At 41.9% G+C, this 71,160-nt stretch overlaps 2 protein-coding genes across 3 annotated transcripts in view; both read left to right on the top strand.

The window, feature by feature from the left end:
* The window catches only part of SNTA1 (syntrophin alpha 1), a 25,167-nt gene extending 14,912 nt beyond the window's left edge, over positions 1-10,255 (top strand). Inside the window, exons 3-8 of the mRNA XM_046679693.1 lie at positions 2,493-2,697; positions 5,505-5,712; positions 5,861-5,991; positions 8,005-8,201; positions 9,371-9,558; positions 9,643-10,255. Coding sequence (XP_046535649.1) covers positions 2,493-2,697; positions 5,505-5,712; positions 5,861-5,991; positions 8,005-8,201; positions 9,371-9,558; positions 9,643-9,735 — 1,022 coding nt within the window. The 3' untranslated portion in view covers positions 9,736-10,255. The remainder of the gene's footprint in view (positions 1-2,492; positions 2,698-5,504; positions 5,713-5,860; positions 5,992-8,004; positions 8,202-9,370; positions 9,559-9,642) is intronic.
* Positions 10,256-15,698: 5,443 nt separating this feature from the next.
* Positions 15,699-69,330, top strand: CDK5RAP1 (CDK5 regulatory subunit associated protein 1). Of its 2 annotated transcripts, XM_046680061.1 has the most exons (14): positions 15,711-16,644; positions 19,201-19,531; positions 21,719-21,822; positions 22,319-22,353; positions 23,362-23,462; positions 26,336-26,546; positions 28,731-28,851; positions 35,550-35,780; positions 43,387-43,484; positions 44,470-44,525; positions 45,572-45,702; positions 54,622-54,771; positions 60,218-60,358; positions 67,897-69,329. In XM_046680061.1, the coding sequence occupies exons 2-14, from the start codon at positions 19,222-19,224 to the stop codon at positions 67,975-67,977; spliced, it is 1,770 nt and encodes a 589-aa protein (XP_046536017.1). In that variant the 5' UTR covers positions 15,711-16,644; positions 19,201-19,221; the 3' UTR covers positions 67,978-69,329. The 2 variants fall into 2 exon arrangements, with proteins under 2 accessions (XP_046536018.1, XP_046536017.1); XM_046680062.1 differs by lacking the exon at positions 54,622-54,771 and having other exon boundaries at positions 15,699-16,644; positions 67,897-69,330.
* The last annotated feature ends 1,830 nt before the right edge of the window (positions 69,331-71,160 follow it).

Raw genomic sequence — 71,160 nt, 5'->3', positions numbered from 1 at the left:
TTTTAGAGATGGGGAGACTGGGACATTGTTCATCAGAACTGGGAACAGTCCAGATGCCAGGGCAAATGTGGCAGACACTGTTGGTTGCCTGCCTGTCAACTGTTTCTCCTCCTTCCTTGCTAACAGAAGCCTGCTTTTATTGGGAAGAAATATGCTCAACCCCGGAGGCTGACTTGTGATTGGTCTAACTCATGACTGGTCCCTCTTACTAAGGATTGTGCTAGAAATGGGCATGCAGCCCAGTCAGGCCAATGAGATATGAGGCTTCATGGAAGTGTTTACCTCTCTGATAAGATGGAGGTGTGAGGAGACAGTTTTTCTGCTGTCTCTTCTCTTCCCGCTTTGGGTTTTGTCATGCAAGGAATGATTGGCTTGAGCCGTGGCAGCCATCTTGTGGTCATGTGAGGAAGACCAAGAGAATGGCAGAGAGGCCTACTCTGAATCCAGTGTCCTTGAGCCACTGAACCAATCCCAAAATTGCCTTTCTCTAGACTTCTTGTTAAGTAAAATCATCAATATCTGTATTGCTTATGGCACTGTTATTTGCAGCCAAACTCTTCTAATTGATACAGCAAGAATGACCAGAATGTTTTATTACCTGTTAGCCTTAATTGCTTGATAATGGCTGCTGTAGAACACCATGATTGATTAGTGATATCTACCATGAACAAGGCATAAAGAAGTGGTAGCACAAATGTCAGATGTTTACCATCCCAGTCCTAGGACCACTCAAATACCTTGCACATAATAGGTGCTCAAGAAAACTGACTTGTCTCTGAATCTTTCTACTCCCACCAAGCTCTTCTCAGATCAACCCTGTTATCATGTTGCCTTGCACTTCTAGCTACCATTGTTAGTGAGATCTTCCTTTTCTGGAAAGGCATGGGATCCAGACCCCAATCAAGACTCTGTTGGTTGTAAATATCAGAACTGCTGTTGGGATGGCAGTTCGACTTTCTACAGGACGAATATTAGAAACTGGAATATGAGCAGGTGCCTGCTGACCTTCCCTCTGTCTCTTAACATCTGTCTCCACTAATCTTATCTCTTTACTGAGTAGCTTTTCCCCCTTCTCTGTCCCCGGAGCAGATAGTGGTTTTCCCATATCATTCAAGTTTGTTCAAGTCCCCAGTCTAGGATCTCTCCCAGTCTCAATTTGGGGAGCCTAGTGTGGGTCCAATGTTCACCCCTGGTCCAACTAGCATGGCCAGGAGGGCAGGGTCACATATCAGAACGTGACTTTATAGGTTAGTTGGGCAGGGAAGTAGGTCTAGACTGTTGTTCTAGAACTTTCCTGTCCAATATGGTTGCCATTAGCTCCATATGACTGTATGTGACTATATGAATTTAATTATAAATTAATTAAAATTAAATAAAAATTAAAAATTCAGTCCCTCATTTGTATTAGCCACATTTCAAGTGCTCCATAGCCACATGTGGCTAGTGGCTACTGTACTGGGCAGTGTATATGTAGACATTTATATAATTGCAGAAAGTTCTGTTGGACAACGCTAATCTAGAATGATAATCTAGTCTACTATACTCACTCAGTGATGATTGGTCAGAGCTAAGGGGGCCCCTAGGTACCTATATTGGTTAGGGTTCAAGCTGTGCTGCTGTACTAAGAGATCCATAAAGTACTGTGGCTTAAATATAATAGAAGCTCCTTGCTTTCTTAAGTAACTGTCTAAGTCTGACATGGCATCTCTGAAATGTCAGCATCCATTTATTTCTGTTTTGTTGGTCAGCCTTCCTTAGAGTGTGGCTCATGTCCTCATAGTCAAGATGGTGCCCCACCAGTCTGTGTTCTAGCCAGCTCAACCCTGTCAGGGGAAAAGAGGGAGAAAGGAAGGCTATGCCCCTTTCTTTGATGGGCAGAATTTGGTAGCTGAATCCATCTCTTCTGCTCTCATCCTATTGGCCAGACTTGGTCACTTATAGGTGTAAAGGAGCCTGGAAAATGAAGTCTTAAACTGGGAGACTGTCACTATATTGAAGGACAATTAGTAGCCTCTGCCACAGGGCTGTCTGCTTCAATCCCTCCTTTTTGCAGATGAGAGGACTGAAGAGATAGAGGGAAACAATGGGACAGTGACAGAGCAGTCACATCTCCTGACTCCCATCTCAGTGATCGTTTACTGCTGTGCTGCAGCTGTTGTCCATTCCCTTTAAGCAGCCATCCTGAAGGTCTAAACTCTTCTATTTGCTTGGTTAGAACTTACTCACATGGCCATACCTAGCTGCAAAGGAGGCTGGGAAATGTAGTCTTTCTTCTAGGTGCCCTGTGTCTATAAACCAGGGAAAAAGTGAGAGAACAGATGTTGGTATGTGTTCAGTATTTTCTACCACACTGCCCTGTCAGCGACTTTAGCCTAGAGGAGGATAGTGGTGTTGGACATAAATTAAACTCTTAATGAATTAGTGACAACCGTGATGTGTACTGTATGGGAGCCCATGTCACAGTGGTAACTACTGACCTGTCCCCTGACCAGTCAAGTACATGAAGGAGGTCTCACCATATTTCAAGAATTCTGCCAGTGGGACCTCGGTTGGCTGGGACTCGCCTCCTGCCTCACCCCTTCAGCGGCAACCTTCCTCCCCTGGCCTCCAGCCCCAGGACCTCAGCAATGCCAAACATGTGTCCTTGAAGATGGCATATGTCTCAAGGAGGTGCACCCCCACTGACCCGGAGCCCAGGTAAGCCTGGGGTGGGAGGTAACTCAGACAGACATGCCCTGGTGTTAGGGGGTGCGGCCAAAGGAAAGATACCCTTGTGTTGTAAGTGACAAGTACAACATCTGAACATAGTAGGTGCTTAAGAGGTGCTTTTTGAATGGATGCAAGAGTGAAGTTTTGGGGATGATGGTGTGCTTTGCTTCTCTCTTCTTCCTCTGGGCAGTTCACATCTGAGGAGGAACTTGGTCTGCGGAGGAGCTCTGGATTCCAGTCCTGGTTCTCCCAGAGCTAGTCCCTTTTCCTCACCACCTTTAGGTTCCCCATGGTGATGTAAGGTTGTTGGACTCAGTGATCTTCTCAAGTCTCTTCTAACTCGACTGAGGTTCTGAGATGTCTGACAACATTTGTGTCGATGCCATGGAAGATTACCTTCCCTCACATCTGAGCAGCCCTTAACAGTTCATTGATGATAAGATTGATACCAGCCAACGTTATTGAGTGTTTACCATGCACAATTTTATTTAACTCTCACAGTGACCCTATGAGCAAAGTCCTATTATTTCACTCCCATTTTATAGATGAGGACAGAGAGAGGACGTAACTTGCCCAAGATCACACAACCAGGAAGTGATGGAATTTCCCTCATTCCAGGTAGTCCTCTCTGCTTTAGAAGCTGCAGGTGCCTGAGTGATGGCGGTGGTTGAATGGGGCATATGTTGATCAAGTGAGATGTCAGTATTGGGGGTGGTGTATAAATGGCATGAGCATAAAAGGCTTGTGCTGTGGGTCCTAGTTACAGCTTGGGTTCAGTGCCAGGCAAATGCCCAACATTGGCCTGAGGGCTGATTAATGTCCAGCATCCAAATTTCCTGGCCCTACTTGATGCCCCACTCCCACCCTGCTCCCATGAGGGGAGAACTGGTGATTCACAGGTCACTTACGGGTGCTCCACCAAAGGGGCTTTTTGTGTTGAGTGAAGACAAGGTGGTATTAGTCCTTCCTGAGACCCTTTAGAGAGTCTTCCTGAGGACCTTAGGTTATTTGTGGTTCCCAGCCTGATCTCAGATGTCGCCAAAGCATGGGTATACATGCTTCTATGTATGTGCTCATGTAGATGGCCTGTGAATGCAAGCTTGTGTGTTTATGTGAGCATTTGCATGGGTTTGGGTGTAGATTTGTGCATATGTGTTTGTGTTAATATTTTTATGTGTTTATGCATGTATGTGTGTGCATACATGCGTAACTACATGTGTAACTTGAATATAACTAGGGTTATATTCAAGGTCAAGGAGAGGAGAAATAAACTTGGAATATAACTGGGGAACTTGGGTTCCATATTAGCACAGTATCCCAGTCAAAGGAACATAGTCCAAAGTGTAATGAAAAATATTTCAAACTTTGACTTAGTGTTAGGATTACATTTGGCTGCAAGTATCAGAAACCCCAACAAGCAATGGCTTAAATAAATAAGGGGTTTAGTTTTCCACAGGCTTAAAAAGAAGTCTAAGAGTCAGCTATTTAGGCTGCTGTAGCTGCTCAGGGATGGCCTCACGGAATCAGGCTTCCAGCTGCTTCCTCTGTCATCTTTATTGTAGATTTTCTTCTTCTTGGAGGCAGAATGGTGGCTGCACCATTGGAAGCACTGTGTCCATATTCTAGACAGGAAGAAGGCAAAAGGCGAAGGAACTTTTCTCCTGGTGTTTTGTTCTATTGCTGCATAGCAAACCATCCTAGAAGTTAGTGGCTTAGAAGATAGCAGTTTATTATTTCTCACAATTGTATAATCTGGGCTGGCTCAGCCGGCCAGTTCTTCTGCTCTATGTGGTGTCTGCTGGGTCTGGAAGTCCAAGATGGCTGCTTCACCCACGTGTCTGCTACCTCAGCTGGTATGGTTGGAACAGCTAGGGGCTGAGCATGCTTCTCTCTGTATAGCCTTTCCACATGGCCAGCTGCTTCTTCCTCTCAGGGTAGTTGGTCTCAAGGTAGCTGGATTTCATGGTGGCTTGAGAATGCCAGAATGTCACTTCTGCCACATTTTATTTGTCAAACCAAGTCACAAGGTCAAAGAGAAGAGAAATAAACTTCACACGGCCAGCCCTAGCTGCAAGGGAGGCTGGGAATTCGTGTGTTTTGCTTTCTAGCTCTGCAGTAGAGGAGGGCGATGGTGAAGGTGGTTGGAGCGGGTATTGTGTGAGCCATCTTCCAGTTTCTGCTCCACTTCATCTGTTACAGAAATGCGAAAGGGAAGTGAGTCTTTAATGCCCACAAGACATTTTAAAATGCTCTCCCTGTCACGACTCCTTTTGGTACCTCCCTGCAACCCTTCCCCTACACTTGCCCACGTGGCTTTTTGTCTCCCTCCCTTCTCCCTGCTTCGTTCCTCCAGCTCTTTTTATGTAGACCAACTTGGCCTGTAAAGCCTCTTCAGTTTCTGTGTTTTTGTCCCCCTAATTAGTACATTACTTTGGTTATGTGCCACAAACGAGAACCTGGGAGCTGGCCCATCAAGCCAGTCCTTTTCCTTAGAAACCAGGAGAAATGGGCAAGATCATGAATCCTCACACAGTGGTAATTTTGGTCCCTATCACACATGTCTGAGAGTGTGTGTATACGCTTGTGTGTATGTCATAGTCTCTTATCCCTAGACCCCCTGAGGCCCCAACAGCTATGGCTGGAGCCCCAGCGGTGTGTCGCTCCTGATTCTTTCATGGACATCCCCTGTGGTTTCTTCTGTTTAGCAGTAGATGGGATTTCTTGGACCAGATTTCAGGGGTGGGCAGCTGCAGCCCAGTGGCTAGGTCCTCCCTCCACCCCATTTGTGCCTGCAGGTATCTGGAGATCTGTTCGGCAGATGGCCAAGACACCCTCTTCCTGAGGGCCAAGGATGAGGCTAGTGCGAGATCCTGGGCAGCTGCCATCCAAGCCCAGGTCAACTCTCTGAAGCCCTGGGTCAAGGACGAGCTGCAGGCACTGCTGGCAGCCACTAGCACACCTGGGAACCAGGACATCAAGCAGATCGGCTGGCTGACTGAGCAGGTGCCTGCTGGGCCCGGGACTTATCCTTCCCTCTCATCCGCTCCTTGGAGCTGACCCCCTTCCCATTGCCCCTCACTGTCTCACCCCACTCTGGCCCCCTGACCTCTTCCCTTCGCAGTCCTCCTCACTGATGTCTTGCCCCCTACAGCTGCCCAGTGGGGGCACAGCACCCACCTTGGCCCTGCTGACTGAAAAGGAGCTCCTCCTCTATGGCTGTCTCCCCAAGACCCGTGAGGCCCTGAGCCGGCCAGCCCGTACCGCCCCACTCATCGCCACCAGGTATCCATGGGCAGGCGAGGGTGTGTGTCTCCCCCAGAGCTTGGGGGAAGATGTTCTATGGAGACTTCAGAAGCTGGAGACTCCAGCCCCATTCTGCCCTGAGTTATTCCCCAGCTGACCTGAAACAAATCTCTACCCTGTCTGGGCCTCAGTTTCCTCATCTGTAAAATGGGGGCTTGGAACAGAAGGATGTGAGGTCCTGCCTGTCCTCCTTCATTGACATCTACTCTGCTCAACCTTGTGCTTCACAGTTTGGGGGACAGAGAGCTGACCCCAGCAGTCTGCCTTCAGGGAGCAGTCTGGCTGGGGAGACTGACCCAGGAACAGCCTTTACGATGCAGAATTATAGGAACCACTTAACTTTGCCTGGCTTGGTAGGGGAAGCTTTGGGCAGGAGGTGATATCTGAGCGGGACTTTGACAGATGAGTAGAAGTCTGCTTCTTAAGAAAGGGCAGAAGAACATCTCACACAGAGAGAATGGCATGGTCAGAGGTGCAGAGTCCTGAAGGGCTGTGGCCTGTTCATGGATCTGTGAGTGTGCTGTACCCACGTGTAGAAGCTCTGCAGGAAATGGACAGAAATGAGACAGGGAGTTGGCAGGACCTGATCTTGCAGAGCTTCCATTGCCTGGTTAGGGAACATTAGCTTTATCTTAAGAGTTGTGACAGAGTTGAAGGGTTTTAGCCTGGGAGGGAGGTGACTTGGGTTTAAAAAAGAATTTTTTTAAAAGAAGAAGTGTTTGAAAAGAATCCCTGTGGCTGCCACCTGGAAAATGCCCTGGAGGAGGCAGGAGGGAAGCTGGGAGGCTGCTGCAGTCACGCAGGAGAGACCTGGTGGCTGGGGAGGTGGAGGTGGGTGGAGGCAGCAGATGGAGAAGAAAGGCCGCATTTGCATTGGAAGACACATGGGTGGTAAAATTAACCAGGCTTAGAATTTGCCAGATGGGGAGGGTGAGGGAGGTGTCCCGGATGAATGGAAGAACCGGAGGTTGGAGCTTGTGTCTGGGCAGGCAGTGGGACTAGGGGTGGGAGGAGGCCGCAGCAAGATGCTGAGTTGAGTTCAGTGTGTGGGGTACGGATAGGGAGCTTGGCTAGGAAGCCTGGGGACTATGTGTCTGTAGCTCAGGGCTGGAAAGTAGGGGACTGGATATTAGCAGCGGCTCCAAGGGGGAACTGAGGCTACAAGAGTATGTGTGGAGTGAGGAGTGAGGAGAAAAGAGGGCTAAGGGCCAGAACTCTGACGTCTGCTGCCCAGAGAGGGGCAGTGAGTTGCCCAAGGTTACACAGCAAGTGGGAGTCAAACTGCAGAGTATAGACCCTTATGGCCCATGTCTCCTCACTCTGGGCTGGGCTCTGGCCCATGTGTCAGGAGCCTGCTGGCTACTAAGGATAAGCAGGTCATGGATCGCCTACCTAATCAAGCGACTCATTAATGCAGGCCACAAGGGTTTATCGCACACCTACTGTATGCCAGGCGTTGTTTTTGTTGCTGGGAATATAGTGATGAACAATTTAGACAAAAAATTTGTACCCTAGATGATATTCTAGTGAAAAAGACAACAAAAGCCCAACTGAAACAAAAAATAAGTATAATTTCTGGTACCATGATGAAAAGTCAGACTAGTGACTGGCAGGAGTGCTGTTTTAGATAGGGAGGTCAGGAAAGGCTTCTCAGGGGAGATGATATTTGAGCGGAGACCTGAAGGAAGTGAGAGAGTGAGCAATGCAGATAATCAGGGAAGAGTGTACTTGGCAGAAGGAACAGCATGTGCAAAGGTGCTGAGGCAGGAGTGTGCTTGGTCTGTTTGAAGACACCAGTATGGCTGGAGCCATGGGAGCAAGGGGGAGGGTGGCAGGAGATGGTTTCCTATGACTGAATCAGTGCTTATCTCCCCCCATTAGATGGTGAAGGAGTCACAGAGTCCCTTGCCAGGTTACTCCCCACCTTGCCCCAGAACTATTTCTCTGTTGCCTGAGGCCTCATGCTTAGCCCTCTGCCCCCCCTGCCCCCAGGCTGGTGCATTCAGGCCCCTCCAAGGGCTCAGTGCCCTACGATGCAGAGCTCTCCTTTGCCCTGCGCACGGGCACACGCCACGGTGTGGACACTCACCTGTTCAGCGTGGAGTCACCACAGGAGCTGGCTGCCTGGACCCGCCAGCTGGTGGATGGCTGTCATCGGGCCGCTGAGGGTGTGCAGGAGGTGTCTACAGGTGGGCTGAGTGGATCTGGGAGTGCCTCTCTGGCGTTGGGCCTCTAATCCCCAGGGGCATTCAAGCTTCCTTCTTCAGGATGCTTCAGGAGAGGGATAGAAAGTGGGGTTTGAGGTCTCTGAGGGCCCTCTGTTTTGGATGTGCAGGTGTCCTGGAAGGTAGCCAGGTAGGTAGACTCTCTTTTGTTTTTAAAGATTTTATTTTTTTTCCTTTTTCTCCCCAAAGCCCCCCAGTACATAGTTGTATATTCTTTGCTGTGGGTCCTTCTAGTTGTGGCATGTGGGACGCCACCTCAGCGTGGTTTGATGAGCAGTGCCATGTCCGTGCCCAGGATTTGAATCAATGAAACACTGGGCCGCCTGCAGGAGTGCACAAACTTAACCACTCGGCCACGGGGCCAGCCCCCTCCCTTTTTATTTTTGAGGAAGATTGGCCCTGAGCTGCCACCCGTGCCCATCTTCCTCCATTTTTTTAATATGTGGGATGCCTGCCACAGCATGGCCTGACAAGGTCTGCACCCAGGCTCCGAACCAGTGAACCCTGGGCTGCCAAAGCAGAGCATGCGAACTTTAACTGCTGCGCCACCGGGCCGGCCCTGGGAGACTCTTTTTCTTGGGTTTTCTTGCCCTAGCTTTGTGATTCTGCTGGTGAGAGATGGCACTTGGGGTAGGTTGCCAGAAAAAATTCAAGACACCCACTTAAATTTGAATTTCAGATAACAAAAAATACTTTTTTAGCATAAGTATCTTCAGATTGTCCACTGTTTATCTGAAATTCACGTTTAACTGGGCAATTTTGCAGGTCCCTAAGATCTCCAAAAGCCATGCTTGGTGGGTTTGCTGTTGCCTCTATAGGGAGTGGGCCACCTGTCCATGGCAGAGTTTAAGCTCCCCTTTTCCACTTTTGGTACTACTGGAAGTGGGACTAGAAGTGGGCTGTTGGTTCTTTGTGGGCCCATCTTTCTGCATTTTAGGGTGGGAGTGACTCTATGCAGGCTGGATGTACAGATGGCATAAGAGACAGTGAGCCTCCCATCCCTGGTGGTATTCAAGCCCCACTTTTGGAGCTGCCGGTGGGGGCTGGAGCTGGGGCTTGTGGTCTCCAAGGTGCTGGCTATGCTGGTGCTCATGCCCATGTATCCTCCCTGTGCCCATGTGCCCTCCCTGCAGCCTGCACATGGAATGGCCGTCCCTGTACCCTCTCTGTGCACATCGACAAGGGCTTCACATTGTGGGCGGCTGAGCCAGGTGCAGCCCGAGCTGTGCTGCTTCGACAGCCCTTCGAGAAGCTGCAGATGTCCTCAGATGATGGTGCCAGTCTCCTTTTCCTGGACTTCGGGGGCGCTGAAGGAGAGATTGTGAGTGGAGGGGGCAGGGGGCTGTGCTCACCTGGAGGCCAGGCTGGATGGGGCTCCTGACCCTTCTCTCCATCCACCCCGCAGCAGCTGGACCTGCATTCGTGCCCCAAAACCATGGTCTTCATCATCCACTCCTTCCTCTCAGCCAAAGTCACCCGTCTGGGGCTCTTGGCCTAGAGGTCGCCAGATGCATTAGCCCTGAAGAGGGTGTGTCCACCACATGGCCTGACCTGGCCCTCCGCTGACTGCCTGCTCACCGCTGAGCTGAGGGAAGGGAGAGGAAAAGAACAAGGGTGCAGAGACCCAGCCCCTGAGGGAGGCTGGGATATTCTTGGGAACTGGGACCCAGACTCAGGACACAGTGGATCCTGCCTGTGATGGGGTAGCCTCCCTGTTGCCCCCCCAAACCCCCACCAGTGCCTTTTGCAGAGAAATATTTTGTGTACACAGAGCCATTCCGAGCCTGGGACCTGCCCCTGTGGGGATCTTGACCCCAGCCAACAACTGCCAGTCCTCCTAGAGGCCCCTATGCCACCCTCAGAGGCCCCATCTGAAGCTGGGGTCCTAGGCAAGAGAAAGAGGAGGAGCTTTTCTGTTCTTTTCTCCCCTCAGCTCCCCACCTTGGGGCATCTGGTTTTTCTCTTAATCCTCTCCCTCTCCTCCTCACTCTTGGATAAATAAACAGCCTGTGAGCACATAGGCAGCCTGGCCCAGTGTCTGTGGTTTGTGCCTTGGCCCTTGGGTCCTGTGGTGGCCCCTGTAGTGCCAAGATGGATCAGACCCAGGATGGGGGCCCCTTTCCCTGGAGAAGAGCAGGCCTTTAGCCCCAGGGTCAGAAGAGAGTTTATTGATTATCTTTTGTTGAGTAACAAATTACCCCCAAATTTAGCAGCTTAAAACAACAAACATTTATTATCTTTTAAGTTCTGTGGATTAGGAATTTGAGAGGGGCTAAGCTGGGTTGTTCTCATCTCAAGGTCTTTCATGAGGTTACAACCAAGATGTTGGCTGGGGCTGCGCTCATCTGAAGGCTTGACTGGGGCTGGAGGATCTGTTTCCAATATTGCTTGCTCATGGCTGCTGGCAGGAAGCCCCAGTTCCTCACCACATGGGCCTAACCACAGGGCTACGTGAGTGTGCTCATGACAAGGCAGCTGGCTTCCCCAGAGTGAGTGACAGAAGAGAGCCAAGAGGAATCTACAGTGCCTCTTATGACCCAGTCTTGGATGTACATACTGTCACTTCCGCTTTATTCTCTGCATTAGAAGTAAGTCACTAAGCCCAGCCCACACTCAAGGGAGGGGAATTAGGCTCCACCTCTTGAGAAGAGGAGTGTCAGAGAATTTGTGGACCTAGTTTAAAACCATCATCGACAGCCTGAGGCCCCTTTCCTACAGAAGGGAGGACACTTGGAGTGTGCTTCGTGGAACATTCTTTGGAAGCTGTACTATGCTAGCTGGATATGTTTGCCATGTTTATAACTCCCCACTTGTGCGTTGTCCACAAAATCACAGTGACAACAGTAACGGTAGCTTACATTCAGAGGGTGCTTGCTCTCTGCCAGGCACTGTGCATACATTTCCTCATCGGATCCTCACCACACTCCTGTGTGGTAGGCACGACGATCTCCATTTCACAGGTAAGGAAGCTGGGGCTTGGAGGGAGAGAGTGACTTGCCCAAAGTCACACAGCTATGAAATGTCTGAGCCTGGATTCAAACTAGGTCTCTCTGACTTCAGAGCCCTGTTCCCCTTAGATACTTTCTGGCCCTGCACTATCCATTAGAAATGCAATGTGAGCCACATATGTAATCACAAATTTTCTAGTAGCCATATTGGAAAAAGTAAAAAAGATGAACATAATTTCAAGAATATATTTTATTTAACCTAGTAGATCAAAATATTATCACTTCAACACATAATATAAAAATTTATTGGGGCTGGCCCTGTGGCTGAGTTGTTAGGTTCGTGCTCTCCGCTTTGGCGGCCCAGGGTTTCACCGGTTCGGATCCTGGGCATGGACATGGCACTGCTCACTGGGCCATGTTGAGGCAGCATCCCACTACCATAACTGGAGGGACCTGCAACTAAAATGTACAGCTATGTACTGGGGCGATTTGGGGAGAAAAAGCAGAAAAAGAAAAAAAAAGAAGATTGGCAACAGTTGTTGGCTCAGGTGCCAATCTTAAAAAAAAATTATTAATGAAATCTTTTACATTCTTGTTCTCATACTAAGTCTTTGAAATCTGCTGTGTATTTTATGTCTATAGCACGTCTCTATTCAGATGCCAAATTTTCATTGGAAATACTTGATTCGTATTTAGATTTCATAAAATTTACAGTTGAAAAAGGTAGATTCACATACCCAAGTTGTTCCAAACCTACTAAAGTTTTCCAGTAACTGACCTGAATATCAGTTTTTAAATTAAAGTTAAATTAAATTAATTCCTCATTCATACTAGCTACATATCAAGTGCTCAGTAGCCACATCTGGCTTGTGGCTATTGTATTAGACTAAGCAGTTCTAATCGAGCCTCCATATGAAGAAATGGAGGCCCACATGAAGTCACATAACAAGCCAGAGCCAGAGCTGGTTCTGGAAGCCTGGGGAAATGCAGGTAAGCAGAGAGATTTCCAGCCTTTGCCACCTATCCATCTGCCCATCCATCTGTCAGTCCACTGTTCATTGGAGAAATATCTAGTGCATACCTGCTCTGTCCTTGGGGCTAGGGGCTGATTGCTGGGAGCAAGACTGACATGTCCCTATGCATGGGGGAAAGAAATTCAGCAGGGCTCTCATAACCAAATGTGTGACTCAGATTGGACAGACACATGGAAATAGCAAAGAGGCCAGTGGGGACCAGACTTGCTCTGGGTGGTTAGGGGAGGTTTCTCTCAGAAGGAGGCCCGAAGCTGATGTCCATCTGAAGCTTTTAAAAATCAGCTACTGCTGCAATAATGCTGTAGGAAAAAACAACCCTAATCTCAGTGGCCACAGCAACAAACATTTATTTTCATGCTCCAGGAGCTGCATGTTGACTGCAGTTTGACTCTTAGAAGCTGAGCTTGGCTGAGTGGCTTTGGTCCGGGCTGTGGGTTGGGCTCAGGTCTACCCTATGTTTGTTCCTTCTGGAGCCCAGGATGAAGGGGCATCAGCTCCCAGGGTATGCTCGTCTCATGGCAAGTCCATGGAGTTCCAAGGCAAGCAAATTGCACGAGCACATCTGTGTCCTCTGTCTGTGTTGTCTGCTCTCTCTCCACTTGCCAAAATGAGTCATGGAGCTGAGCCTGATGTTGGAGGGGAAGGAAGAGGGGAGGAATAATTGTTCAATAACAGAACTATCATCAACCAGTAGGAGTCAGTCAGGTAGAAGGGGGAATAGCATCCCAGGTGAGAGATTTGAGGTGGGATGGAACATAGGGCTTCCAAACTCCTGGAATCTGGGTTTTTTTTCCATCACTTTCATTGCCTAAGACACAACACCGTCCAAAACTCCACAACATGGCAACTGAAAGTGGACCCTTGTGGATGGAATATGGTGGGCGATGGGGATGGTGGTGGGAAATAGTCCCTGGCTCCTATATGGGCTGGTATGTGTAGTATGGTATGTGGGTAGGATAGCAGGGGATGTTGGCAATGGCCATTGAGTTTGGTACAGGTGGGAGCAGCATAACAGGCACTAGGGAACACCCCTCATACTACCAGCTTGGTCCCTTGGGCAATCAAAACTGGAAAGGGGTAGCTCTAACTCCCTCTGACCTCCTGCCTCCTGCTCTGGTCATGAAGGGGGAAGTTGACATCTCCCTGTGGGGCTGCTAGGAGAAGGTCCAGATTTGAATGAGCACAGCTTTAAGAAGCTGAGAAACCTGGGTTCAAATCCTGGCTCCTCCCTGACTCCCACATTGGAAGTCCTAAAAGTGGTTTCCTTCCAGCTCTCGAATTCCTCTCTTTTGTGATTCTGAGGACAACACTGAGAGTAAAGGGGGAAGGGCCACCGTGAAACAATAAGTAGGACCTGAAACAGGGAGTTGCTGTACCTGGAAGGATAGGGTCCAAGCTTGGGGGTCACCAGGGAAGGAGGAGGGGCATTGTCTGTCCTTGGCATGGTGGGTGAGAGGCTTCTCCCCTCAACATAACTCCCGTCGGGATGCAGGTCCTGCTACCGTGATGGGGCTGTGAGGCATGCGTGCTCCCATCCGTGGCCAAATTAGGACAGAACATCTTCCCTTTGGACTAAAAAATCTGGCAGTAAACCTGAATATTTTTCCAGTTGGAGTGTAGATCACAGAGTGTCCAGGAACTTGTCTCTAGAGTCCAAGGGTTTTCCAGGAATTTTGAAATTTTGTATTTTCACGGTGCTAATTCCTCCAAATGATCAGACCACATCCTAGGTTATCTGGAGAACCACAATAAAAACCAAGACCCATAATACAATTCTTGGCCCATTTTTGCCTTTATTCTTTTGACTGAATTGGCACCCAGCAGTCGTCTAAGGATACAGTGTGAACTGTATTGCAGTGTGTCTCAAACTCTTGGAATCGGAATCACTGCCCCAAGACTCTACGATCTCTTTCTGGACGACTGCCACAGCCTCCTAGATGCTCTCCTGATGTGTCTACCCACCCTCCCACCCCCAGTGCAGTGTATTCTCTACACAGAAGCTGCTTTGCAGGCAAAGAAGCTGGGAGTCAGCAGGGGTGACTAACTTGACCATGGCTATCAGACAGCAAGCAGCAGAGCCGCGATGGGAACCCAGCCAGTCTGCCCTCGAATCAGTCAACCAGTGGTAAGAACAGGGCTTTGGGATCAGACTGGCCTTTGCGTGGATCCCAGTTCTGCCGTGCACTAGTTGTATGAATTTCGGCACTTGACTACCTTTTGTATTTTCAGTTTTCTTGCCTGTAAAATGGGCCAATAATGACCTCAGTTCTAATGAGGAATCAAAGAGGTCAGTTGTAGCAGAGGCCGTCAGTGCCTAATTCAGAGTGCTGGGCCAGTGTCTGCATCTTATTGACAGCACAGGCCTCCCTGCACAGGCAGAGCAGAAGCACAGAGGAATTAACACACGTAGGAGCATCCTTGCACCGTGACTGGTAGTACATGACTACCCTAGCTTCCTCTCCCCTTGGGTGAAGTAATTCTGAGGAATGTGTTCTTTACCATCTCCCAGAGCTCCCCAACAGAATTAAGACCCAGATGCCCACCATGCTAACTGGTTTGATACAACACTTTTTTTTTTTTTTTTAAAGATTGGCACCTGAGCTAACATCTGTTGCCAATCTTTTTTTTTCTTCTTCTCTCCAAAGTCCCCCAGCACATAGTTGTATATTCTAGTTCTAGGTCCTTCTGGTTGTGCTAAAACACTCTTTATTGTCCGTCTCCCCTTCCCTGTTTCATTCCCTGACTATAGTGTTTCCTGAGATCACCTGCCTGCACTCAAATCCTTGTCTCAGGGTCTGCTTCTGGGGAATGCAAACTAAAACATAAAGCGATAATTTATTCAACGGGTATTTATTAAGCTCTTCTAGGAGTCAGACTCTGTGCTAGATCCTGGGGGTATTGCAGTGAACAAGACAGAAGGTGTCCCTGCTGTCGGGGAGCTCAAACGCTGGGTAATAGGCAATGGCAAGAAAACAAATAATGCTGTCATTTTGGATCATGACAAGTATTGTGAAGAAAATGATGTGATGGTGATGGGAGCAGTTTATATGGAGTGGTCGGATAGGGCCTCTCTGAAGAGCTGATATTTAAGCTGAGACATGAAGGATGAGAAAAGGGTCAGCCATGAAACAATTTGGAGGAGCATTCCAGACAGAGAATAGTAAGTACAGAGGCTCTGAGATAAACATGAGCTTGGGGTATTGAAGGAGCAAAATAAAATTATGTAGTCAAAGAGGAGTCAACTAGAGAGAACGTCAGGAGAAGTAAGTAGTAAGAAGTAAGTAAGTAGGTTGGAGAAATAAAAGTAAGTGGAGGCCAGATCATGCAGGCCCTAGGACACTGTAGGAAACCTGGATTTTATTCCAAAGGCAATGGCAAGCCACTGGGAGTTTTCAGCAGAGGAGTGATGTGATCTGAGTTAATAAAACAAACCAACAAACTCTCTTAGGCTCTGTGTGGGAAATGTGTGTAGGAGACAAGGGCAAGGGTGGAAGCAAGGAGATCAGGCAGTAGGCTACCTGTAGTTGTTTTTGATGAGATGATGGTGGCCTGGGCTAGAGTGGAAGCAGGGGAAGAAGAGGAGAGTGGGAAGTGGATAGATTAGAGACATTTTGGAGTTAGGGCTGACAGGACTTGCTGACAGACGGAGTGTGGAGATGGAGGGAGAGGACACATAAATGACTCCTCTGTTTCTCCTAGTGTAACTGAGAGGATGCTTGGGTCATTTACTGAGAAGGGCCAGACGGGCAGGGACAGGTTTTGGGTGAGGATGTGTGTGTGGAAACGAAGAGGTCTGTATTAACTTAAAGGTGGTCATTAGACACCCAAGGAGAGGTGCCACTAAACTGCTAAACTATGGGTCTGTAACTCCAGAGGGGTCCAGGTTGGAGCCATGACTCAGGAGGTCTTTAACCTATAGTGCAGCGCTGTCCAACTGAAATAGAATGAGAGTCACGTATGTAATTTAAAATTCCCCAGTGCCCCCATTAAAAAAGTGAAAAGAAATAGGTGAAATTAATTTAAATAATATATGTATTTAACTCAATATATCCCACATATTATTTCAACATGTAATCAATATAAAAATTATTGATGAGATGTTGTGCATTCTGGTCTTCGACATCAGGCGTGTGTTTTACATTTAGAGCTCACTTAACTCGCACTCGCCACACTTCAACCGCTCACCTGCCCCAGGCCGGCTAGGCGCTCCCGGTGCTTCAGCGCAGCGGGACAGGTTTTTCAAACCCGGGTACCCAGACGCGCCCGGACCGTTCAGAGGAGGCACTTCCGTTGGGACATCCCGGACCGAAGTCGCGGCGGAACGGAAGTCGCGTGTGCGCGCGCAGCGGCGGACGGCCGAGCGGGGTTGCGGGCCGGCTCCGAGGAGCTTCTGTGGCGGGACGTTGGGCCCTCGGGCTGCGGGAGGTGAGCGGCGCGCCGGTGGCGGCGGCCTGTGCAGTTCCCAAGGCTCGCGCAGCAGGGGCGGCGGGGACCGGGAAGCGCGCGGCGTTCAAGGGGAGGACGGCGAGGTGGTTACGGCGCGGACCCTGGAGTCAGACAGTCGGGGGCTGCCCCCCAACCCCGCTGCCTACTCGCTGGTGACCTTGGGCGGGTCACCCCTCTTCCTCCCGAGCCTTGGCTTCGTCACCTGTGAAGTGGGCGTGATAGCAGAACCTGCCTCGCGGGGGTGCCCTGAGCATCGGATACGGTAATCCCGGTGGAGCGCTTAGCACCGCGCCGGACGCAGGGTGACCACGCCGTGAAATGTTTGGGATGCTTTATTGTTTATGTTTATTTATGTTGAGATGAGACTGTTGTCTCATAGTTAGTGCTGACTACCAATTAATTTCCGGGCCTCCACTGAGGCCCCTACGTTGTGCTATGCGAGCACTTTATTTGTGTTTTCACATTTGGTCCTGGCAGCAGACGTGGAGATAGGTACCAGTATTTTCCCCATTTTGCACATGAAGAAATGGAAGCTCCCAGTTACCTGGCTAGGCAGCAGTTGGGCCAGACTCTGACTCTAGGGTCTTAACCACAATGCTCTATAACCACGGTGAAAAGGGGTGTGGGTGGCAAATGTGAAGTTACTGAAAACTTACTGTATGCCACATTGGGTTTTTAATAGCCTCTGTAACTCTCGCAGCACCCCTCGGAGGTATGTACTACTTTTATCCTTTTGTTTTGGATGTGGAATTGGCAGTCAGAGACAGGAATTTGACTTGCCCAGGGTCACACAACAAGTAAGTGGCAGAATGGGTGACTTTAAAGCTCACATTAAAAGTCTGCTCTTATCTGACATTGAAAGTAGGTTAACATTGCTCCTGCCTAAGGTGCTGGTGGTATATACAGCAGGTGATCAGGTTGGAGAGGTAACAGGCCACATCGGCTCATTTTACATGTATGGCACCTGCTAGAATGGGAGACACTGCGGATGTAGAATGAGATTTGTTCCCTGCTTTCAGGGACCTCCCAGCTTATAAGGGATGGCAGAAGTATAAGTAGTAATTAACAGCAAAGTGTGGTGAGTCTTGTGAGAGAAGGAGGTTTTGGGAACCAAGAGGACGACCCCAACCTAGACTTTGGGGATGGTGACCAGGACAGGCTTCCAGGAGGAAGCAGAGACCTGAAAGTAGCAGAGGAGTTGGCCAAGTCAGTAGAGAGAAGATACCAGCTAGAGAGAACAGCATGTATAAAAGCTTAGAAGTGAGTGAAGGTCACTACAAGGATGTCTGGTATCCTGGAGTGAGGCAGTCGGGCCAGAGATGTGGGGTCCATTATGAATGTGTGGTGGAGAGTGTGTCTCTGTCTTGTACTTTGAGTCACTTGAGTTCCTTCTGGGAGGCAACCGCTGTTTCTTATGGGTTCTGGAGATAGTGTGCGCATTTACAAGTAGGTCATTTTGCACGTGTAAGAGTATATCCAGAGGATAAATACTTAGAAATGGAACTGCTTGGTCAAAGGGTTTGTTATGTTTGTAACTTTGATGGAAAGTGGCCAATTGTCCACTGTAAAAGTTGTGCCATTTTCCATTCCCCCAGCCATGTGTGAGGGCCTGGGTGGGGAGTTTGAAGGCAGTAATTTGAGACTCTTGGAGGGTAGAAGGAGTCACTGATCAGACATACAGTGTCCCATGTTAGATACTTTCCTTTTGAAGGAACTCCAAGGAAGATGCCCTCAGACGGTAAGTGGTTTTCACAGTATCGGGAGGCAGTGTAGCAAGATGGCTAGGGGCATGGGCTTCGCAGTAATACAGACATTTGTTTGCATCCTGGTTCGGCTGCTTACTGGCTGTGGGAGCTTAGGCAAATTGGTCAGCCTCTCTATTTCCTCATCTCTGAACGGGGGTAATAATAGTGTCTGTTGCCTATGTTGTGAAGATTTAATGAATTAATACACTTAAACAGCCCTTGGAGGGGCCGGCTCGGTGGTGCAGCGGTTAAGTGTGTACGTTCCACTTCGGCGGCCCGTGATTCCTCGGTTTGGATCCCGGGTGCGGACATGGCACCGCTTGGCAAGCCATGCTGTGGCAGGCATCCCACATATAAAGTAGAGGAAGATGGGCACGGATGTTAGCTCAGGGCCAGTCTTCCTCAGCGAAAAGAGGAGTATTGGCAGCAGTTAGCTCAGGGCTAATCTTCCTCAAAAAAAAAAAAAAGAGGAAAAAAAACCTTCTTATAACTGTTCCTGGCACAAGAGGCTACTTTGGTATTTTGTCAGGGTTTCTCATCTCATCTCCACCGCATCTTTGTTTTGAAAAGAGACTGCCTGAATTTGCATCTCATCTCTGGCACTCCTTTGTGTGATCTCGGGCAAGTTGCTTCAGTTTTTTCACCTGTAAAACAGGGATAATATTATTAAGAGTATCTTCTTTTTGGGTTTTTGTGAGGATTATATGTATTGATACATTTGAAGTGCTTAGAACAGTGCCTTGTACATAGTGTTCAGTAAATGTTGGTAATGTCTGTCATTCTTTTGCAGACTTTGGGCTGTTTTAGTGCCATGCATCCTTTACGGCGTGTCCTCCGAGCACACAGGTGTCTGAGGTGGCGGCCCTTGGCCTCTGTGTCCTGGCTGCTGCTCAGGACCTGCAGGGCATCCTGTAATCTCTCCAGCACCACATGTCCCAGTCCAGAGAGGCAGCAGGAGCATGGAGTTCAAAAGGATTTCAGCTCCAGGCTGGCCACTGGACCGACTTTTCAGCATTTTTTGAGAAATGCTTCAGTTCCTCAAGAGAATCTGTCTTCTCTAGACGTGGAGGACCCACCACCATATCTCACAGTGGATCAGCTTTTAGGAAGGCAGAGAAAAGGTTGGTTTTACTTTTCTTCTCTTTGGGCTTGCTGCTTTGTTCCTTTCCAGCATCCATGGGCTGATTCTTAACTGTTCTTTCGTTACAGACCTGGCTTTGGAGGGTTAACAGTGTGGGAAGGCTGCTAAATTCTGGGATTGTCAAACTGCATGAAGTAACATTAACAGAAAGAAACTTATGGTGGTGGTCCAGGTGACTGAGGGTAGAAGACCTGGGGAGTCCTCTCTTTGGTTACCTGTGGAAACCCTATGATCTCTGTTCTAATTTTTAGATTGTCTTAAGTTATAAGGCAGCTTTCACAATTGGTGCTATAGAAATTCACTCTTTATGCTTAGGCAGAGATTTTCTTAGAAACGTTATGCAATCAGTTAAAATGCCTTAAAAAAAAAGTTTGAAGAGACATTAAGGGACAACCAGATCTCTCCCACTTTGCCCTGTTTCTAGAAAGTATTTCCCTTTTATCATTCTCAAAAGAATTAGGTTGCAATCATTTGGTGCAAATTATTTGTAACTTGCTATTTTCATTTAATATTTTTCCAAATACTATCCTCTTCGTAATTAAATTTTAGAAAAACTTGGTATAAAATATAACATTGTGTTGTACTATGATGTTTCCAACCTCTCCCCTATAGTTAGACATTAGGTTGTTTCAAAAATTTTTATGTTATAAATAACGCTATAATAAGTGTCTTATACACACACACACACACACACACACACACACACGTATACCTGTATAGATAGATATTGCTTCTATTAATTTTTTTTTCCAGAATAAATCTCTAGGAGTTGAATTAGTAAATCAAGGAGTATGTACACCTTGTGACTTCTGCTAAGTATTTTGCTGTCCTTTATAATTTGTTGTCCCCCTCAATCCCTCTCTGACATAAGTGTTGGTGTTGTTTTTCTTTCTTTTTTTTTGGTGAGGAAGATTGCCCTGAGCTAGCATCTGTTGCCAATCTTCCTCTTTTTATTTTCCTCCTCCCCAAAGCCCCAGCACACAGTTGTGTGTCCTAGTTGTAAGTCCCTCCAGTTCTTCTGTGTGGGATGCTGGCACAGCATGGCTTGATGAGCGGTGCGCAGGTCCATGCCCAGGATCTGAACTGGCGAACCCTGGGCCACTGAAGCGGAGTGTGCGAACTTAACCACTATGCCACTGGGCTGGTGCTGGTATTTTCTTTTTTTGACAAGGAAAGTGAGCCAAGGAAGGTTTAAAAAAATTCTGATGTTTTCTCTCTTTCTTTTCTTTTTTTTAAAAATACTGCTATCTTCTAGTGGTTTTCATGTGATTCTTTGTCATTCAACTTTAACTCCATTTGGAATTTATCTGGGTCCGTGGGTTAAAGTGTGCAGGTGGGGGCTGGGGTTGATAACAGGAATTTAGTTCGGAGAGGCTTGCCAGAGTGAACTTGTGTTCTTAAAACTTTGTGCAGGGCCGGCCCCATGGCCTAGTGGTTAAGTTCACGCTCTCCACTTTGGCGGCCCAGGGTTTTGCCGGTTTGGATCCTGGGCATGGACATGGCACCGCTCATCAAGCCATGCTGAGGTGGCATCTCACATGCCACAACTAGAAGGACGCACAACTAATAATACACAACTATGTATGGGAGGCTTTGGAGAGAAAAAGGAAAAAATAAAATCTTTAAAAAAAATTAAGAAACTTTGTGCAAATGTGTTTTATGTCATTATAGCCATGCTTGCTTTCATTGAAGATGTTTGGAGTTACTGTAGGAAGTTGCCTCATTTTTTTTGTGTGTCTTTATGTACCCTCTGCCCACTGCTGCTACCTCTAGAGGCTAGGGAACCTCATTTTGAGAAGGAGTGTAACATGTGGATTTAAATTTCTTTTTCCCTCAGGTGGGTAATCAGTGCTATTGACTAGTCCTCCCTTTTCTAATTGTTTTTTTAACCGTATTTCCTTGATTCTTAGGTGCATGTTTTTCCCATATTTTAAATGACATGGCTTATAACTGGTATGTGTTTATAATGTTGTATGTCTTTTGTCTGAAAGGTTGTCATTAATTTGAGGGTACATCTGGCAATTAATGGTGTCCTCGAATTGAGGCAGCAGGGGATTTAGTGGATAACCAGTTACCTTAGGTGTTTCTGGGGCATTTGGGAAGGAGTCCTTTTGAGACATGTGGTCTCTTTTTGTCTGCCTACCATGGAATCATCCTCTCATTGCAGTCTACCTGGAGACCTATGGCTGCCAGATGAATGTGAATGACACGGAGATAGCCTGGTCCATCTTACAGAAGAGTGGCTACCTGCGGACCAATAACCTCCAAGAGGTACATGTGTTTCCTGCTTCTCCTTATTTCCTGGCCCTCAGGGAAACTGCATTTGTGCCAGTTCTTAGATGCAGTTTCAGGAGCAGGGTACCGCCTGGTGGGAGTGAGTTCCTTGGGTAAAGTGTCTAGCATGGGACTGAGATGTACTTTTGTTCCAGTGATTTTTGAAACTTTTATGGTGGTGTTCACCTTCAGGCAAGTAACTAAGTTAAATATGGGCTTCGAGGAGGAGGGGAATGGGGAGTTAGTGGTTAATGGATACGCAGTTTTAGTTGGGAAAGATGAAATAGTTCCAGAGGTTGATCGTGGTGATGGTTGCACAACACTGTGGATGTACGTAATGCTACTGAACTGTACACTTAAAAATGGTTAAAATAGTAAATTTTATGTTACGTGTGTTTTACTACAGTCAAAAAAGAAGGGGCCGAGGGCAGTGATTCTGCAAGGTTCATTTCAAAGATCATAATTTTCGTTTTTTTCCTTGCTTTCCACTCAGGCTGATGTGATCCTCCTTGTCACATGTTCTATCAGGTGGGAATTTGTTCTTTACCTAGGGAATGGGTATATCTTATATAATAATGCCAGGCTGGCCTGCTATGGAGCTAAGCCAGTGGATTTGCCATTTTACAGCAATGGAGATAGTAATGATAGAGCTGGTTGACATTTGCTGAGCACGTACTGTATGTCAGGTCCTGTGCTGAGCACTGTACATGCACTGATTTAATTCTCACAACAACCCTATGACCTAGGTGCTCTTATCAAACACATTTTATAGAGGAGGAAATGGAGAGTGTGCTGAATCACCCAACTTTTCCTAAGGATTTTCTTGTAGCTAATGTCGCATGCTTCTGAGGTAGCGCCCATCGTAAGGGCTAGGGTGCAGTCAGTGGCGAGGGGACAGAGTTCTTCTGAACAGAGACGGGTGGCATCGTGAGAGGTGAACGTGCCGTGTTTCTCACTTTGTTTCTATGTACAAGCATAGACGTGTTAGTGTTAGTGTTTCCTCAGCTAGCTGTACTCTTGATGAATTAATCCAGCATTTTTGTTCTGAGGGTCTCTTCTGCAAGACACGGAAGTAGGTGCTTTGGGAGATTCAGAAATGAACCTTCCCTGGAACCTGGCTTTAAGGAGCTTAGTCTCATGTGGGAACTAAGACGGATACTAAGACGGATAAATAGCTTTAACACGTGGCAGAAAGCACTAGGTAAAAAAGTCAATAAAAAGGAGAGATTGCTAAGTGGAGGTAACGGGAGAGTTAAAGTGATAGAGTAGTTAAATGGAGAATAAACTCTCCAACAGAGGAGGGTTGAGGAAGGCTTGTCAGGATTTGGAGATGTGCAGGAAGGGCGTCGTTCTGGGAATGGTAAATTACAGCAAGTGGTGCTTCCATTGGCTCCCTGCCTGCCTTCCCTAAGCCTAAGAGGTAGATACTCATTTAAAGAATTGATGGTTATTTTTATTTTCTTCCCACTGACCTACTTTTTAGATTGTTCTGCAGTTTATTTTCAGGTTTATCTCTACCTCTTTTGATCTCTGTAGGGAGAAGGCCGAACAGACCATCTGGAATCGTTTACATCAGCTCAGAGCCCTGAAGACAAAGCGGCCTCGCTCCCGAGTGCCTCTGAGGATTGGGATTCTAGGTATCCGGTAATTTGCCAATTTTGTGAGTTTTGAGACTTGGGCTCCATGGAGCTTTACATGCTAGGGTTTCCCTTAGAGGCTGGATTCCCAGTGTATGAAGAAATCTTATACACCCCCTGCAACTCTTGTACTTAATGTCAGAGACTGTAGAATTAAATGAAATGAAGCTCATGAATGGGCTTTCTGTAGTGCCTTAAAGTAGCAGGTACTCCGAAAGTTGTCTATCCTTCCTAGAGTCTAATGTGGCTTGTTGTGGCACAGAGTCACAGGTAGGAGAGAGTTTGGGGTCTGAAGGGGAAGCGTGAATTTACAATGTAGGCCCCTTTCATCGTGACCCCTGAAGCATGCTCGGTGAAGATCTGGATCTGCACTGACCAGTGTGGTAGCCACTAGCCACAGGTGCTTATTTAAGCTTAATTAAACTGAAGTAATAGTAAAAACTCACTTCTTCAGTCTCACCAGTCACATATTGACTGCTTAGCCACACTTGACTAGTGGCTACTATTTTGAACAGCACAGATAAAGAACATTTCCATCGTCTTAGGAAGTTGTATTTTGCAGCTTTGATCTAGATAGCTGGGAAGCATATTTTAAAAATAATATATTGTACCCTCTTGGTCCCAGAATTTAGTTAATTTATTTAACCTCAAAACAGACTGTTTCAATTGTGGAATAGTTAAATTAATTCCTCTTGATGATGGATCAACACATGGTTGGAGCATGTGCTGTTACACAGATTAATGGACTAAGTGATGCAGGAGGATGGGAGGGTTAGCTGAAACGTTTGGTCCCATTTCACTTCCTTCATTATAGAAGCCCCTGAGTATATATCTGTTAGGAATTTCGGAAATCCTCAAAATAATTTTTTAAAAAATTGTGGTAAGATATATGTAACATAAAATTTACTATTTAAACCCATTTTTTTTTTGATTGGCACCTGAGCTAACAACTGTTGCCAATCTTTTTTTTTTTTCTGCTTTTTCTCCCCAAATTCCCCCAGTACACAGTTGTGTACGTTTTTAGTTGTGGGTCCTTCTAGTTGTGGCATGTGGGATGATGCCTCAGCATGGCCTGATGAGCAGTGCCATGTCCGCGCCCGGGATCCGAACCAGCGAAACCCTGGGTGGCTGAAGCGGAGCACGAACTTAACCACTTGGCCACGGGGCCAGCCTCCCATTTTAACCCTTTTTAGATGTACAGTTCAGTGGCATTAAATACATTCATGTTGTCGTGTACCCATCACCACCATCCATCTCCAGAACTTTTTCATCTTCCCAAACTGAAACAGCATACCCATTAAACAGTAACTCCCTATTCCACCCTCACCACAGCTCCTGGCAACCACCATTCTGCTTTCTGTCTCTATGAATTTCACTACTCTGGGTACCTCATATATGTGGAATCATACAATATTTATCTTTTTGTGACTGGCTTATTTCACTTAGAATAATGTCTTTAAGGTTCATCCATATTGTAGCAGAATTCCCTTCCTTTTTAAGGATGAATAATTTTCCATTGTATGTATATACCACACCTGTTGACGGACACTTGGGTCGCTTCCACCTTTTGACTATTGTGAATGATGCTGCTATAAACATGGGTATACAACCAAGAATGTTTCTTAAACAAATGTTTTCAAAGGGTGATTATAATAAAATGGACTTTTTAATTCAATAGCCTTACTAATAACGATGGTTTTTTAGGATATGGAAGATACCAGCATAGATGATTAACTCATTTCGTATGGGTTTTACAAGTATTATGGGCAAGAAAAGGGATAAAGAGCACAAGTGCAGTTGTATATAAGTTATTTATTTATTTTTTTATTGAAGTATAGTTGACATCCCATATTATATGAGTTCCAGGTGTTCAACATAATGATTCAATATTTATATACCTTATGAAATGGTCACCATGGCGAGTCTGGTAACCATCTGTTATCGTGTAAAGTTATTACAGTGTTATTGAGTATATTCCCTATGCAGTACTCTATTTCCCTGTGGCTTATTTATTTTATAACTGTAAGTTTGTACCTCTTAACTTCCTTCACCCCACTCCCCTCTGGTGACCACCAGTTTGTTCTTTGTGTCTGTAAGTTGGTTTTCTATTTTGTTTGTTTGTTTTGTTTTTTAGATTCCACACGTAAGTAAAATCATACAGTGGCTTTCTCTCTCTGATTCGTTTCACTCAGCATAATACCCTCTAGGTCCATCTGTGTTGTCACAAATTGTAAGATTTCATTTTTTTTGTGGCTGAGGAATATTCCATTTATATATATATATCACATCTTCTTAATCTGTTGATCTATCGATGGACACTTAGGTTACTTCCATATCTTGGCTATTGTAAATAATGCTACAGTGAACATAGGGGTGCATATATCTTTTTAAATTAGTGTTTTTGTTTTCTCTGGATAAATACCCAGAAGTGGAATACCTGGATCCTGTGGTATTTCTATTTTTAATTTTTTGAGGAAACTCCGTACTGTTTTACATAGTGGCTGCACCAATTTACAATTGAGTTTTATTTTTAAAAATAAGTTCCTGACACAAAATAGTTTTATTTGTAGCACCAAGTAATTTTCAGTTGAAAAAAAGGGTGGTTGCTGTCTGGAAAGATTTTTGGGTGGTGGTTGAACTTTCCCTGGGCATTTAATTGAATTACTCTAGGGCCATTTTTCCTGTGGTTTTCTTGTGTAGGAAGATGCAGTTTCAGAGCTATGGAATCGTCGGGCAGATTTGAGCAGTGATGCTAAACTCTTAGAGAACTTTCTGTGTCCTGGTCTCTGATCCAGCTGGAGATAATGTATACTGAGAAGAAGCCATGAGACAGATGAATTTGGGAACGGGTGCTTATTTCTTTTTCCTCCCAGGCTGCATGGCTGAGAGGTTGAAGGAGGAGATCCTCAACAGGGAGAAAATAGTGGATATTTTGGCTGGTCCAGACGCCTATCGGGACCTTCCTCGACTGCTGGCTGTTGCTGAGTCAGGCCAGCAAGCTGCTAATGTGCTGCTCTCTCTGGATGAGACCTATGCTGACATCATGCCGGTCCAGACGAGCCCCAGTGCTACTTCTGCCTTTGTGTGAGTCACTTACCGAGAGACAGGGAATGAACTTCTCCTTTCTCACCTTTAAAATAATGTTAATATCATTACATTAAAAAAATTAATACATGCACATAGTACAAAGACAAAAAATGACATAGTAAGGCTCCCTCACACTGGTCATCCGCAGTCTCCTAGGCCACCTCTCAGAGGCAGCCACGTTAGTAGTTTCTTGTGTAATCCTTTCAGGAGTATTCTTTGCATATACATTCATATACATAATATGAGGTCTTTCCTACCCTCCCTTCTATATTCTTATTTTTTTATTCTTATTTTTTTCTATATTCTTATTTTTTAAGAAAATATATGGGGGCCAGCCCTGTGGCCGAGTGGTTAAGTTCATGCGCTCTGCTTCGGCGGCCCAGGGTTTCGCTGGTTCGAATCCTGGGCGCGGACATGGCACTGCTCGTCAGGCCACGATGAGGCGGTGTCCCACATGCCACAACTAGAGGGACCCACAACTATAATAAATAACTATGTACTGGGGGAATTTGGGGAGATTAAAAAAAAAAGCAGAAGAACATATGTGAGGCTTTCCTCACATCTTTTTTCCCCCTACCCTGATCTTTTAAGTTAAAAAAAGAGATAAAGATCAGGTGATGAAATAGTTCATATTTGTTGAAGAATATGTGGAAAAATAGAAAAACATAAAGAAGAAAGTAAGAATTACCTATATTCCTACCACCTAATGATAAACACTGTTATTTTGGTGTATATCATTCCTGTTCTTTCCTATGTGTTTATGTGTGTATGCTTTGTGTATGTGTTTATTTATAAAAGTTGGCTTGTGGTGTACTTGCTTTTATAGCCTTTTCTTATTTAAAATGGGGAACATTTTTTATGTCATTAAATTTTCTGTAACAGAGATTGGCAAATTGACTTACAACCTGTTTTTGTAAGTAGAGTTTTATTGAAATACAGCCATGCCCATATCTTTACATATTGTCTGTGTCTTCTTTCGCCAATGTAGTGGCAGAATTAAGTAGTTGTTAGGTTGAGTCTCTGCTATATGGTTTGCAAAGCCTAAAATATTTACCATCTGATTTTTTTTTGGAGGAACATTAGCCCTGAGCTAACATCTGCTGCCAATCCTCCTCTTTTTGCTGAGGAATACTGGCCCTGAGCTGACATCTGCGCCCATCTTCCTCTGCTTTCTATGTGGGATGCCTACCACAGCATCCTTGCCAAGCAGTGCCATGTCCTCACCTGGGATCCGAAGTGGCGAACCCCAGGCCGCCCAAGTGGAATGTGCGCACTTAAGTGCTGAGCCACTGGGCCGGCCCCTGATTTTTTTTTTTAAAGACTTTATTTTTCTTTTTTCTCCCCAAAGTCCCCCGGTGCCTAGTTGTGTATTTTTAGTTGTGGGTCCCTCTAGTTGTGGCACGTGGGATGCCGCCTCAGCATGGCCTGATGAGCAGTGCCATGTCTGCACCCAGGATCCAAACCGGCAAAACCCTGGGCCACTGAAGCGGAGTGCACTAACTTAACCACTTGGCCACTGGGCCGGCTCATACTATCTGAATTTTTACAGAAGAAGTTTGACAACCTCTGTCATTTTTATGGCTGTCTGATACTCTGTTGTTGGAAATGTTTAATAAAAAAACAGCTGACGTTTATTTAACAATTCTTCAGTGAATACCTTTGATACATATCTATCCAGAATTATTTCCTTAAGATAAATTGAGGCTTTCATATACAGGATGCAAATGAAAGGAAGTGATTTAACCTGGCATTTAGATCAAGAATGAGTGAGGAATGTAGAACCCTGTGTTTTAAATCCAAGGTCTCAGCTCTTTATACATACTTTATAATATTTATTTTTTTCTGGTCTGCATATAAAAAGTTCAAACCATTTATACATATAAACAGTAGAAAGTCCAGGTGAGGTATGTCTACACCCCATTCCCTCACCAGAGTGGTGCCTCAGGGTAATCACTGTATCCACTAATTACAGTTTGGCTTGTATCCTGCGATTAGATGCTAGATTTTAAAGATAAAAAGTGTCTGCCTTAGTGCTTCTTAGATCTCAGATTGGTCGAGGGTGAGCATGTTGCCAAGAGAATTCAGAGCCAAAGGATAACACCAAGGGAGCTGTGACCTGCTCCTTGGGTTGGACCAGGACATCCTGCTCCTGTTGCTAAGTTCCCGTGCTTTCCTCTTAAGGTCTATCATGCGAGGCTGTGACAACATGTGCAGCTACTGCATTGTTCCCTTCACACGTGGCCGAGAGAGGAGTCGTCCTGTTGCCTCCATCGTAGAGGAAGTGAGGAAGCTTTCTGAGCAGGTAAAGAGTTCTCCAGCCTTTCTTACTGTGAGCATGTTTGTAGTAGGATGAGGACAACCTTTCTGGTTTTGTAGCCTGTGCTATTGCTAAGCTGTACAAGTTTAGAACCATACCTTCCAGAAAGAAAGACCTTGGTGTGCATCTTTGATTTGCTCTCTGTAAGTTATAGGCGGATCCAGTGTGAAGTTTACATAGGAGGCAGTACAGTGGAATGGAGAGAGATGAGTTTAGAATCAGATGATTGTGAATTCTGGCTTCCCTCTTCTCTGGCCTGGTGCCCTGGCACCCTGGCACAGGTCATTTAACTCTCTTCTTCACAATTTCCCCATCTGTGAAAAGAGGATAAAAAAGTACCTTCCTTGATGGATTATTGGAAGGGTTGTTATTCGAAGGATGTAGTAGTTTAAATGTTTTTAAACTACCTGGCACATGGTAAGTTTTCAGAGAATGATTTATTAGTCTGTCTATTCTAGGGAAACCTCCCAAATCTCTGGTTCATCTTATCGCTGAGCCAGCTCACTAGTTGAGGGACAGAGAATAGATGAGGGTATTGAATTAGATCAGAGGCCATAGGGGAGATAACTGTTGCCTTCCTCCTATTGGGAGCTGGTTCATTAGCCCTTGAGGAGGTCTGTTCCCTAACCCTAGGCCCAAATCCTCCAGCCGTGCAGAAGAGGACAGTTGGTGGGAACATTGACCTTTTCTTCCACTAGAGTCTCTGTTTCCTTGCTTGCTTGGCTTGGGAATCATAGGGGCTAGTCCCTGCTCAAGTTCTTATTTTTGTTTTTTTCAGGTGTACGTCATTATATTTTGATTTCAGTGTAGATTATATCATATTCACCACCTAAAGCCTAATTACTATCCATGACCATACACATGTGCCTAATCACCCCTTTCATCCTCCACCCAACCCCCTTCCCTTCTGGTAACCACTAATCCAATCTCTATCTCTCTGTGTTTGATTGTCATTGTTTTTATCATCTACTTATGAGTGAGATCATATGGTATTTAACTTTCCCTCTCTAACTTATTTCGCTTAGCATAATACCCTCAAGGTCCATCCATGTTGTCGCAAGTGGCAAGATTTCATCTTTTTTTATGGCTGAGTAGTATTCCACTGTGTATATATACCACATCTTTATCCATTTGTCCCTTGATAGACACCTAGGTTGCTTCCAAGTCTTGGCTATTGTGAATAATGCTGTGATGAACGTAGGGTGCATGTATCTTTATGCATTTGTGTTTTTGTGTTCTTTGGATAAATACCCAGCAGTGGAATAGCTGGATTGTATGGTAGTACTAGTCTTAATTTTTTGAGGAATCTCCATACTGTTTTCTGTAGTGGCTGCGCCAGTTTGCACACACACCAGCTGTATATGAGGGTTCCTTTTTCTCCACACCCTCTCCAACACTTGTTATTTCTTGTCTTGTTAATCACAGCCATCGTGATGAGTGTGAGGTGATATCTCATTGTAGTTTTTTCATATGCTTGTTGGCCATCTGTACATCTTCTTTGGAAAAACAGCTGTTCGTATCCTCTGCCAAGTTTTTAATTGGATTGTTAGTTTTTTTGTTGTTGAGATGTATAAGTTCTTTATATTTTGGAGATTAATCCCTTATTGGATATATGGTTTGCAAATATCCATATATTTGTTAGGTTGTCTTTTCGTTTTGTTAATGGTTTCCTTTGCTGTGCAGAAGCTTTTTAGTTTGCTGTAGTCCTATTTGTTTATTTTTTCTTTTGTTTCCCTTGCCTGGTCAGACGTGGTACTTGAAAATATGCTGCTAAGACTGATGTCAAAGAGCGTACTGCCTATGTTTTTTTCTAGGATTTTTATGGTTTCAGGTGTTAGATTCCAGTCTTTAATCCATTTTGAGTTAATTTTTGTGTATGGTGTAATCTAATGGTCTACTTTCATTCTTTTGCCTGTCGCAGTCCAATTTTCCCAACACCATGTATTGAAGAGACTTTCCTTTCTCCTTTGTATGTTCTTGGCTCCCTGTTGAAAATTAGCTGTCCATCGATGTGTGGGTCTGTCTCTGGGCTCCTGATTCGGCCCTGGTGATCTGTGTGTCTTTTTTGTCCCAGTGCCAAGCTGTCTTGGTTACTATAGCTTTACAGCATATTTTGAGAGCAGGGAGTGTGACACCTCTACCTCTTTTTTCTCAGAATTCCTGTGGCTATTCGGGGTGTTTTGTTGTTCCATATGAATTTTAGGATTCCGTGTTCTATTCTGTGAAAACTGTCATTGAAACTTTGATAGGGATTGCATTGAATCTGTAGATTGCTTTAGGAAGTATGGACTTTTTTTTTTAAAGATTGGTACCTGAGCTAACAACTGTTGCCAATCTTCTTCATTTTTTTTTTCCTTCCTTCTCCCCAAAGCCCCCAGTATATAGTTGCTTATTCTAGTTGCAGGCCCTTCTGGTTGTGCTATGTGGGACACTGCCTCAGCATGGCTTGATGACCAGTGCCATGTCCATGCCCAGCATCCAAACCAGTGAAACCCCGGGCCACTGAGGCGGTGCCCGCAAACTTAACCACTCAGCCATGGGGCTGGTCCCTGGAGATTTTAACTATGTTAATTTTTCCAATCCAAGAGCACAGAATATCTTTCCATTTCCCTGTGTCTTTTTCAATTTCTTTCAGCAATGTTTTATAGTTTTCAGTGTACAGTTCTTTCACCTTTTGGTTAAGTTTATTCCTAAGTATTTTATTCTTTTTGTTGCAATTGTAAATAGGATTGTATTTTAAATTTCTCTTTTTGCTACTTTGTTGTTAATGTATAGAAACACAACTGATTTTTGTATGTTGATTTTGTATCCTGCAACTTAACCATATTCATCCATATTCATTTATTATTTCTAGAAGTTTTTTCGTGGATTTTTTAGGGTTTTCTTTTTTTTTTCCCCTCCTTCTCCCCAAAGCCCCCAGGTACATAGTTGTATGTTCTAGTCGTGAGTGCCTCTGGTTGTGCTATATGAGACGCTGCCTCAATATGACCTGATGAGCGGTGCCATGTCCATGCCCAGGATCCGAACTAGCGAAATCCTGGGCTGCCAAAGTGGAGCTCGTGAACTTAACCACTCAGCCATGGGGCTGGCCCCCCTAGGGTTTTCCAGATATAAAATCATGTCATCTGCAAATAGTGACAGTTTTACTTATTCCTTTCCAATTTGGATCCTTTTTATTTCTTTTTCTTGCCTCATTGCTCTGGCTAGGACTGGCAATACTATGTTAAATAAGAGTGGTGAAAGTGGGCATCATTGTCTGCTTCCTCTTCATAGAGGGATAGCTTTCAGTTTTTCTCCATTGAGTATGATATTAGTTGTGGGTTTGTCATATATGACCTTTTTATGTTGAGTACTTTCCTTTTATTTTATTTCCTTTATTTTATTCAGAGTTTTTTAAATCATAAATGGATGCTTTATCTGTCAAAGGCTTTCTCTACAGCCTGTTCCAGTTCTAAGTCAGCACTCTGCTTTTGTTCTTATGCTCTGGCAATGCTCTCTTCTCTTCCCCTATCACCAGATTCTCAGTTCCCTGATTTGGTCCCTGGCCGCTCACAGGCACTGTGAGGTCTTCTCCATAGCCCACCTCTCCAAGTGCTTTCTGGTCTCAAGTTGTCCCCTTCTCCCCTTCCAGCTCCCCCATAGTACCACAACTCACTCTTTCAAGATAGAGACAGTTTGTTTAAGCAGATTGAGGTAATGACAGAAACTCCCTAACCTTTCTAGGTTATTTGCATATAAGGGAAGAAACTTAGTAACATTAAAGTGAATCTTAGTGAATTCAAAGCTATTGACTTGTGAAGAATTAAGATTCTGCATTGTGTTTTAAAGTAGTTGTTAGTCATTTATTTTGCTTAGAGAGTAACTTTTTAAAAGATTTTTGTTTATTTAGATTTTTAAACTACAGTTGCAAAGATAATAGAATATTGTTCCTTTAACAGAATGTTGTTTATGCATTCAAACAATGGTTATGGATTGGAAGTTGTTTAAGTAAGAGGCCTTTTTTTAAAGACTCTTTATCTTTTTATATGAAAAAAAATTTAAATATGCAGAAAAGCAGAATAGTATAATGACTTCTCTCTCCCAGCTAACAATCACTTAAATTTAATAATTATTACTTTTTGCCTTATTTACTTTTATCTATTTTTTTGTTGTTAATAAAGTATTTCAAAATACAGCATGATATTTCACCATTAAGTAATTATGCATTTCTAAAAAATAAGGATATTTTCGATACCATTATTCTAACACAGTTAACAAAATCTACTACTATCATCTCCTCCTCGTCCACCCATATTCAAATTTTCCCAATTGCCCCATAACTCTTTGCATTTGGTTGTTATTTCTTTTCTTTTTTTTTGAGGACGATTAGCCCTGAGCTAACATCTGCTGCCAATCCTCCTCTTTTTTTGCTGAGGAAGACTGGCCCTGAGCAAACATCTGTGCCCGTCTTTCACTACTTTATATGTGGGACGCCTACCACAGCATGGCATGCCAAGCAGTGCCATGTCTGCACTTGGGATCTGAACCAGTGAACCCGGGCCACCAAAATGGAATGTGCAAACTTAACCACTGTGCCACTGGGTGGGCCCTGTTATTTCTTTTTATATGTGTTTGTATTTTACTTAGTTTTGTATCTTGCTTTTTTTTAAATAAACCTTTTGTTCTGGAATAACTTTAAATTTTCAGAAAAGTTGCAAAGATAGAGTTACCTGTAATGTTAACATCTTACTTTGGTGTATTTGTCAAAACTAAAAGATTAAGACTGCTGGTACATTCCTATTAAACTACTTCAGACTTTATGCTGGTTTTGCCAGTTCCCCCACTAGTGTCTTTTTTCTTTTTCAGGATCTAATCCAGGATCGACATTGCATTTAGTATATCCTGTTTTTTAAATTAACATTATGTCACAACTTGTAAAAATAAATAGTCTTTATAGCTACTAGAGATGTGACAGTTAAAGATGCATTGAGTTGTCCTGGAGTGGGATTATGATCAGGAAAAATAAAGTTATTAAAAAAAATATTTTTATGTAGTTGTGATCTTACTGTCTAAGCAATTTTGTATCCTGTCCTTAATGGTGTGAGCATTTTCCCATGTCACTGATAGCTTTTAGCTTTATTTTTGTATCATTGTGGCTTTCCTTGGTGTGGACACACTGTGATTTACTTGTAGGACAACAGCTTTCAAATTGCTTTCAATTATTCCCCTATTAAAACTGTGCTGTGTAGAAGTACATCTCTATGCATTAATCTTTGTTCATCTTATGGTTATATCCATAAGATAAATTCCTAGACATGCCATTATTGAATAAAAGTTAGAAAAAAGTTATAAAGGACATTATTTGGACAATTGGTGAAAGTTTGATTTATTTGAATGTGGATTAGATAATGGTATTGTATCAATACCTCTAATTTTGATAATTGTCCTGAGATTATGTGGGAGAATGTTCTTATTTTTGGGAAATATATACTGAAATATGTAGGGGTAAAAGAGTCTGATGTTTGCAACTTGTTCTCAGAAGGCTTAGAAAAATGTGTGCTTGTACACGTGTGTAGAGAGAGTGTATATGAATGTGTTAATGTGAATGATAAACAAGTGGGGCACAATGTTAACAATCAGTGAAACTGGGCAAAGAGTAAATGGGAGTTCTTTGTACTGTTATTGCAATTTTTTTGTAAGTTTGAAATTATGGCAAAATTAAGTTACAAAAAATAGTCTTTATAGCAACCATTATTCTTTTTCTTAAATTTTATGATGCAAATTTTCAAACACAAGTTGAAAGATTAGTGCAATAAACATGACTGTTAACATTTGTTGTATTTGCTTTATCTGCCTATCTCTATAGATATATAAATATATTTTTTCTGAACCATTTGAAAGTAAGTTGTAGACATCAGGCTACTTAACCCCAGATACTTCAATATGACTCTTCACAGAATAAGAATTTTTCCCCTCATAATGATAATACTATTATCACATGTAGGAAATCTAGCAATTAACTAATATTATGTAATACATAGTCCATAGTCAAAGTTCATTAATTGTCCCAAAATTTCTTATTGCTGTTGTATTTTCAAACCAAGATCCAGTCAAGGTTTGTGTAGTTTTATTTGGTTTTTATATTTCTTCAATCTATCTTAATCTAAAATAGCTCTTCCATGTTTTTGTTGTTAGCTTTAAATCATGCATTAATCTTTTGAAGAGACCAAATTGAAGCAATTTGTCTGATTGCTTCCTCATGTCATCATTTAGAATATTCCCCTGAATTCTAGTAAACTGAAAGTTAGGTGTAAAAGCTTGATTTGATTTAGGCTAGATATTTTTGGCAAGAATACTTTGTAGGCGATGATTATATGACGTTCAACTGACAGAATGGTGTTATAATTTGATTTATGGTGTCATAAATTAACCATTATTATTGAGCATTGAGTTTACATCTAGTTTTTTGCTATTCTAAAAAATACTTTGAAGATTGCTTTTTATGTAGGTTTTTATTCTCAAGTTCAATTCTTCAGACGAGATGCCCAAACATGAAATTATTGGGTTAAAGACAGAACACATTTATGGATGGCTCTTGGTAGGTTCAGCTAATTTTAATTAGTGATTTGGTGTGAAGGTACCAAACAAGTTTTTAAATTGCCTCCAATATACTTATTTTTTCCAATATGTTTTCCCTTTTTCAGGGGCTGAAAGAAGTGACACTCCTTGGTCAGAATGTTAATAGTTTTCGGGACAATTCAGAAGTCCAGTTCAATAATGCAATGTCCACCAGCCTCAGTCGTGGCTTCTCCACCAACTATAAAACCAAGCAAGGAGGGCTTCGTTTTGCTCACCTTCTGGATCAGGTCTCCAGAATAGATCCTGAAATGAGGATCCGTTTCACCTCTCCCCACCCCAAGGACTTTCCTGATGAGGTGAGTATCGATAGTTAACTGTGCCAATCTGATATCAGTATCCTTAAGCATGCCAAAGGCTGAACCAGTAGGATGCAGCAGAGGCCTCGAGTCTTGCTCAGGGATCCTGTGGTGTATTGCTATATTGCCCTCTGAATCTACTGGTCCTTTGGAAAGATTTAAAGTCTACCAAGGTAGGGGCAGAGATAGGTCTGATATTAACGGGAGGTTAAGACCACCTGTTGGGACCATGAAGGCTGTGCAGAGAGAGGTTTTAGTACAAGGTGGTATGGGTTGGACAAGAAGGGAGGCAATATGATATGCAGTGGGAAGTATCCAGACTTTGGCCTCAGACAGACCTGAGATCATTCCTAGCTCTTCCAGGGCTTTACTAGTAGATGTGACCTTTTCAACTTACCATCTTCATCTGTAGAATGTGGTTAATAATCACGTTCTTCTTTGGGTTGTTAGGTAATAGATATAACATGTGGAAGGTACTTAGCAAAGTGCCTGGTATGCAATATGTAGCCCACATGTGAAGCCTTTTTTTTAGTTGAGTTCATAATAGGTTACATCATTGTGAAATGTCAGTTGTACATTATTTCTTGTCCATCACCACAGAAGTGCTCCCCTTCACCCCTGTGCCCACCCCCCACCCCCCTTCCCCTGGTAACCACTGAACTGTTTTCTTTGTTCCTGTATTTGTTTATATTCCACATATGAGTGAAATCATCTGGTGTTTGTCCTTCTCAGTCTGGCTTATTTCTCTTAGCATAATACCCTCCAGGTCCATTCATGTTGTTGCAAATGGGATAATTTTGGCTTTTTTTATGGCTGAGTAGTATTCCATTTTATATATATACCACATCTTTATCCAATTGTCGGTCAATGGGCACTTGGATTGTTTCCATGTCTTGGCTATTGTGAATAGTGCTGCAATGAACATAGGGGTATGTATGTTACTTTGGATTATTGATTTCAAGTTGTTTGGGTAGATACCCAATAGTGGGATAGCTGGGTCATATGGTAGTTCTATTTTTAGTTTTTTGAGGAATCTCCGTACTGTTTTCCATAGTGGCTGCACCAGTTTGCATTCCCACCAGCAGTGTATGAGGGTTCCCTTTTCTCCACACCCTCTCCAACATTTGTTATTTTTAGTCTTATTGATTATAGCCATTTTAACAAGTGTAAAGAGGTATCTTAGTGTAGTTTTGATTTGCATTTCCCTGATGATTAGTGATGTTGAACATCTTTTCATGTGTTTGTTGGCCATCTGTATATCATCCTTGGAAAAATGTTGTCATATCCTCTGCCCAGTTTTTGATCAGGTTGTTTGTTTTTTTGTTGTTCAGTTGTGTGAGTTCATTATATATTAGGGAGATTAACCCCTTGTTGGATATATGATTTACAAATATTTTCTGCCAATTGGTGAGTTCTCTTTTTGTTTTGATCCTAGCTTCTTTTGCGTTGCAGAAGCTCTTTAGTCTGATGAAGTCCCCCACTTGTTTATTTTTTCTTTTGTTTCCCTTGTCTGAGAGGACATGGTGTTTGAAAAGATCCTTTTAAGTTTGATCTCAAAGAGTATACTACCTGTATTATCTTCCAGGAGTTTTATGGTTTCAGGACTTATCTTTAAGTCTTTGATCCATTTTGAGTTTACTTTTGTGTGTGGCGTGAGATAATGGTCTATTTTCATTCTTTTGCATATGGCTGTCCAGTTTTCCCAACACCATTTATTGAAGAGACTGTCTTTTCTCCATTGTATGTTCTTGGCGCCTTTGTCAAAGGTTAGCTGTCTATAGAGGTGTCGTTTTACTTCTGGGCTTTCAGCTCTGTTCCATTGATCTGTGTGCCTGTTTTTGTGCCAGTACCATGCTGTTTTGATCACTATGGCTTTGTGGTACATTGTGAAGTTAGGGATTATGATGCCTCCAGCTTTGTTCTTTTTTCTCGGGATTGCTTTAGCAATTCAGGGTCTTTGGTTGCCCCATATGAATTTTATGATTCTTTGCTCTATTTCCGTGAAGAATGTCATTGGGATTCTGATTGGGACTGCATTGAATCTGTAGATTGCTTTGGGTAGTATGGACATTTTAACTATGTTTATTCTTCCAATCCGTGTACATGAAATCTCTTTCCATCTCTTTATGTCGTCATCTATTTCTTTCAATAATGTCTTATAGTTTTCATTGTGTAAGTCCTTCACCTCCTTGGTTAAATTTATTCCTAGGTGCTTTATTCTTCTAGTTGTGATTGTAAATGGAATTGTATTTTTTTTTTCTTTTTTGAGGCACATTAGCCCTGAGCTAACATCTGCTGCCAATCCTTCTCTTTTTGCTGAGGAAGACTGGCCCTGAGCTGACATCCGTGCCCATCTTCTTCCACTTTATATGTGGGACGCCTACCACAGCATGCCTTGACAAGTGGTGCATGGGTCTGCACCTGGGATCTGAAGTGGTGAACCCTGGGCCACCAAGGTGAAACGTACAAACTCAACCACTGTGCCACCAGGCTGGCCTAGAATTGTATTCTTTTTTTTTTTTTTTTTTTTTTGAGGAAGATTAGCCCTGAGCTAACTACAGCCAATCCTCCTCTCTTTGCTGAGGAAGACCAGCCCTGAACTAACATCCATGCCCATCTTCCTCCACTTTATATGTGGGCCACCTGCCACAGCATGGCTTGCCAAGCAGTGCCATGTCTGCACCTGGGATCTCAATCGGCAAACCCAGGGCCACCAAAGCGGAACATGTGAACTGCTGTGCCAGTGTGCCGGCTCCCCCGCAATTGTATTCTTGAGTTGTCTTTCTGTAAGTTTGTTAATGGAGTATAGAAATGCAGCTGATTTTTGTAAGTTGATTTTGTACCCTGCAACTTTACCGTAGTTAGTTGTTAATTATTCCTAATAGTTTTCTGATGGATTCTTTAGCGTTTTCTATATATAAGATCATGTTATCTGCAAACAGCAAGAGTTTCACTTCTTCACTCCCTGTTTGGATTCCTTCTATTCCTTTCTCTTGCCTAATTGCTCTGGCTAAAACCTCCAGTATTTTGTTGAATAAGAGTGGTGATAGTAGGCATCCTTGTCTTGTTCCTCTTCTCAGAGGAATAGCATTCAGTTTTTCTCCATTGAGTATGATGTTGGTTGTGGGTTTGTCATATATGGCCTTTATTATGTTAAGGTAATTTCCTTCGATCCCCATTTTGTTAAGAGTTTTTATTATAAAACAAAAAGAGTTTTTATTATAAATGGCTGTTGGATCTTATCAGATGCTTGCTCTGCATCTCCTGAGATGATCATGTGGTTTTATTCCTCATTTTCTTAATGTGGTGTATCACATTGATTGATTTATGGATGTTGAATTATCCCTATGTCCCTGGTATAAATCCCACTTGATCATGATATATGATCTTTTTGATGTATCATTGTATTCAGGTTGCCAGTATCTTGTTGAGGATTTTTACTTCTATGTTCATCAGTGATATTGGCCTATAGTTTTCATTTTTTGTGTTGTCCTTGTCAGGCTTTGGTATCAGAGTGACATTGCCCTCGTAGCATATGTAAGGAAGCGCTCGTCTTGCCTGATGTTTTGGAATAGCTTGGGAAGAATAGGTATTAAATCCTCTCTGAAAGTTTGGTAGAATTCTCCAGGGAAGTTGTCTGGGCCTGGGCTTTTGTTTTTTGGGATGCTTTTGATTACTGTTTCACTCTTTACTTGTGATTGGTCTATTCGGATTATCTGTTTCTTCTTGATTCTTTGTTGGGGGGTTGTGAGAGTCTAAGAATTTATCCATTTCTTCTAGATTGTTCATTTTGTTGGCATATAGCTTTTTGTAGTATTCTCTTATAATCTTTTGTATTTTCTGTGGTATCCGTTATTTCTCCCCTTTCATTTTTAATTTTATTTATCTGAGCTTCCTCTCTTTTTTTCTTTGTAAGTGTGGCTAGGGGTTTGTCAGTTTTGTTTATCTTCTCAAAGATTCGGTTGTTTCATTGATCCTTTCTACTACATTTTGTTTCAATAGCATTTGTTTCTGCTCTGATTTTGATTATTTCTCTCCTGCTGACTTTGGGCTTTGTTTATTCTTCTTTTTCTAATTCAGTAAGGTGTAGTTTGAGATTGCTTATTTGGGATTTTTCTTGTTTATTAAGGTGAGCCTGTATTGCGATGAATTTCCCTCTTAATATGGCTTTTGCTGTATCCCATATGAGTTGGTAGGGCATGTTATCATTTTCATTTGTCTACAGGTATTTTTTGATCTCTCCTTTAATTTCTTCAATAGTCCATTGGTTGTTCAGTAGCATGTTGTTTAGTCTCCACATCTTTGTCCCTTTCTCAGCTTTTTTCTTGTAATTAATTTCTAGCTTCATAGCAGTGGGATCACAAAAGATGCCGGTTATTATTTCCATCTTAAATTTATTGAGGCTTGCCTTGTTTCCCAACATATGGTCTATCCTTGAGAATGTTTCATGCACATTTGAGAGGAATGTGTATTCTGCTGCTTTTGGATGGAGTGTTCTGTGTGTGTCTATTAAGTCTAACTGGTCTATTTTATTTAATTTGGCTGTTTCCTTGTTGATTTTCTGTCTGGATGATCTGTCATTTGATGTGAGTGGAGTGTTGAGGTCCCCTCCTATTATTGTGTTATTTTTAATATCTTCCTTTAGGTTTGTTAATAGTTGCTTTATGAACTTCAGTGCTCCTGTGTTGGGTGCATAGATATTTATAAGCGTTATTTCTTCTTCATGGAGTGTCCCTTTGCTCATTATAAACTGCCGTTCTTTGTCTCTCTTTCCCTGTCCTATCTTGAAGACTACTCTGTCTGATATAAGTATTGTGACACCTGCTTTCTTTTGTTTGCCTTTAGCTTGGAGTATCGTCTTCTATCCCTTCTCTCTGAGCTGGTGTTTGTCATTGGAGCTGAGGTGTGTTTCCTGGAGGCCGCATATTGTTGGGTCTTGTTCTTTAATCTATCTTGCCACTCTGTCTTTTGACTGGAGAATTCAATCCATTTACATTTTGGGTGATGATTGATCTATGAGGGCTTAATGCTGCCATTTTATGACTCGTTTTCCGGTTCTCCTGCATTTCCTTTGTTTCTTGTCCCATGTGTTTCAGTCTACCAATTGAGTTATGTAGTTTGTTATATTGTGTTTGTTTTTTTCTCCTTATTTATTATTTGTGTCTCTGTTCTGCTTTTTTGTTTAGTGGTGACCATGAGGTTTGTATTCAAAATCTCGTGGATATGATACTCTCTTTTCTGATGGCCTCTTATTTTCTTTTAGATAAGATAGTCCATTGTCTGTTGGCCTCTTATTTTCTCAGACTAAACTGATTCAGTCCCTCTCCTCTTCCCCTCCTAAGTTGTTTTCCTCACATTTTATTCCATCTTGTGTTGTGAGTTTGTGATTAAAATAACAGGATTATCTTTGTTTTTGGTGTTTTCCTTCCCTTTATCTTTAATGTTACACTTGAGTAGTTGCTAACCTGTTCTGATGTATAGTTACAGTTTTCTGATTCTGTCTTCCTATTTATCTCCTTACTCCATGCTTTGTAACCCTTGTCTCCCTTTCTTTGTTTTTTTCAGGTAGGAGGGCCTTCTTGAGGATTTCTCGTAGTGGAGGTCTTGTGACTACGAAGTCCCTTAGCTCTTATTTATCTGGGAAAGTTTTCATTTCTCCATCATATCTGAAGGATATTTTCACTGGATAGAGTATTCTTGCCTGAAAGTTTTTGTCCTTTAAAGATTTGAATATGTCATTCTAGTCTCTCCTAGACTGTAAGGTTTCTGCAGAAAAATGTGCTGAAAGCCTGATAGGGGTTCCTTTGTAGTTTATTTTCTTCTCCCTTTGCTGCCTGTAGTATTTTTTTCTTTGTCATTCACTTTTGCCAGTTTACTACTGTATGCCTTGCAGTAGGTCTTTTTACACTGATATATTTAGGAGATATGGTAAGCTCTTCCACGTGGATTTCCATCTCCTTCCCTAACTTTGACAAGTTCTCTGCTATTGTGTGAACACGCTTTCTGTTCTAGTCTCCTTCTGTTCTCCCTCTGGAATACAACATAATTCTTATGTTGCATTTCCTAGTTGAGTCAGATATTTCTCGGAGGCTTACTTAATTTCTTTTTAGTTTTAGTTGTCTCTCCTTTTCTATCTGGTGTATTTCCATGTCTGTCCTCGATTATGCTGATTTGCTCCTCTATGGTGTCGGCTCTAGTGTTCAGGGAATCCATATTTTGTTTTATCTCGTTGATTATGTCTTTCATCTCCAATATATCTGATTGATTATTCTTTGTAGTTTCAGTCTCTTGTGAGGTAGCTCCTGAACTCATTGAATTGTTTCTGTACATTCTCTTTTAACTCGTTGAGATTTTGATGATAGCTATTTTGAATTCTCTTATTTAGATTACATATTTCTGTGTCTTCAGGACTGATTTCTGGGTATTTGTCATTTTCTCTCTTGTATGGAGATATAATTTCTGATACTACTACAGGGTGTGGCTTTGTTCTTTTGCTGGTGTTATTTGTCCTGGTGTTATTTGGTCTCAGTTACCACCTGTTGCCACTGGTTGGGGGCCAAGAGCTGCGTATTCTGAGCCCTCTGTGATCTGCCAGGATCCCAGGCGCTGGAGCCAGCAGTGGGTGGGTTGGGGGGAGGGGCGCTTTTTTCTGCTTGCTCTCAGTGTTTCCTTGCTGTGCTCTCACTGTCTGATCTCCTGGGGTGTTGGCTTGATAAGGTCACCCCCTGCGAAAGCTTTCACCTTGGTAGGGGCCTTCCCTTAGGCTGCAAGGGACCTTGGGGATCTTTGATGTTCCCACGAATGAGCGTCCCCGTCCCCCTTTCCTTCCGTCTCAGAGGCTGCGTGCAGTCTCAGATTGCAGTCTTTTGGGGAGGGAACGAAGTTTTCTCTTACTGTGTTCCACCTCCTCCGAGGGGCACTCCAGCCTCTCTTCCCTCCGATGCGTGGCTGCTTGGGTCTCAGACGTCTTTTGTGTTGTGTGGATGTCCTCTGTTGGAGTATGAATGTCCTTTTCATTGTGTATTGGAGGGGAGCGATTGCCGGAGAACTCACTCCGCTGTGATGCTGACATCACTCTGTAATGGGAACCTTTTTTTCTTTAAAGGTTTTTTGTTTCAGTGAAATGTCTTTTGGTCTCCTCCCTACCTTTACCCCTCTGGATTATTTATCTTCTTACTGAGTTGTAAAAGTTCTTTATGTGTTCTTGATACAAATCCTTTGTCAATATATTTTTTCAAATGTTTTCTCCTAGTTTTAGTTTCTTGATGGTATCTTTTAAAGTGGCTAATTAGTTTTTATATTAGATGAAACGAATGCCATTTATTTTTCTTGTGTCAGTACTACCTGTGAATGGCCCTCTCGCTTAAATCTGACCTCTACTTGCGTTCTTTACTCTTTGAAAGCAGAGATGCCATCAGGTGAAATGTCTGAGGCAGATAGAACATGGCTTGAGCAGAAGTAAAGGATTTGGGTAATTCATGTGTTTGGGTTAATCAGCCTCTTAATTACTTGAAAATTAAGCTTGGTGGAGAAACAGTGGGGGCTGTTTTCTTTCGACAAGATTTGGTGAGACTTTAATGACCTTCTATGTGTTCTATTTGACCAGGTTCTGCAGCTGATTCATGAGAGAGACAACATCTGTAAACAGATCCACGTACCAGCCCAGAGCGGGAGCAGCCGTGTACTGGAGGCCATGCGTAGGGGGTCAGACTTGCTTGGGGAGGGGGCATCCTGCACCTTTTCCATGTTTCCTTAAGGACCAAACAGGGTCTAAGAACCTAGCACACTGTGTGGCACATAGTAGCTGCTTAGTAAATGTTTATTATATATGAATAGACCTGTGGACATTGAAACTTGCTTCTGTTCGGTCTATAAGTATAGACTAAGGACTCAATTTCATTTGTGGCATGTTTTTTATTAAGCACCTACTGTGTGGCACACTCTGAGGTTTTAATCCTTTAGTTTTTAACATTAATGTTGTTGAGTTGGAATTTAAATATAGCTCTATGTGTTCACTTACTTTGGGAACAATAAATATTGCGGAGGTAAGACTGAAAGGAGAATGTGACAAATGGCACGCTGTAAGGAACTATGCTTTGTCTTGTTTTCCACATTGGCAAAGAGTTTTAGAGATCCTCTTAAATGTTAATCTGTCTTCAATTGTTAGTTAAATAAAAAATATGTATTTTTTTTTAAAAGATTGACACTTGAGCTAACATCTGTCGCCAGTCCTTTTTTTTTTTTTACCCCTCTTCTCCCTAGAGCTCCCCAGTGTGTAGTTGTATATTCTAGTTGTAGGTCCTTCTGGTTGTGCTGTGTGGGATTCCACCTCAGCATGGCCTGATGAGTGGTGCCATGTCCACACCCAGGATCTGAACTGGCAAACCCTGGGCCGCTGAAGCGGAATGTGTAAACTTAACCACTTTGCCACAGGGCTGGCCCCAAAATATGTATTTTTAATATTTAAAGTAATTTATGGTCTTGAGCTAAAAATTCATAGCCTCTGGACTAGGTTACAGTACAGGATTTGGATCAAAAGGGCCCTTTTGGATACTTTAACCTACTTTTATACCATCCTATGTGGATGAGAAATGGTTATGTGTGGTAAGTCATAGTGTCATCTTTTTATACCATTCATTTAAAAAAAATGGGTTCATCTAAGCCTTTTCTTTTCTTTTGTTTGTTGCAGATATTCAAGAGAAGCTTATGTGGAGTTAATTCATCATATCAGAGAGTCTATTCCAGGTACATTTAAGAAACATACTCTGCTGACCACATTACTCTACTGGTGACAGCAGTCTTCTTGGTGAGATACAGGCAACACCTGTGGCAGTACCTTGTGACACCTTTACACTTCTTTTCCTCCTCGTCACTTCTCTCTCTCTCTTTTTACTTCTCTCTTGGTTGTGCTAGAAATCCTCAGAGGTGTGGATCGGCTTGTGATGTCAAGGTTAAAGAGATTCCTTTTCTATGGTCTTTGTGTTTCTGAGCGTAAGAGAGAGACTTTGTTCCATCTTGCTAGCTGGCAAAGTTATGGTTTAAATTAGTTCTGATTTGGGGCAGTTGAGATCTTTGAAACTGTGTACTTAAGGGTAATTCCTTTTCTCTTATCCCAACCCTGACACTTTTTTCTCTTTTCTCTTCCTCCTAATACAATTACTCTGTAGTCTTTTAGTTTAGATTTGGTTGACAATGTCTATAATTTTTTCCAAATTTCAGATTATTGTACCTGTGTTACGCATACATACTGTCATTTTGAGTGTGGAGGTTCTCTGTGCTGCAGTTTCCTCATCTACAAAATGGAGTTAATAGTACTCACCTCATTGGATTGTTGGGATAATTAAATAGATTAAATGAAATAGACTGTAAAGTAGAGTGTTTAGTAAGTATTCAGTAACTAGTAGTTATTGCTATCTTAAATGAACATTGTGTTAAAACTAACTTCAAAAGTATATGTTTGTATGAGGCAGTGCCAGGTTTTCATTAGTAAAAGCAGGACCAGTTTGAAAATGTGGACTTCTACCATGTCTGTAAATCCGACATTTGAAGTGAAAATCCCCTTTCTGGTGCTGAGGGGAATGTGGACTGAGAAGCCAGGCTCTGGCATGGGAACACTGTAGACAAGCAAGGCTATCCCACTTGCTCTATAAGTGCTGTTCTGCTTAATCTGGGCTGGGTATCTCCAGGGGAGGCCTTATGATTGCTCTCCCTCCTTCTCTAACCCCCAAGTGCCAAAGGCTTCTCTTGAAGGTAAGCAGCACTGACGTGCTGTCCTTTGTTGTGTGTCACAGGTGTGAGCCTCAGCAGTGATTTCATTGCTGGTTTTTGTGGTGAGACAGAGGAAGATCACCTCCAGACGGTCTCTTTGCTTCGGGAAGTTCAGTACAACATGGGCTTCCTCTTTGCCTACAGCATGCGACAGGTGAGCCCTGGGATGGTGCAGGAGCTACTTCTGTGCTGAGACTGATGTCATTCCTGACCAGTGTCTGTTTCAATGTAGACAACTGGGAAGAAAAGAAAGTGGCAGCTTGGCAGCCCTTGAGAAACCACAAGGATCTTACCATTAATTTCTTTACTTTTTCTAATCACCCTGTCTACTATTTTACACAATTCAGCAATTTGAGATGAAAAATGATTACTTGTGCCAGTATTCCTCTTCATTAGAATATTTTAAGTTATGGTTAGGGTGTTTAGAATTTGAAGGTGGAGGGAGAGACACTGTTGTTTTTACAAGAAACCTAAAATCACTTCTCAACATGTAGAACTTCTTTTTTGGCCTACAGATTTGATTTTACAGAGGTACCTTGTTGCCCTCACAGCCTGCCTCAGCTGTTTTTAGTTTTCATTTTCTAGGCCAAGTGAACCCACCAATACCCACTTTAGAGATTGTCCTATAACACAGATTCCTTGGAAAACAAAGCAGAAGGAGATGAGAAAGGAAAGGGAGGGTAATACATATTTCTTGTAGAGAGGCGATAGTCTTGGTCTGCTGCCATTTTCTTGATGGTAGGGATGAATTCGCATGGGTCACTGCTCTTCCCCCCAGTTGCCTCAGGGGCAGCATGCCTTGTGTTTGGGCTGGAGGCTGAGGGGCCTCTGGCCAGGGTGCAGTGGAAAGCTGACTGACGAATGACTGAACCCATGACCTTGGCCACCACTGTCACCCAGCTGCCATCAACCAAGCTAATTCATGTCTGTTAAAGCCCATTGCCTAGTGTTCTGTAGACACTGTAAGTGAGCCAATGTCTACATTCATGTCTCTTACAGAACTATTTCAGGGATGAAGCTTCAGCGAAGCTGTTTGGTTCCATTTTGCTTCTTTTCTGTATCACAGATATGCATGAGAAAGTCTGTATAGTGCTTGAGTTGGGAAATGGGTTTTCAGTGTGTGGTAGAAGCATATCCTATGGGCACTGAATATGAGTGTTCACTTTGGGATCTAATTCCTAGGTTAGGGTTACAGTTATAGAGACTTAATCAAGTGGCCTAGTAGATGAGAGCAAGCCCTCAAATTGTGCCTCTCTCACTTAATAACTATGCGACCTTGGGAAAGGTCCCTGGTTTCTTCATCTGTGAAATGTGGATAACATTAGTACCAACCTTATCAGGTTATTTTGAGAATTATCATTTTGAGGATGATATGTATAAAGCATTTTGAGTAGTGCTTCGTAATAAGTGCACAATAGAGGTAAGTTGTTGTTAATAATAAGACAGAATAGAATAAATCCTGTAAGAGAATTCTATTTTAGAATTTTCTATCCATTCTCCATTTTCCTCTGTGGAAAATGTAGTTCTCTCAAAGGCAGATTGGTTTGAATGTCCAGACTTTGGTGTATAGATTTTTCTCTTATTCCATACTTTTGTTTACCTCAGTGGTTCTCCAACTATATTATGAGTCCATATACATAAAGTAAAGACATTTATATTAACATGTATGCACAGTGTGGTTTTGGATGATTTAAAGGCTTTTCAAGGACAAATTTCTTTTTTTATGTCTAGGTAATACATACTCACGGTATAAAATTCAAAAGGTTGATGCAGTGTGCAGTGGAAAGTAGTAGTTCTTCCTTCTTCCTAGGTTGTCTGGTTTTTCAGTTCCTTCCCTGAAGGCACTGCTCTTAGCAATTTCTTCTATAACCTTCCAAAGACATTTCATGTATTTATAAACATATTTATATGTATTCTTTCTACACCAAAGTTCTCATACATGTTAATCTATACCTTGCTTATTTCTGTTAAGAGTGTATTTTGGAGAGCAGTCATATCAGTACATATAGAACTATCTCATTATTTTATTATATTGAGGTCATAATAGTTTATAACATTGTGAAATTTCAGTTGTACACTACTATTTGCCAGTCACCCTATAAATGTGCCCTTTTATCCCTTATACCCACCCCTTGACCTCCTTCCCCTCTGGTAACCACTAATCTGTTCTCTTTGTCCATGTGTTGGTTTATCTTCCATGTATGAGTGAAATCATATGGTGTTTGTCTTATGTTGTTTAACATAATACCCTCCAGGTCCATCCATGTTGTTGCAAATGGGACAATTTTGTCTTTTTTTTATGGTTGAGTAGTATTCCATTGTGTGTATATATACCACATCTTCTTTATCCAATCATTAGTTGATGGGCACTTGGGTTGCTTCCATGTCTTGGCTATTGTGAATAATGCTACAATGAACATAGGGGTGCATAAGTCTCTCTGTATTGTTGATTTCAAGTTCTTTGGGTAAATACCCAGTAGTGGGTTAGCTGGGTAGTATGGTATTGCTATTTTAAATTTTTTGAGAACTCTGCATACTGTTTTCTATAGTGGCTGCACCAGTTTACATTCCTACCAGCAGTGTATGAGAGTTTCCTTTTCTCCATATCCTCTCCAACATTTGTTAAAATGTCTTGGTGATTATAACCATTCTAATGGGTTTAAGGTGATATCTTAGTGTAGTTTTGATTTGCATTTCCCTGATGATTAGTGATGTTGAATTTCTTTTCATGTGCCTATTGGCCATCTATATATCTTCTTTGGAAAAATGCCTATTCATATCCTCTGACCATTTTTTGATTGGGTGGTTTGTTTTTTTGTTGTTGAGTTGTGTGAGTTCTTTATGTATTTTGGAGATTAATCTCATGTCAGATATATGATTTGCAAACATTTTCTCCCAGTTGGTGCACTGTCTTTTCATTCTGTTTTCTTTGCCTTGCAGGAGCTCTTTAGTCTGATGATGTCCCACTTGTTTATTTTTTCTTTTGTTTCCCTTGCCTGAGTAGACATAGTATTGGAAAAGATCCTTCTAAGACCCATGTCAAAGAGTCTACTGCCTATATTTTCTTCTAAGAGTTTTATGGTTTCACGTCTTGCCTTCAAGTCTTTGATCCAATTTGAGTTAATTTTTGTTTATGGTGAAAGGTAATGGTATGCTTTCATTCTTTTGCATGTGGTCGTCCAGTTTTCCCAGTGTCATTTTTTGAAAAGCCTTTCCTTTCTCCTTTATATGTTCTTAGCTCCTTTGTGGAAGATTAGTTGTCTGTGGATGTGTGATTTTATTTCTGGGCTTTCAGCTCTGTTCCATTGACCTGTGTGTCTGTTTTTGTACCAGTATCATGCTGTTTTGATTACTGTAGCCTTGTAGTACATTTTGAAGTCAGGGATTGTGATGCTTCCAGCTTTGTTCTTTTTTCTCAGGATTGCTTTAGCTCTTCTGGCTATTTTGTTGCCCCATATGAATTTTAGGATTCTCTGTTCTACTTCTCTGAAGAATGTCATTGGGATTCTGATTGGGATTGCATTGAATCTGTAGATTGCTTTAGGTAGTATGTATATTTAAATATATGTGCATGGAATATCTTTCTGTTTCTTGGTGTCATCTTCAATTTCTTTCACTAATGTTTTATAGTTTTCAGTGTATAGATCTTTCACCTCTTTGGTTAAATTTATTCCTAGATATTTTATTCTTTTTGTTGCAATTGTAAATAGGATTGTATTCTTTCTTTAAAAAAATATATATATAGTTTTTGAGGCAGATTACCTCTGAGCTAACATCTGCTGCCAATCCTCCTCTTTTTGCTGAGGAAGTCTGGCCCTGAGCTAACATCCGTGCCCATCTTCCTCTGCTTTATATGTGGGACACCTACCACAGCATGGCTTGACAGGCGGTGCCATGTCCACACCCGGGATCCAAACTGGCGAACGCAGGGCCACCGAAGATGAACGTGCGCACTTAACCACTGGCCACCGGGCTGGCCCATGTTCTTAAATTCTCTTTCTGCCACTTCATTGTTAGTGTATAGAAACACAACTGATTTTGTTGCAGCTTTTTTTCCTGCAAGTTTATCATATTCATTTATTATTTCTAAAAGTTTTTTGGTTGATTCTTTAGAGTTTTCTCTATATAAAATCATGTCATCTGCAAAGAGTGACAGTTTCACTTCTTCCTTACCAATTTGGATCCCTTTTATTTCTTTTTCTTGCCTGATTGCTCTGGTTAGGACTGCCAATACTGTGTTGAATAAAAGCAGTGAAAGTGGGCATCCTTGTGTTGTTCCTATTCTTAGAGGGATAGGTTTCAGCTTTTCTCCATTGAGTATGTTATTAGCTGTGGATTTGTCTTATATGGCCTTTATTATGTTGAGGTACTTTCTTCTATAGTCATTTTATTCAGAGTTTTTATCATAAATGGATGCTATATCTTGTCAGATGCTTTCTCTGCATCTATTGAGATGATCGTGTGGTTTTTATTCCTCATTTTGTTAATGTGGTGTATCACATTGATTGATTTGCAGATGTTGAACCATCCCTGTGTCTGGTATAAATCCCATGTGATCGTGGTGTATGATCCTTTTAATATATTGCTGTATTCAATTTGCTAATATTTTGTTGAGGATTTTTGCATCTGTGTTTATCAGTGATATTGGCCTGTAGTTTTCCTTCTTTGTGTTGTCCTGTCTGGCTTTGCGATCAGGGTGATGTTGACCTCGTAAAATGTGTTAGGAAGTGTTCCATCTTCTTCAACTTTTTGAAATAGTTTGAGAAGGATAGGTATTAAATCTTATTTGAATGTTTGGTAGAATTCTTCAGAGAAGTCATCTGGTCCTGGACTTTTGTTTTTTGGGGGGTTTTTGATTACTGTTTCAATCTCTTCACCTGTGATTGGCCTATTCAGATTCTCTATTTATTCTTTTTTTTTTTTTTTTAAAGATTTTCCCCTTTTTAGTTTTTTTTTTAAAGATTTTATTTTTTTTTCCTTTTTCTCCCCAAAGCCCCCCGGTACATAGTTGTATATTCTTCATTGTGGGTCCTTTCTAGTTGTGGCATGTGGGACGCTGCCTCAGCGTGGTTTGATGAGCAGTGCCATGTCTGCGTCCAGGATTCGAACCAACGAAACACTGGGCCACCTGCAGCGGAGTGCGAGAACTTAACCACTCGGCCACAGGGCCAGCCCCATCTATTTATTCTTGATTCAGTTTTGGGAAATTGCATGAGTCTAAAAATTTATCCATTTCTTCTAGATTGTCCAATTTGTTGGCATATAGTTTTTCATAGTATTCTCTGATATCCCTTTGTATTTCTGTGGTATCCATTGAAATTTCTCCTCTTTCATTTCTAATTTTATTTATTTGAATCTTCTCTCTGTTTTTCTTAGTGAGTCTGGCTAAGGATTTGCCAGTTTTGTCTATCTTCTCAAAGAACCAGCTCTTAGTTTCATTGATCATTTCTACTGTTTTTTGGTTTTGGTTGCATTTATTTCTGCTCTAATTTTTATTATTTCCCTCCTTCTGCTGACTCTGGGCTTTGTTTGTTTTTCTTTTTCTAATTCTGTTAGGTGTAGTTTAAGATTCCTTGTTTGAGATTTTTCTTGTTTGTCAAGGTTGGACTGTATTGCTATGAATTTCCCTCTTAGGACTGCTTTTGCTGCATCCCATGTGAGTTGGTATGGTGTATTTTCATTTGTCTCCAGATATTTTTTGATTTCTTCTTTAATTTCTTCAATGATCCATTGGTTGTTCAGTAGCTTGTTGTTTAGTCTCCACATGTTTGTCACTTTCACAACTTTTTTTCTTATAGTTGATTTCTAGTTTCATAGCATTATAGTTGGATTGATATGATTTCAATCTGCTCACATTTATTGAGGCTTCCCCTGTTTCCCAACATATGCTCTGTCCTTGAGAATGTTCCATTTGCACTTGAGAAGAATGTGTATTCTGTTTTTGGATGGTGTGTTCTCTATATATCTATTAAGTCCATCTGGTCTAGTTTTTCATTTTATTCCACTATTTTCTTGTCCACTTTCTGTCTGGATGACCTATTCATTGATGTTAGTGGGGTGTTAAAGTCTCATATTATTATTGGGTTGTTGTTAATATCTCTTTTTAGATTTGTTAATAGTTACTTTATGTACTTTGGTGCTCCTGTGTTAGGTGCATATATGTTTATAAGTGTTATGTCTTCTTGGTGGAGTGTTCCTTGGATCATTATATACTGCCCCTCTTTGTCTTTCATTGCCTGTTTTATTTTGAAATCTGCTTTGTCTGATGAAAGTATGGCAACACTGCTTTCTAATGTTTGCCATTAGCTTGGAGTATCTTACTTCCCTTCATTCTGAACCTGTGTTTGTCTTTAGAGCTGTTTCCTGGAGGCAGCATATTTTTCCTCGTTTTTTAATCCATCCTGCCTCTCTGTGTCTTTTGATTGGAGAATTCAATCCATTTACATTTAGAGTGATTATTGATATATGAGTGCTTAATGCTACCATTTTATCACTGGTTTTCCAGTTCTGTATTTCCCTTATTTCTCATCCCGTGTATTTTGGACTGCCAATTCAGTTTGGAAGTTTTCTATGATGGCTTTCTCAGTTTTCTCTTTATTTATCATTTGTGTCTGTGTTCTGATTATTTGTTTAGTCATTATCATGAAGTTTGTATTAAAAATCTCGTAGATGAGATAGTCCATTTTCTGATAGCCTATTTCCTTAGTTTAGCTGATTCCATCCCTCTCCTCTTTCCCTTCTAAGTTATTGTTGCCACAACTTCTTCTGTCTTGTCTTGTGAGTTTGTAGTTAAAATGATGAAATTAAAGTTATTTTTGATGTTTTCCTTCCCTTATCTTTAATGTTATAATTAAGGGTTTGCTAATCTATTCTGATAGAGAGTTGCAATTTTCTGATTTTTGTCTGCCTATTTATCTCCTTGCTCAAAGCTTTCTAAACCCTTTATTTTATTTTTTTTTCAGGTTTGAGACCTTTCTTGATCATTTCTTGTTTTTTGGGGGGCTGTCTTGTGGTAGTGAACTTACTCAGCTTTTGTTTATCTGGGAAAGTTTTTGCTTTGCCATCATATCTGAAGAATATTTTCCCTGGATAGAGTATTCTTTGCTGAAAGTTTTTATGTTTCACAATTTTAAATATATCATTCCACTCTCTCCTAGCCTGTAAGGTTTGTGCTGAGAAATATGCTGAAAGCCTGATAGGGGTTCCTTTGTAAGTTGTTTTCTTCAGCCTTGCTGACCTTAATATTTTTTCCTTGTCATCGACTTTTGCTAGTTTTATTACTATATGTCTTGGAGAAGGTCTTTTTACATTGATATAATTAGGAGTTATATTAGCTTCTTTTACTTGTAATTCCAGCTTCTTCTCCAGGTTTGGGAAGTTCTCAGCTGTTATTTCTTTGACCAAGCTTTCTGCTCCATTCTCTCTCTCTTCTCCCTCTGGAATACCTATCATCTTTATGTTGCATTTCCTAATTGAGTCAGATATTTCTCAGAGAATTTCTTAATTTCTTTTTAGTCTTGTTCTGTCTCTTCCTCCATCTGCAGCATTTCTATATTTGTCTCCTCCAGAGTGCTCATTCTTTCCTCCATAATATCAGCTCTGTTATTCAAGGATTCCTGATTTTTCTTTTTCTCATTCATTGTATTTTTCATCTCCAACATTTCTGATTGGTTTCTCTTTATAGTTTCAATCTGTTTCGTGAAGAATTCCCTCTGCTTGTTAATTTTTTTCCCGATTTCATTGAACTATCTAAATTTTCTTTTAACTCATTGAGTTTTTTTATGATAGCTGTTTTGAATTCTTTGTCTTTTAGATTATAAATTTCTGTGCCTTCAGGATTGATTTCTGGGTGCTTGTCATTTTGCTTTTGGTCTGGAGAATTAACATATTTCTTCATACTGTTTGGTGGGGTGGATTTGTGTCTTTGCATAGTGAGAGTTTCCGGTTGCAGATTCCACCTGCCACCACTAGGGGAGGGGGTCAGGAGCTGTGTATTCTGAGCCCGCAGCTATCCCTGGTGTCTGTGCCAGTCCTTTGGAATCTACGCTGACAGAACCCATCTGTGATTGCCTGCTCACAGCTGCTGCTTTTCTAACGTATGCACAGGTGCTCTGGTTGGGGTCACTTGCTCTGGCCACTTGGCAGAGCTGGAGTGCTGGGCAGGGGGAAGGGCACTTTCTTTCACCTGCATGATCCCGGGGGTGTTCTCACTCTGTCCTTGCTATCTGCCTTCCTGGGGTTCTGGCTTGACGAAGACAGCACCGCAAATGCTTAGCCTCCTCTGTGTGGGGCTTTCCCATGGCTGGGAGGCAGCTTGGGGAGCGAAGGCGTTCCCACGGAGAGCCTCCTCCTGCTCCCTCTTATCTCAGAGCCACGCATAGTCCTGCTCAGTAGATCGCTGCTGGGGAGGGAGAGGAGATCCCCTTACCTCCTTCCACTTCCTCCTGGGGGTTCCAGCACCTCCACCTTCAGACATATGGCTGCGTGGGTCTCTCAGACATCTTTTGTTTTGTGTATGTCCTCTCTTGGTTTACAAATGTCCTTTTCGGTGTATCTTATGGGGGAGATTCTGAGGGAAGAGCCCACACTGCCTTGATGCTGATGTGTATCCTATCATTCTTTTTAATAACTGTGTGATATTCTATTGTGTAGATAAACCATAATTTGTTTTACTGGTTACCTATTAATAAACATTTAGGCTGCTTTGCATCTTGTGTCTTTATAAACACTGTATGTGAGTTATTTAGTATATGTACACATGTAACTTTTATCCTAAGGATATCCTAAGGATAAAGGTTACCTTTGTATTCTATAAAAATATCAGCAATTTTGAGTTTATGGTTTTCATGTACTAAATTTAGAATTTAACCCTTGTAAAAATGCGACTCTACTGCATAGTTAGGTTTTTCTCTTAGATGGCTCCTAGAGCTAGGGAACCATCCTGGCATGGCTTGGGATTCTGTACATATGTCTGTGAGTTGCAGGTGGAATGAACATGGTCACCCTCTCTGCTTCAAGACTGGATTCTACCAGTCCTTGGTCACCTCCATCTTCTTCCTTTTTGTTTTTGTAGAAGACACGGGCGTATCACAGGCTGAAGGATGATGTTCCAGAAGAGGTAAAATTAAGGCGTTTGGAGGAACTTATCACTGTCTTCCGAAAAGAAGCAACAAAAGCCAACAAGACCTCTGTGGGTTGTACCCAGCTGGTGCTGGTTGAGGGGGTGAGGCCATATATATATTTATATTTTTTGTTTGTTTGCTTTTTATTTTTTAAGACCCAGTATATCTCCCTTTATTTAGATCTTCTTTAATTTCTTTATGACTTTTTGTATTTTTCAGCACACAGATCCTGTACATGTTTTATTGGATTTGCATCTAAATATTTTGGGTTTTTTTTTGAGCTATTGTAATTACTATTTTTAATTTTGGGTGTCCATGTGTTCATTGCTATTATATAGAAATAATTGATTTTGTTTACTTGTGACCTAGCTGAATTCACTTAATAGTTCTAGTAGGTTTTGAGTAGTTTGCTTGGAATTTTCTGTGGAGATAATTATGTCATTGTAGTCTTTCTTCCTTCCTGATGGCCCAGGTTCCTTCTTTTATTGTTTTCTTTCTGTTTAGAGAATTTCCATTGACACTGGCAGCAGATTCAGTTTTCATTTGTCTTAGGATGTCTTGATTTCTCCTTCATTCCTGAAAGATATTTTTGTACTTGGTGGAAGGATTAGGGAAAAATATGTCTACGGCATCTTTCTGGAAGCAGTATTATGTGTATATTTTTAGAATCAATTTTATTGTCTGTCTTCAATGCTTTTTTTTGTGTTTCCTTTTCTTTCTTTCTTTCTTTCTTTTTTTAGCCCTGAGCTAGCATCTGCTGCCAATCCTCTTCTTTTTGCTGAGGAAGATTGGCCCTGAGCTAACATCCATGCCCATCTTCCTCCACTTTATGTGTGTGACACCTGCCACAGCATGGCTTGATAAGCGGTATGTCGGTCTGCACCTAGGATCTGAACTGGTGAACCCCATGCTGCTGAAGCAGAACGTGTGAATTTAACTGCTGCGCCACCAGGCCGGCTCCTGTCTTCAATCCTTGTTTTAGTTACACTTACTTAGACATGTACTGCATTTCAGGAAGTTTGGGTTTCCGGTAGCTTCTATTGTAAAGCTTGGGAGCCTGGCCCTCATTTACAGCACTAAAGAGACAGGGTATGAGGTGAGTTTGGAAACCTGACTTTTTGTGAAGCTGCATGCTGCAGCCAGTGGAGAGAAGGGGAAAGAGAGAGACATGGCCCTTTCTGTGCCTTCCCCCACGTCCTGATTTGAGAGAGTCCTGCTTCCTTCCTTAGGATATGGCAGCATCAAAGCCACCATTTGCCTGGTAATTGTGCTTGTTAGAACTCTTTAGTAGTGAGTAACAGTGGGAAATCTGTTCAAGTCATTCAGCCTAAGCCAGAACGAATTCTATCTTGTACAAGACTTCAGGGATGTGTGTGGAGCCCAAGGGCAGGAATACTGCCAGGTGTCTGGAAGGGACTACCAGCCTTGGGAATCCCTTGTGGCTCAGACTTCCTGGTCTCCTCTTCAGGCCAGCTTTTCTTGCTACTTCATCTGTGTGGCAGAGTACAGCGGCCTTATAGTTCCTGTGTTTCACTTTGTAGTTCTGGTTATTCACAGACCAAAGTTGTGTGTCTCAGCCCCAATTCACATTTCCAATATAGATATAGAGAGAGTAGTACAATGGATGCCCAGATACTCATTAGCCAGCCTTAACAATTGTCAATGCAATGTTAATCGTGGCTAATCTTGTTCCCTCTCTTCTGCCCCCACTGAGTTTTTTTGAAGCAAGTACAAGACATCATATTATTTTGTCAGTAAATATTTCAGTATATATCTCTAAAAGGTAAGACTCTTTTTTTTAAAAAAAAAAGACAATCCTATTATTATATCTGAAATAATTGACAGTAGTTTCTTAATATTATCAAATATCTAGTCAGTGTTCCAATTTCCCTGTTTGTCTTATAAATGTTCTTTTACAGTTGATTTGTTCAAATCATGGAGCCTGAACACACTCTCTTTTTAAAAATTTGTTGTAAAACAATCACATACTAATAGACAAATTGCAAGTATAGTACAAAGAACTTTTTTTCTTAGAATCCATTTGAGAGTAAGTTGCTGATTTGATATTCCTACTCCCCCAAATACTGTAGTGTGTGTCTGATACAAACGGACATTCTCCTACATAACCTAGTCCAACCATCAACATCAGGAAGTTAGCCTTGTCTGATTACTACCATCCAATCCTCAGGCCCCATTTAAGTTTCCCTACTTGTCTCAGAACCGTCCTTTGTAGGAAAAGGATTTGATTCAGTCTCACATGTTTCATTCATTGTCATGTCTCTTTAGTCTCCATTAGTCTAGAATAGCTCCTTAGTCTTTCTTTGGCTTTCATAATCTTGACACTTGAAGATGATAGGCCAGTTATTTTGTAGAGTGTTCCTCAATTTGAGTTCATCTGATGAGTTTTCTCATGATAAGATTCAGTTTATGCAATTTTAGGCAGGAATACCAGAGAAATGTTGTGTTCTTGTAATTGTATCTTATGAAGTGACATACAAGTTTTTTCTTTTGCCTTTTTTGTACTTTTTTTTTATTATATATTTTTTATTAAGGTTATAAAAGTTAACATCTTTGTAAAATTACAGTTGTACATCATTATTAGTCATGTTGTAAGTACACCACTTCACCCCTAGTGCCCTCCCCCCACCCGCCTTTCCCCTGGCAACCACTGATCAGTTCTCTTTGTCCATATGTTAACTACCACCTATGAGTGGAGTCATACAGAGTTTGTCTTTCTCTGTCTGGCTTATTTCACTCAACATAACACCCTCAAGGTCTATCCATGTTGTTGTGAATGGGACGACTTTGTCCTTTTTTATGGCTGAGTAGTATTCCATTGTATATATATACCACAACTTCTTTATCCAATCATCAGTTGCTGGGCACTTAGGTTGGTTCCATGACTTGGCTATTGTGAATAATGCTGCAGTGAAGATAGCGGTGCATGGAACTTCTGGAATTGCTGATTTCAGGTTCTTAGGATAGATACCCAGTAGTGGGATGGCTGGGTCATAAGGTATTTCTATTCTTAACTTTTTGAGGAATCTCCATACTGTTTTCCATAGTGGCTGCACCAGTTTGCATTCCCACCAACAGTGTGTGAGGGTTCCCTTTTCTCCACAGCCTCTCCAACATTTGTCACTCTTGGTTTTGGATATTTTTGCCATTCTAACAGGTGTAAGGTGATATCTTAGTGTAGTTTTGATTGCATTTCCCTGATATTAGTGATGATGAGCATCTTTTCATGTGTCTATTGGCCATCCATATATCTTCTTTGGAGAAATGTCTGTTCATGTCCCCTGCCCATTTTGTAATTGGGTTATTTGATGTTTTATTGTTGAGTTGTGTGAGTTCTTTGTATATTATGGAGATTAACCCTTTATCGGATAAATAACTTGTGAATATTTTTTCCCAATTAATGGGCTGTTTTTTTTGTTTCAATCGTTTTCCCTTGCCTTGAAGAAGCTCTTTAGCCTGATGAAGTCCCATTTGTTTATTCTTTCTATTGTTTCCCTCATGTGAGGGGTTATGGTGTCTGAAAAGATTCTTCTGAAGCGATGTCAAAGAGTGTGCTGCTGATATTCTCTTCTAGAAGACTTATTGTTTCAGGCCTAATCTTTAGGTCTTTGATCCATTTTGAGTTTATTTTAGTAAATGGTGAAAAAGAAGGGTTGATTTTCATTCTTTTACATGTGGCTGTCCAGTTTTCCCAGTACCATTTGTTGAAGAGACTTTCTTTCCTCCATTGTTGGCCCTCAGCTCCTTTGTCAAAGATTAGCTGTCCATAGATGTGTGGTTTTATTTCTGGGCTTTCAATTCTGTTCCATTGATCTGTGCATATGTTTTTGTACCAGTACCATGCTGTTTTGATTACTGTAGCTTCGTACTATGTTTTGAAGTCAGGGATTGTGATACCTTCAGCTTTTTCTTTTTTCTCAGCATTGCTTTGGCTATTTTGGGTCTTTTGTTGTTCTGTATAAATTTTAGGATTCTTTGTTCTTACTGTTCTTTTTTTGGCAGTGTCTGATCTGCTATTATGTATTGAGTTTTTAATTTTAGATATTATATTTTTCATCTGTATAAGTTACATTTGGTTGTTTTCTAATATCCTCTACTTCTTTCCTGTGTTCTTATGTTTGTTTGAAACTTAGTTTCGTATTTGAACTTCATTATAATGGCTGGTTTAATATCTTTTTGATAATTTCATCATTGCTATCATTTCTTGGTCTATTTCTGTTGACTGACATTTCTCCTGATTATGGGTCACATTTTTTGCTTCTGGGCATATCTAGTTATTTTTGATTGGATGTTGGACATTGTGATGTTTATTTTTGAGAGTCTGGATTTTGCATTGGGCTTTGGTCTGATACGCAGTTATGGTGTTTGCAGTTCAGTTTGATCCTTTCAAGGCTTATTTTTAAGCTTTGTTAGACAAGCTTTTTAACTCTAGGGTTAGTTTAGCCTCATTGCTAAAGTGTGACTTTTCTGGAGTCACTACTGTGTGTTCCAAGGATTCAATGAGGATTAATTGGAGGTAAGTCAAATGATTCCCAGCACCATGTGAGCTCTTGGAGCTAATTAGCTGACGGTTCCCAGGCTGCTTTCTTTCTCCGATTTTATGGAGTTTCACTCCACAGAAGCATGTGTTGGTATTCAGCAAAGACTCAAGGGACCCCATGCACATTTCTGCAGCTCTTTTTCTGCTTAGCTCCCCCTCTCTAGAACTTGCTCCACAGTGTCTAGCTCTTACAAGTTCTCTGAACTCTGATGCCTCTTTTCTCAATTCAGAGAGAACTACCATGCTCTGCCTTTAGATCTCCCTCCCTGCTTTGCATTCTCTGGTCTGGCGTGTGCCTTCTCGCAGAATGCGGAGATGATTGGAGGACTCATCTCATTTGTTTTCCTTCTTTTAGGGATCACAGTCTTGCATAATCTGTTGTCCAGTATCTGGAAATAGTTGTTTCATGTATTTTTTCCAGTTTCCTGGTTATTTAAGGCTTGAGGATAAATTTGGTTCTTTTCACTTCATCATAGTTGGAAGAGGAAGACTTGTGTATATTCTAGAAGTTAACACTCTCATACTGGTTTTATTCCCCTCTTCTCGTCTTCTGCAAGTTGTGATGGAGACTCTGGCTTCGAGTCTACCTATTCATTAGGGGCAGGTGACCCAGGCCAAACAGCCCCAGAACATTACTCAGTGATTACTGTGAGACTGGGTAAAGTGACAGTTGGTTTGCTAAGCACATTACCTATATATCCTTGGCTTCAGGCCTGTTGGAGTTCTGTTCCTGCAGAAGGTAATTCTGCAAAGACTCAGTGATTGAGTCATTCATTAACATAGAGTTGTCCAAACTTTATGAAGTTTCTGTTGTGTGCTGTGTACTGCCCTTGTTGGTGAAGCAGCAGGAAACACTTACTGATTCCTTGGTTAAGGAATGCTCTATGAGTAACACCCTTGGGGATCTGAGAAAGGGAAGGCATAATTTCTGACCTCCAAGAACTGATGACTGTTACAGATTCATAAACTCTCCTCTCTTCTTTCTGCAGCACAGTAAACGCTCTTCCACTGACCTGTGTGGCCGGAATGATGGAAACCTTAAGGTGATCTTCCCTGATGTGGAGATAGAGGATGTCACTAACTCTGGGCTCAGGGTCAGAGCTCAGCCTGGGGACTATGTGCTGGTGAAGGTAAGGTGTGCTGTTGCACTTCTGGCTTGCACTGTGAAATGGGTGTTGGATTGGATAATTTCGGGGGAATGGATTTTTTTCCTGGAGAAATTCTTGAGTAAAATAAAAATCTCTTCTCAACCTGAACATTCAACCTGAGGACACCTTGAATTGAGTTTTAAACCTCTCCTAACTAATTAGTGCCTTCTCGTTTTTCTTCTCTCTTCTCCTTCCCTGAAAGGGTTCTTTCTGGGGATTTGATGAGGTTGGAGTACATAATGGTATATAGTTTCCTGTTGCCGAGAGGCCAGGAAGTGTAAGTGATCTTGAGTGAGTTGATAGTTGTCTGTGTCGCAGGTCATCATGCCCTTCGAGGTCTCTGATGCCCCAGCATCCCAAACTTACATGTCCTCCAGGTGCCTGTGTTCCTTCCCTGGAGCCGATCTAGTTGAATGGCCATGGGATTTCCCCTTTCTTCCCTCCTTCCTTTCTCCTTTTCTTCTTACATTACTGCAGGTCTGCCACTCTCATCTTCCTTTCTCTGGTCCTCATGTCCACTTTGCCCCAGATCAGAGGCTGGCAGGACATGTACTGATGAGGTAGGCAGGAGCAAAGTGCTTCTCCAACCCTGAGCTCTGGAGCATCTGCAAGAGAGAGATGGAGTAGGGGGATTCTTTTTCTGCTGATGTTGGTCAGTGTTATGTCCTCCTCCCTGTTCCTTAGTGCCTCGCCCTCTGCTCTACTGTCTGTCCTCACTCTTAGTGTCACCTTTGTTGTGAGTCATGGGAGCCATGGTCCATGGCTTGCAGCTGAGAAAGGCTCACTCCCCTGGCATGTAACTTCTTTGGGTTGGCCTGGAAGTTTATGACCACTCAGAATTTTTCTGTTCCCTCCATCTGACAAAAACTTAAAACATAATTTGTAGGTTGGGGACTTTATGATCCCACTGCCTTCTGGCCTTGTCCTGCCTGAGGATTGTCTTACTTTAAACATTAATGTGATTGATCTGGAAACAGTCCCTCCTAAGGCTTTTCCATTTATTCTTTGTTCTTTTTTATTTTGGACACTGTCTTGTTTTCTTATTTCTCTGTCTTCTGAATGTTTCTTGTTTGATTTTTAGTCACTTTCCCACAGCTCCTCCTGCTTTCTTTCCACTGTAGCTAAGGGTTACTTGAAAAATGGGATGAGATTGGTGGGCTGGGTTGTACTGTTAATATCATATTCTTTTGTAAAATGGGAAAACTTCATTTGTCAAGAAAGAGGGGGATTCTGTGTTACTTGGGACTCTTTCTTTGTTCCCAAGTGACATAAACTCCTCAGGTAAGATTTAGTGGAAGGATCAAAATGAAGGAGGAGCTGTGGAACCAGAAGTATGCTGGCTCTCTCTGTCGCTCATCTCTGCTGTTCTCATTTCTCTCCACTCAGAGTCTCTGGGCTGTTTGAGAACCATAAATCATAAATTTCACTTTCGTGCATCCCTTTCTTCTATGGTGCTTACTTGGCTAAACCCAACCCTGCTGAAAGTGGTTAACTGCTTACTGTGCATCTGCACCCTTGCAGCTGAATGTTGCTGGGGAAAAGCACACAGTTAATATGTATTACATGGATTAGGTCAGACGATGGTGGTTGAAAACTCAAAATATAGTGCTTTAAATAAGGTAGGAGTTATCTTTCTCATAAAACCCTAGATATGGAAGGTCCAAACTGGTGATTGTGATGGCTCCATGATCATCAGGAATCCAGGCTCCTTCTCTCTTTTGCTCTACTGTGTGTGGCCTCCATTCTCAAGGTCCCCTCTTGATCCACAATGGTGGCTCCAAGCCACCACGTCCGTGTTCTAGTTAGCGGGAAGGAGGAAGAAGTGAGGGGAGGGCATGCCCTCTTCCTTTCAACATTCTTTGTATGAGTTTCACATTTTATTTCCGCCGTAGTAACAGACCACACCAGGCTGCAAGGAGGCTGAGAAGTGTGTTCTTCATTCTGAATGACCAGGGGCGCAGCTAAATGTTGGGAGTTTTGTTACTGAGGAAGAAGAGGAGAAATGTTGGGGACAAGAAAAAGTCTCTGCCACATTGAACGCAAATGCATTTAGTTCAAATTCATGACCTTAAAACTCAAATGAGCACTCAGCATGGCTCTGAAATCCTTATCCTACTGTATTTCCCTGGTAAATTGACTTTCCCACTTTCTTCTTAAATCTTCCCTTACCTATACAAACTCTAGTCTCAACTGATGTCTCTGCCTATTTCATGAAACCTCATTGTTGCATCATTATTTCCACCAGCTCACTCATATGTCTACTCACACATGCTGTCTGCTCACTTGGGACTATTTAGGAAGTGTCTTCATCTTCTGTCATGCTGCCCCTTGTGCCTTCTTTTCCATTCCTTCCTATCCTCAAGAGATTTGCATTTATCTCCTTTTTCTCTTACATCTTAAACTTCATGTGGCCAAAATAGAATGAATCCTTCCCACTTTCCTGCAATTTTCTTCTTTTTTAGCCTTTCCCATCTCAGTAAATGGCACCACTCAGATGCTCAAGCCACACATGTAGGAGTCATCCTAGATACTTGCTTTCCTGCACTCCAACAGCAGCCTGTCTGTTTCAGCTCTACCTATGGAATGCATCTTGAACCTGACCATTTCTTTCCATCTCCAAGCCACCGTCATTTCTTGGCTGGCAGATTATAGTTGCCTCCTCACTGGTCTCTTGCTTCTATATTTAAAGAATGAATTATTTTATTGAATCATATCATAAATGTAGAAAATTGCCCACGTGATAAGTGTACTACTTGACGAATTATTATAAAGTATTATTGTTTATATGGTATTTCTAATACCATAATAGTTCAGTTTTGCTTGTTTTTATTGTTATAAAATTGAATCATACAATATATATTTTTGGTGCCTGTCTTCTTTCCCTCAATCTTTTGTTGTGCAATTCATGCATGATTATATTTATCCATATTATATGAATAGACCACAATTTATTTATGCATTGTACTGTCGATGGCCATTTTGGTTGTTTCTAGTTTTGTGCTATTATGAATGGAATTGCTATGAATTTTCCTGAACATGTGTTTTAGTGCACATATGTATTCATTTCTGTTGGGTATATGGCTTGGAGTTGCTGGGTCATGGGGTGTGTCCAAGAGAAATAGCCAAAGTGATTGTAGCATTTTACACTCCCACCGGCAGTGCATGAGAGTTCCAGAGGCTTCATATTCCCTGCTTCCATTCTTGCCGTCTGCTAGTCTGTCTGCCCATGGCAGTCATCATACCCTTGCTAAATCAGATCACTCACTCCTCTGCTTAAGCCTTCCAGTGGCTTGTTATTGGAGCCAAATGTAGGGTGTCCAAGGCCTTATATGATCTGTCCCAGCTACCTCTCCAACCTCTACTCTTCTTATTCTCTCTCCTCCAGCCTTGGTGGCTTTCCTTTTGCCCCTCACACCTAATTCTGGTGTCAGAGACTTTGGACATGTTGTTGCTTGGGAGGCTCTTGATCTTTGCCTGGCCACCTTCTTTTACTAGGTTCTCTCTCGAATGTCACCTCCCTGAGAGGCTTTGTCTTTACAGAAGCTAAAGCAGCTTCCCTCTGCCTTGCTCTTGTTACTTTTTACTCCAGTAGCCCATTTTATCTTTGTAGCACTTTTCAGTGCCTGAAATCATCTTTGTTTGTTTACATATTTGTTGTCTGTCTTCTCCTGAAAGTACCTTTGAGGGCAGGGAAAACATCTGTTTTGTTCATCTGGATACCTCTAGCATCTAGGACATTTCCTAGAACATAATAAGCACTCAGTAAATATTTACTAATGGACTGACTTGTTCTCATGGTAAGAAATGAGACTACGCGTTACTTTGTCACATGCTTTCAACTCTCAGAGAGATAAAAGAGCCTTTCTCACCAAATTTTGGCCATTAATATCCTAAGGAAGGATTTGACTGGTACATCCTGGATCATGGCTTACCCCTGGAGTATCAGGGCCGGGTCTGTGATGGGCAGCTCACGCTGAACCTTACCATACCAGTTAGTGCTGGGGAGGAGCCATCTCTCAAGAGAAAAGGAGAAGTAGCTATTTGGGACTGAACTATTTCGGACTTCTTAAATTATGTACATTATCTTGCATCAGATGTCTCTTCCTCCCAGGATTGGGGGCACCCAGGAACCATGCAGTCTCTGCTGGCCTGTCATCTCCCTCAGATCCCTTTTGGTCACCTCTCTGCTGGAGGCTCCACATTAAGTCCCTAAAGTACAGTCCTAGTTACCGTGCCTTCTTCTCAATTTTATTTATCTTTTCAAAGAACCAGCTACTTGTTTCATTGATCCTTTCTACTGCCTTTTTTGTTTTAGTAACGTTTATTTCTGCTCTGATTTTTATTATTTCTCTCCTGCTGACTTTGGGCTTTCTTTTTCTAATTCAGTTAGGTGTAGTTTGAGATTGCTTATTTGGGATTTTTCTTCTTTTTTAAGGTGAGCCTTTATTGTGATGAATTTCCCTCTTAATATGGCTTTTGCTGCATCCCATATGAGTTGGTATAGCATGTTATCATTTTCATTTGTCTCTAGATTTTTTTTTTAAGATTTTACTTTTCCTTTTTCTCCCCAAAGCCCCCCGGTACATAGTTGTGTATTTTTACTTGTGGGTCCTTGTAGTTGTGGTATGTGGGACGCTGCCTCAGCATGACCTGATGAGCGGTGCCATGTCCACGCCCAGGATCTGAACTGGCGAAAGCCCGGACCGCCAAAGCAGAGCATGCGAACTTAACCACTCGGCCACGGGCCGGCCCTTATGTCTCCAGATATTTTTTGATCTCTCCTTTAATTTCTTCAGTGATCCATTGCTTGTTCAGTAGCATGTTGTTTAGTCTCCACATCTTTGTTCCTTTCTCAGCTTTTTTCTTGTAATTAATTTCTAGCTTTATAGCATTGGGATCACAAAAGATGCCGGTTATTATTTCCATCTTAAATTTATTGAGGCTTGCCTTGTTTCCCAACATATGGTCTATCCTTGAGAATGTTGTGTGTGCTCTTGAGAAGAATGTGTATTCTGCTGTTTTAGGATGGAGTGTTCTTTATATGTCTATTGAGTCTAACTGGTCTAGCTTTTCATTTAATTCCACTGTTTCCTTGTTGATTTTTTGTCTGGATGATCTATCCATTGATGTGAGTGGGGTGTTGAGGTCCTCTACTATTACCATGTTATTTTTGATATCTTCTTTTAGGTTTGTTAATAGTTGCTTTATGAACTTTGGTGCTTCTGTGTTGGGTGCATAGATATTTACACGTGTTATTTCTTCTTGATGGAGTGTCCCTTTTATCATTATATACTCCCCTCTTTGTCTCTCTTTACCTGCCTTATCTTGAAGTCTACTTTGTCTGATATAAATATTGTGACACCTGCTTTCTTTTGTTTGCCATTAGCTTGGAGTATCGTCTTCCCACTCCTTCACTCTGAGCCTGTGTTTGTCATTGAAGCTGAGATGTGTTTCCTGGAGACAGCATATTGTTGGGTCTTGTTCTTTAATCCATCTCACCACTCTGTGTCTTTTGATTGGAGAATTCAATCCATTTACATTTGGGGTAATTATTGATCTATGAGGGCTTAATGCTGCCATTTTATGACTCGTTTTCCATTTCTCCTGCATTTTCTTTGTTTCTCGTCCTGTGTATTTTGGTATACCTATTGAATTATGTATGTTTTTATGTTGTGTTTCTTTGTTTTATCCTTATTTATTATTTGTGTCTCTGTTCTGCTTTTTTGTTTAGTGGTGACCATGAAGTTTCTATTCAAAATCTCGTGGATATGATAGTCCCTTTTCTGATGGCCTCTTATTTCCTTAGACTAAACTGGTTCAATCCTTTTCCTCTTCCCCTGCTAAGTTGTTTTTCTCACATTTTATTCCATCTTGTGTTGTGAGTTTGTGATTAAAATGACAGAATTATCTTTGTTTTTGGTGTTTTCTTACCTTTATCTTTAGTGCTATACTTTAGTATTTGCTAGCCTATTTTAATTTTGTCTACCTATTTATCTCCTTACTCTTTGCTTTTTAACCCTTTCCTCCCTTTTTTTTTGTCAGGTATGAGGGCCTTCTTGAGGATTTCTTGTAGGAGGAGTCTTGTGGCTGCAAACTCCCTTAGCTTTTGTTTGTCTGGGAAAGTTTTTATTTCTCCATCATATCTGAAGGATGTTTTTGCTGGATAGAGTATTCTTGGCTGAAAGTTTTTGTCCTTCAAAGATGTAAATATGTCATTCCAGTCTCTCCTAGCCTGTAAAGTTTCTGCAGAGAAATGCCCTGAAAGCCTGATAGGGGTTCCTTGTAGGTTATTTTCGTCTGCCTTGCTGCCCTTAGTATTCTTACTTTTTCATTCACTTTTGGCGGTTTCACTACGAGATGCCTTGCAGTAGGTCTTTCTACGTGGACGTATGGAGGAGATCAGGTAACCTCTTCCACATGGATTTCCCTCTCCTTCCCTAGGTTTGGGACGTTCTCTGCTATTATTTCTTTGAACGTGCTTTCTGCTCCATTATGCTCCTTTTCTTCTCCTCTGGAATACCTGAAATTCTTATGTTGCATTTCCTAATTGAGTTGGATATTTCTCAGAGATGTTCTTCATTTCTTTTTAGTGTTAGTTCTCTCTCCTCGTCTATCTTGAGCATTTCAACATGTCTGTCTTCTGTTATTCTCATGCACTCCTCTATGCTGTCCACTCAAGCATTCAGGGAATCCATATTTTGTTTTATTTATTCCATTGTGTCTTTGATCTTTAATATTTCTTACTGATTCTTCTTTATAATTTCAGTCTCTTTTGTGAAGTAGCTTCTGAACTCGTTGAATTGTTTCTCTGCATTGTCTTTTACCTTGTTGAGTTTTTTGATGATAGCTTTTTTGAATTTTTTTCATTTAGATTACATATTTCTTTGTCTTCAGGAGTGATTTCTGGGTACTTGGTATTTTCTCTGTTTTTATGCATCCTGGTATTATTTGGTTGCAGTTACCACCTCTTGCCACTGGGTGGGGGTCAAGAGCCACATATTCTGAGCCGTCTGCCTTCCACTGATATCCCAGGTGCTGGGCGGGTAGGAGGAGGGGTACTTTCTCATGCTTGCTCTTGGAGTTTTCTGGCTCTGCTCTTGCTATCTGCTCTCCTGTGGTGTTGGCTTGATGAGGTCATCCCCTGAGAAAGCTTTGCCCCTGGTAGAGGGCTTCCCTGTAGGCTGCAAGGGCCTTGATGTTCCCGTGAAGGGGCTTGTCCTCCCCCCATTGCTTCCCTCTTGGAGGCCACCCATGGTCCCAGATCACAATCTTTAGGGGAGGGAGTGAAGTTTTCTCTTACCCCATTCCACCTCCTCTGAGGGGGGTTCCAGCCTTTCCGCTGTCTGTCATATGGCTGCTTGGGTCTCAGATGTGTTTTGTGTTGTGTTTGGATGGCCTCTGTTGGAGTATGTATGTCTTTTTCGTTGTATGGTGGAGGGGAGAGATTACCGGGATAGCTCACTCTGTCATGATGCTGACGTCATTCTTACCTTGCCTTCTTCTGACTGGTTTTCTTTCAGATCACCTCTGCCAGCTCTCAGACACTTAAAGGACATGTTCTCTGCAGGACCACTCTGAAGGGCTCCTCAGCATATTGTTAACCTGAGTGGATGGCCTCAGAGTTGACGTGAGCAGTTGTTCCCAACAGGAAGGGAGATATGATTGGGCACTGAAAGAAAGAGGTAATGAAGCTTTGGAGATAAGCTGCAAGTGGTGAAGCCACATTATGTCAAATGGAAAATGCACTTCCTTGCTGCTATGTGGACAGCTTTTACAGTCATTAAATTTACCTAAAATCATCCCTTTGTCTCTCTTATTTTATTTTATTTTTGCCTTGGTTACTGTTTCTGGAATTTTCCTTACAGTGTCTGTTTTAAGTGTTTCCCAACCCAGTTTCTGCTGTGGACACTGATAACCACTCTGATTTTCTCCCCTTGGCCCTAGGAGTTAGAGACTGAAGGAGGGGAGGTGAAGAGAACCATTTGCTTGGGAAAAGCTGCTCTAGATCTTGCTCACGTTTTGGTTTGATGACAGTGACTCAGCTGCCTTTCTCCTCACTTTATTCTCATATTTTACCTGAGGATTTCCCTCATGGAGCTCTTTTTTAGCTTGTCAGTTCATTCTTTGCTGTCAACTCTGACAGCACTTGGACATTGGAACAGCGTGGGGAAATGTCATTACCTGCTAATAGGCCTGATCAGTCATTCTTGGCCCATTCACTACCAAGATTGTGTCGTTTTGTGGATTTCATGAGAAAAAATCCAAAAAATGGTAACAGAATATCTGGAGTCAGAAGGACTTTGGTTCAAGTCCCCACTCCATTGCTGAAGCGTTGTGTAACTTGAGCAGTTACTTTATTCTTCTGTGCCTTGGTTTTCTCATGTGATGTGGGGATAATAATAACATGCTTATCTCATATGCAGTTCAGGTTCAGTGAGATTGTAGCTTGCAAAGAGTTCTGCACGGTGTATGGAACATGGTAAGTTCTTATCACATGGGAGTGATCACTGAAATATTTTCCTTCTAAAATAGACTGTGTCTGTTAGGATATGCTGAGGTTTTTATTGTGTGTCTAACCATGATCTTTCCACTGACCTTGACAACCTTTGGGAACCCCAAACTGAGAACCTCTTCCTCAGGTGCTCGTTTGGCCTGGGAAGATTGGTTTCTGCTCTCAAGGTCCATTTTCTAGTGAGGAAAATATTTGTTATGGCTCTTCACCTCAGTTCTTTATTCAAAAGGCATTTAAAAAGATGTTTTGAAATTTTATTTTACTTTTTATGAAAAAGTAAAACATATATGTGGTAAATAATTGAAACAATACAGTGTGTATCTATAATTGGTCAGTTTCCCTTCTACCACTTTCTCCTAATCCTCTGGTTCCCTTTTATTTATTTTTTTTAAAGATTGGCACCTAAGCTAACAACTGTTGCCAATCTTTTTTTCTTTTTTTTCTGCATTGTCTCCCCAAATCCCCTCAGTACCTAGTTGTATATCTTAGTTGCATGTCCTTCTAGTTGTGACATGTGGGATGCCACCTCAGTGTGGCCTGACGAGCAGTGACATGTCCGCACCCAGGATCCGAACCAGCGAAACCCTGGGCTGCTGCAGCAGAGCACACGGACTTAACCACTTGGCCACGGGGCCGGCCCCTCCTCTGGTTCCCTTTTATGAAGGCCAGCACTTTTATCATTTTCTAATGTGTCTTTTCAGAGATCATCTCTGTATACACACTGACTAGTGTGCATATTTGTTTTATGTAAATGGTTATACACCATACACATTATTAACAGCTTTATTGAGGTATGTGTAATTGACATACAACTGACTTGCACGTATTTAAGGTGTACAATTTGGTAAATTTTAATGTATGTATATACTCATGAAGCCATCACTAATCAAGATAGTAAATATTACCATCACCTGTGCTCATGTCCTTTTGTAGTCCCTCTTTCTTCTGATCTTCCATCCCCAAATTACCATGGATTTTTCCCTCAGAGATTTTGACATGTTGTGTTTTCATTTTCAAATTGGTTTCAAAGTACTTTATAGTTTTCCTTTTGATTTCTTCTTTGACCCGTGGGTTGTTTAGAACTGGGTTATTTAATTTCCACATAGTTGGGCATTTTCCTGAGATCTTAATTTATTGATTTCTAATTTAATTCCATTGTGGTCAGAGAACATACTTTGTATGATTTTTGTCATTTGAATTTATTGAGACTTACTTCATGGCTCAGAATGTGATCTGTCTCTGTAAATGTTTGGTGTACGCTGGAGAAGAATATGTGTTCTGCTGTTGTTGGGTGTAGACTTCTATAAATGTCAGTCAGTTCAGGTTGTTGTTCACGTCTGTAATATTCTAATCATGATCTTCTATCAACTGTTGAGAGAGAGGTATTGAAATTTTTGAAGATAATTATGGATTTGTCTCTTTTCCCCTTGTAGTTCTATCATGTTTTGCTTTGTGTATTTTGAAGCTCTGTTAATGGGTGAATAAACATTTAAGATTTTTCTGTACCCTTGATTAATTGCTTCTTTTATCATTATGAAATGATCTTCTTTGTCTCTGTAGTAGTTTTTGCTTTGAAATCTACATTGTGTAATATTACTATAACAACTTTGGCTCACTCTCTTCTTCCCTTTATATTGAGATATAATTCATATTCCATTAATTTCACCATTTTAAAGTGCACAATTCAGTGGTTTCTAGTATATTCACAAAGTTGTGCAACTATCATCACTATCTAATTCGAGAACATTTTTTCATTACTCTGAACAGAAACCCCATATCTGTTGGTGGTCACTCTTCGTTTTCCCCTCCCTCCATCCCTTGGCAAGCACTACTATACTCCCCTTTTTTTTAAAAATTTTTTTATGTTGCAGTAACATTGGTTTATAACATTATTTAAATTTCAGGTGTACATCATTATATATTTCAGTTTCTGTGTGGATTACATCATGTTCACCACCCAAGACTAATTACCATCCATCACCACACAGGTGCCTAATCACCCCTTCGCCCTCCTCCCTCCCCACCTCCCCTCTGGTAACCACCAATCTAGTCTCTGTTTCTATGTGTTTATTTGTCATTGTTTTTATCTTCTACTTATGATTGAGATCATACAGTATTTGATTTTCTCCCTCTGACTTATTTCACTTAGCTTCATGCCCTCAGGGTCCATCCATGTTGTCACAAGTGGCCGGATTTCATCATTTCTTATGACTGAATAGTATTCCATTGTGTATATATACCACATTTTCTTTATCCATTCGTCCCTTGATGA

This window comes from Equus quagga, chromosome 12, assembly GCF_021613505.1.
Source record: "Equus quagga isolate Etosha38 chromosome 12, UCLA_HA_Equagga_1.0, whole genome shotgun sequence".
NCBI classification, from domain to species: Eukaryota; Metazoa; Chordata; class Mammalia; order Perissodactyla; family Equidae; genus Equus; species Equus quagga.
The sequence above is the reverse complement of the archived record's forward strand: the minus strand, read 5'-3'. Positions and strand labels throughout refer to the sequence as shown.

Bases quoted from the DNA above. Each gene is read 5' to 3' on its own strand.
- CDK5RAP1 (XM_046680061.1), top strand. From the start codon at position 19,222: ATGCATCCTTTACGGCGTGTCCTCCGAGCACACAGGTGTCTGAGGTGG. The intron at 22,354-23,361 runs GTGGGAATTTGT...TGATCTCTGTAG, and splicing joins CTTGTCACATGTTCTATCAG to GGAGAAGGCCGAACAGACCA. The intron at 35,781-43,386 runs GTGAGTATCGAT...CTATTTGACCAG, and splicing joins CCAAGGACTTTCCTGATGAG to GTTCTGCAGCTGATTCATGA.